The sequence below is a fragment of the Macrotis lagotis genome, chromosome 3, assembly GCF_037893015.1.
Source record: "Macrotis lagotis isolate mMagLag1 chromosome 3, bilby.v1.9.chrom.fasta, whole genome shotgun sequence".
Classification (NCBI taxonomy): Eukaryota; Metazoa; Chordata; class Mammalia; order Peramelemorphia; family Peramelidae; genus Macrotis; species Macrotis lagotis.
In genome coordinates, this window is record NC_133660.1 from 215,015,279 (window position 1) to 215,087,367 (window position 72,089).

The following is a 72,089-nucleotide window of genomic DNA, read 5'->3' on the forward strand; positions in this document are numbered from 1 at the left end:
GCTCTTATTGTTGAGAGGCAGGATGGCATAGAGACTAAGCCTTGGGACTACTAAGACTTGGATGGACTCTGTCTCATATTGGCTCCATCCTGCTGGACAAGTCACTGCACTTCTCAATGATCCAGACAAACTCTTTAAGATTGCAAATTGCAAAGAAGGTGCAGATCTACAATGACAGAGGAAGTTCATCATTAGGAACACCCTTGAGCACCAATAAAATTATGGTCTAGTCCCTGTTTTTAATTATTAACAAGCTCTTCCTTTTGGTCAGTTGAGATCTGCCTCCTTGTGACTCTCATTGGTGATTTCCCCATCCATTTCCAAAGCTCTTTCTCCAAGACTTGCTTTGGGCTAGGGGTGATTAGCTTAGAGACCATGGTGCAAATTATACTTTTGACCTTCTTCCTGGAGAAGAGAACTGTATTCAACTCTTGCCCCTGATATTCTTTCACTTAGCTTGTATGCTCTGGTGCCTCCCTCTATTCTGAAGATAAAAGTGGGTCTATTTAATCAATCAAACATTTAATAAAACAAAGACAGCTGACTTGCAGTCAAGAAGACCTGGGTTCAAATACTGTCTCAGGCCCTAACTAATTGTGTGACCTTGGGCAAATCATTTAACATTTAGTTTCCTTTTTTCTGCAAATGGGATCAAATGAGATAGTAGCTGTAAAGTGCCTTGCAAAATTTAAAATACTGTGTAAATGTTAGCTATTATGAATAGGCTTATTGGTCAGAATTAGATGGACTTCAGGACTGAGAAGACAGTCAAAGGGGGGAAAAAGGGGGAAAAAAGGCATTGTGAATCATTATGAATCAGGTTTTCCAAAAAATCTATTTTGTATTCTGAGCATTGATCTTTATTCTTGGCCTTACCCCAAAAGAAATGATGGTGCTACTTTAAAAGACCTTATTTCTGAAACATTAAGATATGGATATTAAAATGATCCTTTAACCTCTGGGTGTCTCTTGGTTTCAGAACATTGGATACTGAATTCCTAGAACTGCTTTGTTCTAACTGATTAGTCTTAACGAATCTTAAAGCTTGTAACATCAGGAATTTGAAATTGTTGGGAGACAGAGTCTGCTGACAAAGCATCTTATTACAATTTAGCTGAATCAGATGTCACTTTTATCCCATTAGAAAAATACTGGGATTTAGAGCTGCAAAGGGCCTGGGGGATCATTTAGTCTGAGCCTATAATTTTAATGATAAAAAAACTGAAGAACAAAGAGTTTAAATAATTTGTCCAAAGCCAAACTAGTTGTTTATAGGGGAAGTTAGAGTTTCAGTGAATAGAGCACTGGAAAGGAAGTCAGAAAAGTTCAAATTCAGCTTTAGACATTTCCTAACTGTGTGACTTTCAGCAAGTCACTTAAGCACTGTCTGCCTCAGCTTCTAATCTGTAAAATGGAGATAATAGCACCTGTTTACCAGGTTGTTGTGAAGATAAAAATGAGAAAATATTTGTAAAGGGCCTTGTAAACCTTAAAATACTATAATAATAATAATAATAATGACTATTATTATTATTTAGGAATGAGATTTGAACACAGGACTTTTGATTACAAATTCAAGGCATTCTATTGTACTGTGTGCTATGGCAGTGAAAATCTAGGAGCTATGAAGTCAAGGAATTTCCCAGGTAGGGAAAAAATATCTGTGTTTTGGGGAAGAGAAGTAGTGGTACCCTCTCGGAGCAGATGTGGTACTCCTTGCAAAGGGGGAGAAAATCTGGTTAGGAAAGTGTGGTAACAAAGTCAAAGTAGAGAATCCTTCAAGACTATAAAACATCCCAAAGACTTGACCCATTCTCTGAATTCCATCTTCATGATTAACTTTCAATAATTAATTGGGATGGAACATAAACTTTAACTTTGTTAGAATATTTCTATAATTTTCTAGTGAAAGACAACAGGTAAATAGGATTCTTTAAAACAAATCATGCCAATTCTATGGTTCCTTCTAAAACCCCACAAAACAGAGTAGCAGGTAGATTACTAAGGAATCTCTACTCTTCCAGTAACATAAGACAGAAAGACATGATTAGACATACTTAGAATGTTAGTGCTGGAGGAGACCATTAGAGCTCATCTAATCCAATCCCCTTATTTGAAGACATGTGTACTCCATTCTTTGGCAGGAAGCCTGTGCAGTTATAACCCCTTCAGGGAAACATGAAAATAGAGGTGCTGGGGTAAATTATTATATTTGATTATATTTAAATTTAATATGATTATAGATTTGGAGCTAGAAAGACTTTAGAGGTTGAAAGGACTTTAGAGGTCATTACATCAAACTGTCTCAATTTAGAATTAGGTAAACTAAGTCTCAAAAAAGTGATATGTTTAGTACAGTGCCTAGCATATAGTAGGAACTTAGAAAACGTTTGCTGATTTGAAGTGACTTGCTCAAAGTTTACACCGGTAGTAAATTTTTGAGTCAGGAGATGAACCCAGGCTCTCTGGCTCCAAATTAATTGCTTTTCCCTTTGTACCAGGTTTCCTCTAAGAGATGTGTATCTAGACCCCATAAGAACAAGCAAATCTATGCCAGGAATCCATGTTCAACTGGGAACCATAGAGATATTGAGGAACTGATGGTACAAGACACAATAGAAGCATTCTTGGAATCAACCTTTTGGACCCACTGAGAAAGCTCTTGGACCACACTGAGTAACTGCACCATGTTGGGGAGTTCCGGGATGAAGTAAGAATCAGTGCTGAGGAATGTAAGATCTTAAGTTCATGAACCTGGGGCTGGAAGGGACCTCAAAGGTCATCCAGTCTAACCAACAAAACCACTGAGTAATTTGCTCAAGGACCCATTAACAGGCAACTCTGAGAATTGAACTTATGTTTAGTGATGGCAAGTTGAGTTGTGTTCTAGCAAGTTCTGAGTTGCTTGCACCATCCTACTCCCTCTCAGCAAGTGTTAGATCTGTAATGTGGAGGAGAAAAACTGAATCTTCTTCTTTTTTGATTTTCAATATTTTTTTATTATATAAATATTTTATTTGTTTTCCAATTATATACAATAGTAATTTCTACTTATCATTTTTTTGGTAAGGTTTTGAATTTTTTTAGTTTTTTTTTTTTTTGCAAGGCAAATGGGGTTAAGTGACTTGTCCAAGGCCACACAGTTGGGTAATTATTAAGTGTCTGATACTGGATTTGAACCCAGGTACTCCTGACTCCAGGGCCAGTGCTTTATCCACTGTGCCACCACTGTGCCACTACTGCGCCACCTAGCCACCCCTAAGGTTTTGAATTTTACACATTTTCTCCCACCCTTCTTTCCCTCCCCCTTCCCTCCCACAGAAGGCAGTCTGATAATCTTTACATTGTTTCCTTGCTATACATTGATCAAAATTGAATGTGTTGAGAGAAAAATCATATTCTTGAGGAAAAAATAAAATATCAGAGATAGAAAAATTATGTAATACATAAGACAACTTTTTAAAAAATTAAAGATAATAGTCTTTGGTCTTTGTTTAAACTCCACAGTTCTTTCTCTGGATACAGATGGTATTCTCCATTGCAGATACCCTAAAGAACCTTCTTCTTTTATGGATATTTTGAGTTATATAGATGGTGATAGTCTAGGAGAAAGAGGGGTTAATTTATACTGACTCCAGGTCTTTTCTCTGTTTGGAGAAGTCTCCCAGCCAAAATTTTATTCAGAGGGGCTCACTGGAGGGGTGAGTTGCTTGACTCTCTAGACATCTTGGGTAAAGAGGATGATACAGAAGGGTAAAATCAAAAAATTATGAAAGACTTTATGGGTCCCTTGTAGAAGGTTCACTGGAGAGGGAGATATAATTTAAATTGATTTTTTTAACAGGCAACTCTGGAATGACTCAGGTGAATCTTTTGTATTTTATTTATATCAGGTTTAATAAAGATATTCTCATAGTTAATGTCTTGTGAGCTTGAGAGCTTGCATAGGAGAACCATCCCTTTATCCATAAAGTCAAAGTTATAGTTTTGTGAAGTCAAAGTTATAGTTTTTCCAGCAGTAACGTGTAGCTGTGAGAGCTAGAATATAGGGAAAGCTGAGTGCCTCAGAATCAATGCTTTCAAATTGTGGTGCTGGGAAAGATTTTTGAGAGTTCCTTAGACAGAGAGGAGATCAGATCAATCAATACTTAAAGAAATTGATTCAGACTATTGATTGGAAGGACAAATATTGAAATTTAAATATTTTGGGCACACATGAGATAATGACTCATTGGAAAAGACCCTGGTGTTAGGAAAGATTGAAGGCAAGAAGCAGAGGATGAGATAGATGGAGAGTGTCATATCCATTGAACATGAGCTTGGACAGATTTTGGGAGATAGCAGGGAACAGAAAGACCTGGCATACTATGGTCCATAGAGTCATGAAGAGTCCAGTTTGGCTGAACAATAGAACATCTTTTATTGGGAAGATCTAAACACAAATCAAATTCTGGTTTTCAAGGAGAAAGTATGACTGAGGACAAAAAAAAAAAGAATTGTGAGATCTTCTGAGACCAAACTGAGGTTGAGTGTATGCAGAGCTTTGGTGTGAACTATTGGGTTCCAATTTTATGCTTTAAAATGTACAAAAAGGGTTCAGAGACATTAATTCACTTGAGCCTAACATCAACTCTGTGAAAGAGGAAAGTATTAGAAGTAATATTATCTCTGTTTTATAGATGGGGAATACCTGATGCTCACTGTGGTGAAGGAATTGCAGAATTTCTGAGATGGTAGAAAATGTTGTGGTCTTTTGATTCAAGCCCTTCATTTGCAGAGTGGAAACTGAAGCTCAGAAAGGGCAGTTGGTTTGCTCCAGGTCATGAAAGTAGTGACTGAGTCAGAATGCAAACTCAGGTCTCCTAAATCAAAGCCTAGTGCATTTTCTGTCGTACTGCTAGTGGCAATGGCCAGAAGTTTTTCTAAACCATATGAGAGCTTCAGAAGAGGCCCATTTTTTTTTTTCCTAGGGGGAAAAGGGAAAACTGAAATAGTATTCAGTACTAATGCCAAATCAAATTGGTCATCTTTTCCAGACCCCCTGCCAATACAGTACTGTTCCTCACAGTCCAATCTTCAGCCCTATGAATAGCTTTTAATATGCTGAGGAAATTACTCAGGAGGTGTGCAGATGTATCACAGGATGTCAGAAAAAAGCTGATGGTGCCTTTGACTGGGTTATGACGACAGGGATCTGATTAAATGTGGATGAAAGCTTTAGGTTGGAAAACATTGCTCATGTTTTGGGGCTTTAGGAAGGCTATATGCTGACTCTTCAGTTAGAAAGTGTAATGGCAGGCGGGGGTCATTCTGTTTTCCCTCTTCAATTTTATGTCCAGGGATAAACAGGAGAAGGGAGTGGTGTGTGTGTGTGTGTGTGTGTGTGTGTGTGTGTGTGTGTGTGAGCATGAATCTACCAGCCATGTTCATTTTTCTCTTTCAGTATAAGAAGTATTTTCTTTACAATCTACCTCTAATTTCCCATGGGCAGAAATGGCCTAATCTTCCTCTTTAAAAAAAAATCAAATTCTTTTCCATTATCAGAATTTATTTTCCATTCCTTCCACTTTCCCTCCTCTCACATCACAAAACAAAACAAAATGTGAGCTCTGGATTGGGATCAAGAAATTTGGATAATATTCCTAGCTTTGACATGGACTTGTTTTTGTGACTTGGGGCAAACTATTTTGAATGAGGTTTTTCTCTGTTTTCCTAGAGTCTGTTGCCTTTCTGAGATTATCTTCTTTTTCCTCTGCATGCATTTTTTATTTACTGTGAATCCTAAAACTATAAAAAGCCTTAAAAATATAGGTTAAAAGACAGAAAACATAGGTTAGACATTTTTAAGTTTTATTCTTTAAGGTTTTACCTATAGCTATAGGTGGTGGCTATCAAGGCAATGACCACACTGGCAAAGAGTGGATCTTGGGAAAATTATTGTCTTTTATAGTCTGACCATGAAGGTTACACAATATCATCCTTATATAATTCTATCTGATGTCTTGTTGTCTCTTCCGGACAGGACACAAGTTCCAGCATCCTGAGTTTGAAATTATCACAGGGGGAGAAACTCAGGAGTCTTAATTTCTTACTAGGTTGGCAAGGTGGCTGATATGAAGGCTGAGTACTATCTAAAGAAATCAATCTTTTTACTATGATTATAGTTTTGAAAATCTTATTATATTCTGTCAGTACCTAGTCATTTTCATCCATTCACTTAGTTATTTTATTTTCCCCATTAGAATTTAAGTTGCTTGAGGTCAGGGACTATTTTAACCTTTTTATTTTTATTTTTTTGTTACCCCAGTATATAGCAGAATAGTAATCACCTAGTAATCACATAATAAATGTTTGTTGATTGTCTTTTTCCTAAGTTTTACTTTTCTCTTTTACAAATCAAGAGGTTAAACTAGAAACTAGATATGTCCCCTCCCCACTTTTTTTGTGATGAGATATATTTTTTTAAAACATATGTGTTGGAGGGGTGGCTAGGTGGCGCAGTGAATAGAGCACTGGCCTTGGAGTCAGGAGTACTTGGGTTTAAATCCGATCTCAGACACTTAATAATTACCTAGCCATGTGGCCTTGGGCAAGCCACTTAAATCCATTGCCTTGAAAAAGAAATCTAACCCCCCCCCCCCAAAACCATGTGTTGGAGTCAGCTGAAACTGACTGGAGAAAGTTGAATGGTAAATTTTCAGTATCCTCTCAGATTGGTAAATTTTCAGTATGCTCCCAGTTCTTTAATGTCCTCATACTGATAGGGCCACATTAAATGACTTCTTTAAAAAAAATAGTTGTTATTATGATTAGGAGTCAGACATTTGGAACTCATAATCAAGACAGACCCATATAGAATCTCCTAAAACCAAATTGTTTTGGGGGATTCTTCTATATGTAGTGGTGTTATTTTTCTTCTGGTTTTGGCCCTAAAGTGAATTTAATGATTGTTTCATATGTGGATATCTTCTTTCTTCTACTCTCAACCATCAGTGTGCCTCTTATTAATTTATGTACAGTCTCAATTTATTCTTGTTTTATATGCCAATGAGGAGTAGAAGATAATTTTCTACATTTTAGTAATTGGTTACAATATAATCATGATAATAATAGTAATGATAATAATTGTTATTTCATTTCTAAAGTACTTTATATTTAACAAAACAATTGTCTCAAGACAATTCAGTTAGTTATGTCATGGGAGTTTCATTCTTCCTATTTTACAAATGAGGAGGTTGTGAGGCATAGGGAGAGTGATAATTTGGACATACTTAAATAGCTATTAAATATTAGAGGTGGAATTTAATTGCTAGTCTCTTGTCTCCATGTATGGAAAGCAAATAACATTTGGAAAACCGTTAACCAAATAGTCAATAAACATTTATTAAGTGCTAAGTGGCAGTCTCTGTGTTAGGCCCTGATGATAGAAAACAAAAGAATGACATAGATCCTGCTCTTGGAGAACCTCCATTTTATTGAGGAAGACAACTTATCCATCCATTCGATGTAACCCTAATTATTCTGGCCTCTCAGTGCCAGAAGACCAGATAGGTTAGATTTGATCCTTTCCTCCAGGGTTCTCTGATATACTTAAGAGGATTTTGGAGGGTGATTAGGCTCTCTACAAATATCTCTAGCCCCTACCAAAAATGTTAACTCACTTGTAAAGGTGTTCCCTTGTACTCCAAGTCCATTAGCCACTAACAATAGGATTAACTTTTACCCAGAAATATTTACTTCAAAAGGTATAATAACAATTCTATAAATTTTAATGTGCCAAAAGAATCAATAGCTTAATTTTACCAGTTTTAAAGATGTGGATAACCAATCAAAGGAGGCTCCCTCACTGATGTGGCAGAGGACACACTGTGTTCTGTGTTAAGGGGACCGAGCATGCCAAGACAGTTAGATTGTAGAAAACACATAAATATTAAATGCAGAGTGATTTTTTTGGGGGGGGAAGGCATTAGCAACTTTTTCTTTTTTCTCTCTTTCTAGTAAACCTTAAAAATCTAGGGTTAAAATAAAATGACAGCAAATATAGGTTAGGCATGAAGTTTTATTCTCTAACATTTACCATGAAATCTATAGTTGGAGACCAATATGGTCATGATCATGGTGGGGGGGAAGGGAGAGAGAGAATGAGAGAGAGAGAGAGAGAGAGAGAGAGAGAGAGAGAGACAGACTCTTTATCCATAAACAAAGGATAAGGGAAAAACCTCCCTGGAGGTCTGTGTAGGAGGTTGTTGCACAGTTTTAGGTAGCCCATTTGCTTGTCAAAGACTGGACTAAATGAGAATAAATTGTTATCTCTTCTTGGACTTCAAGTATAATGAGGGCAGGACAAATTTTCCAGCTTTTCTAGTCACTTATCTTTCTGAGTTTTTAATTACCAGGGGAAATAATATTCTATTTCTTACAACAGGAACTTTTTTTTTTAAAACCAGGAATATAGTTTGAAATAGTTATTAAATTTTCTCATCGGGAATTTATCTTCAACATTATATAATGCAGAAATATAGACATTGGACCAAGAATCGAGGGACCTGGGATTAAGTTGTAGGTACAACATTTAATAGCTGTTCCACCCTGGCTAAAATCACTTCTGAGCCTCACCAATAAAATGATTACAATAATATTTATATTGACTACTCTACAGAATTTTGGGGTGGGAAGTGGTTTGTAAATGTTTAACTGCTATAGAAGCATGGCAGTATTATTTACTCTCCTCTAATTGGTCCCGTTGCTTTTCCATTTCCTAAAATCTCCATCCAATATGTATTTTGTCTGCTTTCTTCTGTTGTGGAAATTTCTTAGTTTGGGATCCTATGAGGGCCCATCGAGCATCTTGCCAGTCTATAATGAGGTCCAATAGATTGCAGGGCAAATAGTGAAGTAGCCAAATTGAAAGCAAAAGAAATTTATTAGAGCATTAAGAAAGACTAGTAGGACTTGTGGCAGCTTCCATTTCTTAGGGTACAGATTAGGTTTCTACAGCTCTTTTTGGTGCCCCTAGAGTATACAGCCAGTCATTGGCATTCCACAGCAGAGAGAAAATGGGGGGGGGGGATGAGAAAGCCTGGAGCCACAGGAGTTGATAAAGATCAGGTAGGATTTCCTTCTCTGGAGCTGTGATCTCTGAGAGTGGAGACCTCCTTTCCATGAAATCAGTTTGACTCATTCGGTTGTTGTGAGAGTATGAGGAAAATAAAATATAGCTTGAGGGTTTCTTATTGACATAATTTCTTAGGTCTGTTCCTTGTGTTCCAGAGGTTACTTTACTTTATTTGGGGAGACGTTTTCCCTCAAACTCACAGTATTCACGTTGGTCTTTCTTCTCCTTACTTTCTATTTTCCTACTTTTCTTAGATAGGAGAGAGAGAGAGAGAGAGAGAGAGAGAGAGAGAGAGAGAGAGAGAGTCAAAGAGAGAAACAGATAGTGAGATACAGTGAAATAGAAGAAGAGAGAGAAAGGGGAGAGAAACAGAGAAAGACAGAGACAGAGAGATAGGGACAGAGACAGAGACAGAGACAGACAGAGACAGACAGAGAGAGATACCCAGACAGACATATAGTGAGAGATAGAAGCAGAGAGCACATTTATAAATACTTTGTCATTCATTACTCTGTGATAGACTCAGAACTGGGAGAGTGAGCAAGATAGGCTCTGCCATCAAGGAGCTGATACTCAAATGGCAGAAAGAAGATAAAACTTGTAGAGGATTTGAAGAGCCATTCTGTAGGTAGGGGTGCAGATGGAGTGGAGATGACTTGGAGGTCTAAGTGTAGGAAGATCAGAGAAACATATACCTATCAAACCCCAATGTGGCTATTCCAGGGGCGGAGTCCAAGCTTCCTTTGGGGAGAAGGTAGAGATAATATCCAGAGTCCTTCACTCTGGATGTGACATGTAGAGATAATCAGGAACCTCACATTCTCTCAGAATGATACAATGGAAAAAGCTCTGGGTTAGGAGTCAGCATTCCTGGATGCTAGGTCTTCCTTTGCCCCTATCTATGTGGCCATAGAGAAGTCAATTCTACTTTCTGGGGTCAAATTTTCTCCACTGTAAGATTGGGGAAATGGAGGTTTGGATTAGACAACCCTCTTCCAATTTTAACTTTCTATGAGTTAATTTGACTCTTGTGGATTCTCCCACCCCAGAGGGAAACATGCTTGATGGCCTATCTCCTTTACATGCCTCATCATGGAAGTGAGCCATAAACAGTTTAAAATAGGGATATTAAAGAAAACTGAATAACCTTAATTAGAGTATTAGTTAACCTTATTACTGTAAACCATTAAGGGGTTGAGACTACCCAAACTGGAGCATTGCTCCAAGGAAAAGAAAAATATAATGAGATTCTTTTATAGTCCTATCCTTTATACAATTTTTAAAATAAAAGCTCTCTTATCTCATCAAAGAACCTTAGAGAAAAAAGGGTCTTTATGTTCTGATTGTGCTCTTGGACATTCCTGTTTAGTTTTTTGACATGGTGCAACCTGAACTTTTCTGCACCTATGACCTGGAGAGATGTTGGATCCTCAGAGAAATTTCTGGAAACTGCTTGTGAATGGATGAGGAGGAGCAGTAGGGGCCATGCTCTGCTCTTCAAAGACCCACAGAATAATCAGTCAAACCAACTCAGAAGTTGTTTGGCTTCTGTCAGACTAAGGTGGGCATTGGTTTTCCTATTGTATCACAACATGTACATACAGCTTAGAATCCAAACACAAATCCATCAGTGCACTAAGAAAAGCCAGATTGCATGAAGTCTTGAATAAATATAGATATGTGATTAAATGAGCCCATTGGTCTAAACAGAAAATTATAGCAACATGCATTTAGAATTGGAATGGACTTTTGAGACCATTTAGTCCAAACCTCTCATTTTATAGAAAGGGAAATTGAGTTCCTTAAAAGTTAAGCAGTTTTCCCTGGCTCATTCACTTTTAGTGAAGGAAGCAGGATGTGAACCTCAGTCTTCTGATGCCAAAGTCAGAAGAAGCAATACTTTCCTCCCCAATATGGCTTTTATAAAATTTTAAAGAAGCCTGTAATTTGATCAGTTTTCAGTGTATTCCAGTAAAATTATCTTACTATTGAAAAGATTTAATTTTGGTGAAGAGATTTCATTTGGTGATGTGGCCTACTTATTTTGGGGTGTTTATTACCCACTAACCAGAAGTATGTATCTTAAATATTATTACTTAAATATTAATACTAGTATTCCTGGAATGATGTCAATCAATTACCCTATGAATCTACTACCATTATTATAGTATCGAAGACCAAAACATTCCTCCTTAACCATCACTTTTAGGTTGTTCTCCCTGAGGGCAGAGACAGTCTTACTTGTTACATTGATATCTCCAAGACCTGGTACTCACTTTTTCATTTAGTCATTCTAGTCATACTACTCTGCACATATTTATCCATATCTTCCTGAAACATGGCACCCATATTTAAGGGCCCATATTTAAGATGTATATTAAATCTTATTTTTAACTGTAAAAATAACTTATCTTTAACCACTTTGTATATATTTGTATTGGTTTACTTTATATTTATGAGGGATATAGTTTTATATGTATTGTCAAATCTCCCCATTAGCATGTAAGCTCTTTGTCAGTAAGAATTGTTTCCTATTTCATACTTCTTATTTCTATCTCTGTCCCTTAGCACTCAGCACTTAATACATAATTGTTGATTGACTAATTGAATAAATATTAGGCAGTTACTACACATTTATTTATTTATTTATTAGATTTTTCAAGGCAATGGGGTTAAGTGGCTTGCCCAAGGCCACACAGCAAGGTAATTATTAAGTGTCTGAGGCCGGATTTGAACTCAGGTACTCCTGATTCCAAGGCCAGTGCTCTATCCACTGCGCTAACCTAGCTGCCCCAACTATATATTTATTAAGGGTTTTTTTTTTTTTTAGCATACAAAGAAAGGTTAAACCAGTCCCTATCCTTACAGAGCTTATGCTCTGATGGAAGACAAAATATAAATAATACTTATAACAAATTAGACACACTCTCTCTCTCTTTCTTTCTCTCTCTCTGTCTCTCCCTTCTTCTCCCTCCCTCTCTCTCTTTGTCTGACTGTCTGTCTGTCTCTCTGCTTATGATTATTTTTATTCTTCAATTGATATAATGAGTGAGTAGTGGGAAGTTGAGAAGGGAAGGAACAGTCATTTTATATAATGTTTGGTTCCAGGCACCATGCTCTGAAATTTACAAATACTACTTCATCTGAAGTCATCAGACCCTCCAAGAGAGATGGCCCTGGTGAGGAAAGATTAGAAAATATCCACTTTTGTGTCTGAAACCAAGTCAAGAAGAGCTCACACACCATGGGAGGTCATCCTCTGAAAAACCTTTCCAGTTTTTTGGTCATTAGCCAATACAGGTAATTTTGGGTGATGTTAGGAAAGGCATGAGTGCAGAGCCAAAAGAAGTGTTTGTTCTGCTATCCTCTGCTCTGGATAGATCCCATTCTTGTTACTGTTCAACCTTGGGTGCCATATTTCAGAAAGATATGGATAAACATGTACAGAGGAGTATGACTAGAATGACTAACAATGAAAAAGTGAGTGCCAGGCCTTGGAGATACCAATGTAACAAGTAAGACTGTTTCTGCCCTCAGGGAGAACAACCTAAAAGTGGTGGTTAAGGAGGAATGTTTTGGTCTTGGACATTATAGTAATCATTGTGGCCTCATAGGGTAATTGATTGACATCTTCCCAGGAATACTAATATTAATCTAATTATTGCTTTTAGAGTAAGGAGTGGAAAGTTGGATGGGAAGCCAGGGTAGAGTGTAGCAGCATGGCAAGAAGAAGGTAGGAATGTATCATGATGGACCTGGAAGTGACTTGGCATAATGAACATTTAACAGGAGTGAAGGACCCTGGTGGAGAAAGGAGTTGAAATTGCTAGGTTGAAGACTGAGGGTAGAAAGCAGAGAGACAAGAAGATGGCTAGAATACATAGATGGCAAAGGGACGGGACTGTACCACATGAGGATCATTTGAAGGAACTAGTGATATTTTTGTTGGAGGAGGAATGGGGTGGGACAGAACACAATAGTTGTTTCAAATGTTGAAGGGACAAGGAATTAGATAGAGGCAGATTTAAATTCATTGCTAAGAAAAACTTTCTAAATATCAGGATGGTCTCCAAATAAAATGATCTGCCTAAGAGGTAGTAGATTCCTCATCTTAAGGAGCCTTTAAATTAACAAAGAAGGACCATAGGATCAGCTAGGTGGTGCAGTGGATAGAGCACTGGCCCTTGAGTCAAGAGAACCTGAGTTCAAATTTGATCTCAGATACTTAATAATTACCTAGATGTGTGACTTTGGGTAAGTCACTTAACCTCACTGTCTTGCAAAAACAAACAAAAAATGAAGGACCATTCATTAGGAATATTGAAGAGGGTATTTTCTGACTTGATTGAACTTGGAGAAGGTGCCTTTTCCAATTGTAATGTCGGGACTATCTGAAGGAAGGAAACAAGAATCTACATACCAGGTAAACAACTTCAACAAATGTATTAGATGTTTGATCTTCATTCTTGAAGAAGACCATGACATCAGGGCAGTGATGCTATGACAAGCACATGAATTGGAGTTGAGTGAGGGAGTGTTGTGCTAAGTCACCAGCCTTACTTTCTCCTCCAGAGTCATCCAAGTCCAGTGGTCAGATATGAATTAGGATGACTGGAGATGAACCTGGATGAGAGGCCATCAGGATTAAGTGACTTGCCCAAGGTCACACAGCTAGTGGTCACTGCACCACCTAGCTGCCCCTCAACAAATGTAAATTATGTACTATATACAGAGTACCCTACAAGACTTTGGAGGACATTCAAATATCACAAAGATAAAGGTCCAGTCTTCTTGGAGCTCTAGTAGGGATGCCACGAAGGAAATTAGCCATTTACAGAATGCAGCTCAAGTTGCTTCTTGTACATTTTTCTAATATTGCATGCATTCATGTAGGTCAACTCCCTTTCCAAGCAATCCCTCCTGATCTCTGCCTGTTGAAGGAACTATGTTATAAAGTAATAATTATAATAATAATAATATTGTCCTTCATTTTCAAAGAAGACCATGACATCAGGGAGGAGGTGATGCCATGACAAGACATGAATTGGATTTGAGTTGGGCGGTGCTGTGCTAAGTCACCAGCCTCACTTTCTCCTCCACAGCCATCTGGGTCCAGTGGCCAGATGTAGATCAGAATAAATGGAGATGCCCCGATGGGAGGTAATTAGAGTTAAGTGACTTGCCCAAGGTCACACATCTAGTGTGTGAGGTCACATTTGAACTCAGCTCCTCCTGACTCGAGAGCTAGTGCTCTCCCCACTGTACCATCTAGCTGCTCTACATTATAATGTAATTACATACTAAAGCATGGTTTAGGGAGCAATACTGGTAAGATTATATCACATCCTTATATCAGCAGGTAGTGGCTTCTGAAAGCATAGCTAAAGTAAGATAAACTGTAGATGCTTATTCCAAGAAACATCTCAACCACAGTGGAGGCTTTCTTTTCTGCCCTAGTCCCCATGAATCTCTTCTTTCTTACAAATGCCATACTAGTTATCATTATTTATAGACTCATTTTGGAACTTTCCCCACTCTGCCTTACATTGGGATTTTATGTAGCTATTCTGTCTCCTCAACTGGGAAGAAAAACTCTTTAAGAAAAGAGACTAGCTCTCATGTTTTTCAGTGCCAACTCAACACAGCACCCTAGAACTAGGAAGTATTTAATAAAATTTATTGTTCTATTTTTGTTAATAATATGATGAATTTCCCTTAGTAGGAGGGTTGTGGAATGAGGCCAAAGTCATATAATGTTGGCAAATGGAAAGGGACTTAGACATAATTTAGTCCAAAAGTTCTTAACCTGGATTCATGAAATTATTTTTTATTTTGGTAATGATATAATGATATAATCAGTTTCCTTTGTAAATCTCTGAATTTTATTTTATGCATTTAATACCATTAATGTGAGGTGTCCATAAGCTTCACCAAACTGCTAAAGGGGTCTGTGATACAAAAAGAGGTTACCTGGACTAGATTTAAGTCTTGTTTCATGATAAAATTGAGGCCCATGTCAATCAATGCTGAATGCACACTACATGAAAGATTTAGGGGGAAACAGGTGAAAAAACAGATAATACCTTTCACCTTGGATCTTATATTTAACGGGAGGGATATGGCACATACACAAAGAAGTAATGATACAAGGTGATATGTAATGGAGATGGAAGGGAAATATAGAAGAATACATAGAAGTGCTCAAGAAAAATTGAGTGAGGGAGAGAGATAGAGGCAGAGAGAGAGAGAGAGAGACAGACAGACACACTCAGAGACAGACAGAGAGAGAGATGAGAGACAGAAAGAGAGAGAGAGAGAGTGATTGAGAAATCACTTTTAAATGGAAGGACAGGGGCAGTTAGGTGGTGCAATGGCTAGAGCACTGGCCCTGGAATCAGGAGGACCTGAGTTTTAATCTGACCTCAGACACTTAATAATTACCTAGCTGTGTGACCTTGGGCAAGTCACTTAACTCCTTTGCTTTACCAAAAAAAAATGGGAGGACAAAACTTTATGCCACATTATATGAATGGGAGTTGATCTTCATGAGTGTATGCAGTACTAGAAAGATGAATAAGATTTGTAACCACTTAGTCCAGTTTGTTTAGAATGAAACTTGTATGAAATGGAATAATATGGAAAGATGGTTTAGGGACAGAAAGCTAAAGAGTTTACGTCTTATCTTATAGGTAACAGGGAGCCAAAGAAAATTTTTACAGGAGAGGAGTAGCATGGTCAAACAGCATTTTTTTTGGTTGGCTAGAGGAAGGATGGATTAGAAAACATTTAGGAGTACATTTTAAAAGTAAAGGCAGAAGGAAGGTAATTTCCCCAAGGTTAATTAGGTAGTCAGTGCCTCTGGGATTAGCACTCTAGTTTATTGTGTGCCATTTTAGTTCTTGTTTCACTGTGCCATGCTATCCTGAAGGCAGGAGAGTAGATCAAATGGTTTCTTGACATCCCTTCTGTCTGTAAGATGTACACAGATTGACATTCTTGTGAGTTAAGTGGATTATTTAGCTTGCAATATAGTTTTAGTGCCATAGACATGCACTCCCCAACAATACAACCAAATAGGTGGTGGGCTAATTTTCAACCACTGAAAGGCTTTCAAGGTAATGAAAAGAAAATATTCAATTTTAATGCTTGTGACTGATTCTGAGTTCTGGCATTTTCTACTGTACTCTGACACCAAAGCAGAAAAGTGCAGGGAAGGGGTTGTAATTACATAGTCATTTGTCTTACAGTTGGACAGGCTTCCAAGGGATGTTTGTTCTAGTCCTCTACCTTTAGGCAGGTTAAGGTATCCCCATTTTACAGATGAGAACCTGGTATTTGAAATCTTAGGAAATTTAGAAGCAAAGAATTTTAGAGCTGGAAGATACAAAGATAAATAAATGAATGGCTAAAAAGATGATAGATGAACTACTAGATAACTGGATAGATAGATAGATTGATAGAATATACTAACTAAATAAATGCCAGTTACGTGGACCAGTTACTGTGCTAAGCAGTGGTGTTACAAATACAAGTTCCTGCCCTCAAATTCCTTACATTTTAATGGGTAAGATAATACACAAAGAGGTCTTAGAAAATTGGGGTGTGGGGGAATGGAACCTAAAGTGTTAAAGAATGGCGAGGAAACTATTGGAAGCTAAATGGAAGCTTGGGCTCATACAAGGTAAGGAAAAGACTTTAGATGGGGCCAAAGTCAAATTAGTCCCACAAAGATCCTTTCTGAAATGAGCATGATGAATGAAAATTTTCATAGACTTTCAGAGTTGCAAAGGCTCTTGGAAATCACCTAGTTAAAATGGTATCCAAGGCAGGAATTCCTCTATAGCATCTCTGTCAAATGTTCCTCCAGGTTCTGTTTGGAGACCTCCCATAAAAGAGAACCGCTACCTCCCCACACAGTCTATTCCACTTGGTGATAGTGCCAATTGTTAGGAAAAGATATTAGTACAGGAAAATGTTAAAATAGTTTTAGCTCCAGAAATGTTCACTTTACATCCACTGGGGCTTTTATTGGAAATGGTTTTGGAAAAATGTATTTATATTAAATAGCATATTTAATTCATTGAGCCAAATACCACTCCGTTACCAAGTATTTTTCTACAGCTTAGCTTAATTGTCATTTTAGTAATGTAGTCGGTTTGATTTCTGAGGATTCAGTCATTAACTATGAATTCTGGGATGCCTTCCAGGCAAATTTATTATTCAGATTCCACTCATAATTGGCAATAACAGGATCTGGCATTTGCCTTTCTGCATCCTGTTTTCTCACCTCTTTCCCTCTTTTTCAGTGGCTTTCCTGTCTAGTTGTTGTGTTTTTCTTTGCCATGAGTTGAGGATTTCACAGTGAGCTTCATTGTCCAGTGTAGTAGGACTGTGGTCTTGTCAGTCAGTTCACTCTGGGGTCATGGGACTGCAAGATCCTAAGGGTTAGAGCTGGAAGGGACTATAGACAATTCCCTCCTTGATGGAAGAGAAACCCAGGCAGGTCCGGAAGTGTTAAGTGTCCTGGCTGTCCAAATGGAAACCAGGTTTGCTTATAGCTCTTCCTCTATTCCCTAAGCTCTGAAGGCCTTGGGGCCTTATAAAAGTCTCATTCAAAGGTTCTAATTCCCTGGTCACCAAAAAATGCATTCTGGGAGAAACCTGGGAAAATGGGTATTATTTCACAATATTCATGGTATTGTATTGGGTGGATGTGAACTTTTGTGAAAGAAAAATGTTGTCTGACTTGTGGACAAATTGCTTTCCGGATTTTTAAATTTTTTTAATAGAGTATCTCATCTTTTGGAATTTATCTATGTATGACTTGCATGTGAAAGAGAAAGAGAACACATTTCCTCCTTCCTAGTCTCTACCAATTTGGTTATCATCTGTACTCCAGACTAGAGGATCTGGCTTTGGTTCTTTTGGAGGTTAAGAGCACCACTTGAATTAATCAAGAGGTTTTCTGAGCAGCCATTCAAATTGGCATTACCCTATCAACATCACAGCCATGATTCAGTGTTGTGTTGATTTTTCTATTATTCAGTGGAGGTAGAGGTACCAAAAATAGCAAAATTTGAACTCAGAAACTCATAGAAAGTCAGAACTAAAAGGAAACTGTGAACCCCAAATGTTAGAGATGGAAGGAACTTGAAAAAAAAAAGAATGAGAGACCTTGGAACAGAATGTTTGAGCAAATGTGGATATTAGAGCATGAAATGTTAGAACTAGAAGGAATGTGAGAACATAGAAAAAAGAATGTCTAAAACTGAGAGACAATGTTGTGTAAAGGGTAAAGAGCCAGTTTAAGCATTGGTTTGAATCCTGTTGGACATATATTAGTTCAGTGACCTTACCATCACTTACCATCTTAGTGTCTCAGTCAATTCTTTAAGACTATGTTAGTCAGCAAGGTGATGAAGGGGTGCTGGGAATCAAGGAAATGAGTTGAAACCCAGCCTTAGCCTTACACAACTTACTCACTGTGTGACCCTAGGCAAGTCACTTCACTAGAATTTGATTTAGTTACTTTTTCTGTAAAATGGGGATAATAATCATACCTACTTCCCAGGAGTGATGTGAGCATCAAATCAGATATTGCAAAGTGTTTTGTAAACCTTAAATCACTATATACATATTAGTTATATTTTATTATTATAAATTATACATATAAATAATATAAAATATAATTTTATTATTATAAATTATAATATTATTATTGTTGATCTGAAGTATGAATAGAGAGAATTTCCATTCTGATAAAATAGCAAGTGCATGTTGCAAAGAAAGCCATAAAAGAACAGAAATCTTCAGGGAGGATGAAATCTTTCTTGGGTCAGGGATACTTATATGGGCCAGGACTACTGGAACCTTTGAGGTTTATAGGAACCTGTAAGAGGTATAGCTAAGATTAATACTATTATAACATTTGTTTCCTGCTATGAAAATAGAACTTTTAAAACCACCCTTTAGCTCTGAACCCAAGATGAGATGTGGGGGAAATTGGGCAGTTGAGAAGGGGAGGGTGATGAGGGTAGATTGGGGGAGGGAACTTTGTCTTACTTAGGCTGCCCAGCAGTGAAAGGATAGTTGACCTGGGAGAGAATACTGAGCTCTGGAGAGATGGGTATGTTTGTGAAATGGTACCAGGCCTGTCCTTGGGAGCCCTCTGAGAAAACAGATTCTCTGGGAACTCCTACCAGCAGCTCAAAAATGGCCAAAGGATCATAGGTCTTAGAGTTGCAAGAAAACTTAGCAGTCTTCTAATTCATTTTTTTTACTGTACAAAGAGAAATACAGAAACCTGTATGGGTAAAGCAGTTTGTTTAAAATCACATAGAGAAAGAGTTGGAATTTGAACTGTGGAACTCTAGGCAGTCTAGGTCACTGGCGGGGGAGGAGGTGCATGTCAGTAAACTGTACATTAGGATCCCTATGGTTGCATATTGACTAAAAATAATCATATATTAACATTATGTATATTCTATTATATTTTTCTTTATTTTATTAAAATTTTCTTAATTATATTTTTACCTGGTTCCTGTGGCACTCAAGTGTTTCAGGATCTAGTGCTGCTGTTGGCAGGCCCCATTTAAAAATTTTTTTTCTAATTATATGATTTTTTAAACATTAATTTTTTTTGTGTTTCAAACTTTCTCCCTCCCTTCAGCCCCTCCCTATCTGATAAGAAGGCAAGCTATAAGATATCCTTTATATATATGAAGTCATATAAAGTCTATTTCCATATTAGGCAATTTCCAAAAAAAAAAAAGAAAATGAAAGAAAGTGAAAAACAATATGCTTCAATCTGTACTCAGTATATAAATTCTCTCTCTGGAGTTGGATAACATTTTTCATTGAGTCATTGGAATTGTAGATCATTATATTGCTCAGAGTAGCTAAGTCTTTCAGAGTTGATCATTGTTATAATATTGCTTTTAATGCGTATGATGTTCTTTTGGTTTTCAATTCAACATTCATCAGTTCATATAAATCTACCCAGATTTTTCTGAAATCATCCTTCTTATAATTTCTTATAGCAAGGAGTTTTCCATCACTATTATATACCATAAATTGTTAAGCCATTGCCCAAGTGATGGACATTCCCTCAATTTCCAGTTCTTTGCCTCCACAAAACATTGCTATAAATATTTTTGTATACATAGGCTCTTTGTCTTTTCCTTTGATCTCTTTAGATTACAGAATGTAGAGATATTGCTGGGTCAAAGAATATGTTCAATTTTTTTGGACAGAGTTTCAAATTATTCTCCAAAATGGATTAGTTCATAATGCCATCAAGAAAGTATTATTGTCTTAATTTTTCCATATTTTTACCATCATTTGTCATTTTTCTTTTCTGTTATGTTAGCCAATATGATAAGTGTGAGGCAGTACTGTGGAGTTGTTTTAATTTTTATTTTTCTAAGCAATAGTGATTTGGAGCATTTTTTATAACTCTATAAGATCTCTTTGATTTCTTTTTCTAAAACTACCTGTTCATATCCTTTGACCCTTTGTCAATTGGAGATTGATTCTTATTTTTATAAATTTGGCTCAGTTCCCTATATATTTAAGAAATAAGGCATTTAAAAAAGGAAACTGGTTTAAATTTTTTTTTAGGTTTTTGCAAGACAATGGGGTTAAGTGGCTTGCCCAAGGCCACACAGCTAGGTAATTATTAAGTGTCTGAGGCTGGATTTGAACCCAGGTCCTCCTGACTCCAGGGCCGGTGCTCTATCCACTGCATCACCTAGCCACTCCTAAGATTATTTTTAATTTATTAAATTTATTTTTCAATCATTTTTATGCTTTTAATTTTAGCAGTATTTATATTGTTTGTACAAAACCTTTTCAATTTCATATAATCAAAATTATGGGTGGTACAGTGGTTAGAGGACTGGACCTAGAGTCAGGAAAACTTTTCTTAAGTTCAAATCTGGCCTGAGACACTTACTAACTGTTTGATCCTGGGCAAGTCACTTAATCCTGTTTGTTTCAATTTCTTCATCTGTAAAATGAACTGGAAAAGTAAATGACATACCATTCTAGTATCATTGTGAAGAAAACTCCAAATGGGATGGCTAGGTGGCGCAGTGGATAGAGCACCGGCCCTGGAGTCAGGAGGACCTGGGTTCAAATCCAGCCTCAGACACTTAATAATTACCTAGCTGTGTGGCCTTGGGCAAGTCACTTAACCCCACTGCCTTGCAAAAACCTAAAAAAAAAAAACCACCACACACACACACACACACACACACAAAACCCCAAATAGGTTAAAAAAAGTTGTATATGAATGAAATCACTGAACAACAATAACAATTCCATGATTCTTGTTTGGTCATAAACTCTTCCCTTAGCCTTGAATATGACAGGTAAACTTTTCCATGCTCCTCTAATTTGCTTGTTATTTGCTTATATCCAAATCATGTACTCATTTTAATCTTATCTTGGTGTACAATGGGAAATGTTGGTGTATCTTAGTTTCTTTCTGGCTGTTCTTCAGTTTTCCCAGCTGTTTTGGTTAAATAGTGAATTCTGGCTCCCAAGGTTTGGAATTTTGGCTTTAACAAAGATTAGATGGCTCTATGTCTGACATCTCTGACTTAGAGGATCGGAAACTAGATTCCTAATTCTGTTCTCAGTTGCCCCTCTTCAGCATCCTCCCTGTATTTTATTGAGTAGGTCTTAATAGATAATTAATAGCATTGGTAAAGTTTTCTGAAATATGTATGTTGTGGCTGCTTGGGTATAGGCTCAATGATACACCATCACCTGAGGACTAGTCTTTTTAGAGGTAGAGCATTGATTAATAGGTGGCAAAAATCTTCAGCACATCAGTTCATTAAAATGCCTCCTATGTATTGCAAGGGTTGCAGTTACCTGCAATGGTATTGGGAGTATTTATTATGAATGAAATCACAGCTCCTTGAAATACTGGAGTAATTTGATGAGTTCATGGGCCCTACTTATTGGCTCTGTCAGGATGGGCAAGTTGTTTTATATCTCTGGGACTCGGTTTTCTTATTCTTGCAATGAAGGGGTTAGATCATATGATATATCTTTGTGGCTCCTTCCCCTTCTACATCTAGGATTGCATAAGTATCCCCTACACGATACACATTGCAGTTTCTTCAGACCTTATCGTGTGAGATACTTGTTCACATCCTCCAAAAGTCTTCCATAAATCAATTGCTATGTTAATGCTGGAGATCATCTCCTGATTCTTCACTATTCTAGCAGTGGGAACCAGTGCAGCTGTTAGGCCATTCAGTTATTTTCCCTCATTGTCTCACTCATTTACTGTCCCATCTTCTATTCTGCCTATATATATATATTTTTGATGATGGGAAATGGAGGGTATTATAGGGGAGAAAAAGCACTAGATTTGGAGGCAGAGGGACCTGGTTCAAATTCTGACTTGGCTACCTTCTATTTGATCATGGGTCTCACTCAAACTCTCTATAATTCAATTTCCTCATTTGAAAAAAAGAGAAAGTTGGACTAGATAATTAACGATTTCTTTCTAGCTAAGTGCTGCAATGGTCAGAGGCTGGACAGCCTCAGATTCTTTCATAGCTATGTGACCTTACTTAACCTCTATCTGTTTCAATTTCCTCATCTGTAAAATGGGGATGGTAATAATAGTATTGTGTGGATCAAATGAGATATCGTAAAATGCTTTGCAAATCTTAAGGCGTTTTTAAAAATTATTGGTATAGTATTACGAGTAGCATCTGATTACCTATAGGGTTACTTGTAGTTTTAAACCCTATGATTAAAGCAATAATAGCTGGATTTATATGACATTGTTCAGTTACAAAATGCTCTACAAGGATTATTGATCCTATTTGATTTTTCATCCATCTTTGTGAGGTAGGCAGAACAAGTCAGGGGATTATTATCATCTCTGTTTTGCAGATGAGGAAAATTAGAAGAAATAAAGTCATGACTCAGAGTGCCAAAGTCCCATGGAAGTCAAAGTCAAGTTCAGATCTTCTGATCAGTCTAAATTAGAGTGCCAATAAACATGAGAAATGAATTTGGCCACATACACTGAGCATGAAGCAGGCTCAGTCCTTTCCTGAGCAGAGTGAACCTAGGAGCAGTGACTCATGTTATAAAGCTGGAGCTGAAGATGTCAGTCAATCAATTGATATGTTTTTGTTTCATTTAAATTATGTGTCAGACAGTGCTCAGTGCTAGGGATATAAAGAAAGGCAAAATTATAATCCCTGTCCTCAAGGAGCTGACATTCTAATGAGTACAGAGAGATGGTCTCTACACCCAAAGGGGGGGTGTGGCTGGCAGATCAAGGATTTCTAAAAAGAGAAAGTCACCCATTGTTAGATAACCTAAAATTCATTCTCAAATACAATGTTTCAATAATTTTTCATCTTAACATAAGGGAACATAACTTGATAGGAGAAACACTAGTGTTGGGATCAAATTGGTGCCAGTAACAAACTTGCTTTCCTTTCTACGTGTATTTTTATTCATTCTTATCCTATTTTCTCCAGCAGATATCCCCCCCCCCCCATTATCCATCCCCACTACCTATCATTCCACATTTCTCTTCCCAATTGTTGACTAAACTTGATGGTTGCTAGGTGGAAGAGTAGAGAGAGTGCTGGGCCTGCAGTCTCAAGAAGATTTCAGCTCAAATTGAATATTTGCCTCAGTTTTTACTCAGCTGTAAAATTGAAATAACAACCAATCTTAGGGTTAATGAAAAGATCAAATGAAATATTTGTAGAGTGCTTTGCAAAATAGGGACTATATAAATCCTAACTATTATTATTACCCTGAAAAGGTTTTATATTATGCAATGAATGTTTGGGGGAACTTCAGGTAATGGCTAAGATATATAGGAAGGAAGAAAACAGAGAAATTGCATTATGTGAGTTTTCTGAAATTAGTAGGCATTCCCAGATCCCCAAAGTGATAACTATTGAAGAAGTGGTGTTTTACAATGTTTATCATCTTCAGTACATAATTCTTTTTTATGATTTCTCTGTCATCACATTCATGTAATTTTTTTGTAAATAGTATTTTTATTTTTTCTAATTACATGGAAAGATAGTTTTTACCTTTTATTTTTTATTAATTTTTATTAAAGATATTATTTGAGTTTTACAATTTCCCCCCCAATCTTACTTCCCTCCCCCCCCCCCATGGAAAACAATCTGTCAGTCTTTACTCTGTTTCCATGTTGTACCTTGATCCAAATTGGGTGTGATGAGAAAGAAATCATATCCTTAAAGAAGAGACAAGAAGTCTAAGAGGTAACAAGATCAGACAATAAGATATCTGTTTTTTTCTAAATTAAAGGGAATAGTCCTTGAACATTGTTCAAACTCCACAGCTCCTTATCTGGATACAGATGGCACTCTCCTTTGCAGACAGCCCAAAATTGCTCCCCATTGTTGCAGTGATGGAATGAGCAAGTCCTTCAAGGTTGAACATCACTCCCATGTTGCTGTTAGGGTGTACAGTGTTTTTCTGGTTCTGCTCATCTCACTCAGCATCAGTTCATGCAAATCCCTCCAGGCTTCCCTGAAATCCTGTCCCTCCTGGTTTCTAATAGAACAATAGTGTTCCATGACATACATATACCACAGTTTGCTAAGCCATTCCCCAACTGAAGGACATTTACTTGATTTCCAATTCTTTGCCACCACAAACAGGGCTGCTATAAATATTTTTGTACAAGTAATGTTTTTACCCTTTTTCTTCATCTCTTCAGGATATAGACCCAGTAGTGGTATTGCTGGGTCAAAGTTTACCATTCATTTTTATAAAATTTTAAGTTCCAATTTTTTCTCCTTTTCTCCCTCCCCTTCCTCAAGATGACAAGAAATCTGATATAGGTTATACATATACAATCATAGAAACATATTTTCACATTAATCATTTTATTGAAGAAAAAGAACAAAAAGGAAAAGCTACAAAAAAAGAAAAAGTGAAAATATGTTTTGATCTCCATTCATAGTCCATAGGTCTTTCTTTTATTTTTTTAAATTGAATTACCAAAGATTTATCTATTGTGTTAATTTTTTCCCATAAAATCAACTTTAATTTTATTACTAATTCAATAATTTTCTTACTTTCAGTTTTATTAATTTCTCTTTTGATTTTTAGAATTTCTAATTTGGTATTTGATTGGGGACTTTTGATTTGTTCTTTTTCTAGCTTTTTTTTAGTTGTATGCCTAAATCATTGATTTTCTCTTTTTTTTTCTATTTATTCATGTAAGATATAAATTTTCCCCTAATAACTGATCTGGCTACATCCCATAAATTTGGAAAGTTGCATTGTCATTGTCTTGAATGAAATTTTTGATTATTCCTAATGATTTGTTGTTTGACTCACTCATTCTTTAGGGATTGGATTATTTAGTTTCCAATTCATTTTAGTATAGCTTTTTATGGCCCTTTATTACATGTATTTTTTATTGCAGCATGATTTTTGAAAGATGCATTCAACATTTCTTCCTTTCTGCATTTTATTGTGAAGTTTTAATGCCCTACATGATCACTTTTTGTGTAGGTGACATGTACTACTGAGGAAAAAAATATTCCTTTCTATCCCCATTGAATTTTCTCTTCTATCAAATCTAACTTTTCTAAAATTCTAGTCATCTCTTTAACTTCTTTCTTATTTATTTTGTGATAAATTTATCCAATTCTGAGCTAAGGTTGAGGTCCCCAATGGTATAGTTTGGTGCCTATTTCTTCCTGTAACTTATTTTAACTTGTTTTATTCCTTTAAGAATTTGAATTCTATTGGAAATCAAGTAAATGCCCTTCAATTGGGGAATTACTTAGCAAACTGTGGTATATGTATGTCATGGAACACTATTGTTCTATTAGAAACCAGGAGGGATGGGAATTCAGGGAAGCCTGGAGGGATTTGCATGAACTGATGCTGAGTGAGATGAGCAGAACCAGAAAAACACTGTACACCCTAACAGCAACATGGGGGTGATGATCAACCTTGATGGATTTGCTCCTTCCATCAGTGTAACAATCAGGGACAATTTGGGGCTGTCTGCAATGGAGAATACCATCTGTATACAGAGAAAGAACTGAGGAGTTTGAACAAAGATCAAGGCCTATTAACTTTAATTTAGAAAAAAACTGATATCTTATTGTCTGATCTTGCTATCTCTTATACTTTTGTTTCTTCCTTAAGGATATGATTTCTTTCTCATCACATTCAATAAAGTATCAATGTATACCATGGAAACAATGTAAAGACTGACAAATTGCCTTCTGTGGGGGTGGGGGGAACGAAGTAAGATTAGGGGAAAATTTGTAAAACTCAAAATAAAATCTTTAATGTAAAAAAAAAAGAATTTGAATTCTATATTATGTCATGCATATATATTTAGTATTGATATTATTTCATTGCCTACAGCACCTTTTAGCAAAATATAGTATACTTCTTTATCTCTTTTAATTAGATATATTTTTGTTTTTGTTTTGTCTGAGATCAGGACTGCCTCCCTTCTTTTTCTTTTTAACTCCATTTGTAATAGTATTCAGCTGGAGCCTTTTAATTTTATTCTGTGTGTATATCCTTCTGCTTCAAATGTATTTATTGTAATAAAAATATTGTATTCTGGTTTTTAACCCACTCTGCTATCTGCTTCTGTTTTATGAGAGAGTTTATCCCATTTACATTCACAATTATGATTTCTATATTCTTTCTCTAGATGTAAATAATATTTTCCATTGTGGATCTTTTGGAATTGTCTTGGATCACTGTGTAGCTGAGAAGATCTAAGTAAATTATAGTTGATCATTGCACAGTGTTACTGTTACTTTGCACAATGTTCTCCACTCACTTCTTTCAGCATCAGTTCATGGAAGTCTCTCCAGGTTTTTCTGAAATCTGCTTACTCATCTATTTTTATAGCACAATAGTATTCTACACACACACACACACACACACACACACTAGCTATTAGAGGCTACTAGACAGTATACTTTGAGTTGAATATGATATATGATATTTAAGGGTCTCATCTAGAAGAAAGGAGCATTTAAAAACATTAATGGAATCAGGTGCTTAAATTAAGGCCAATTTACACTCACACTTAGATGAATTTTTTTCTCAAGGTCTCGACTATAATTTGGCCCCTATATTTTCCCTGGTGTAAATAGTACTGGAATGTTAGGAACCTCAAAGAGTCAGGGTTTAATTGTTTTAAAGTGAAATCACATGCTTAGTTCTTGACCTATTGAGATATGCATTCAGAAGCATGGTCAGACATATGGCAGCCATAGAATGCAAGGATCTAATATTTGAATTTATAATTATCTGGGGGTCCTTTTTCTTCATACTTCTTCTTCTCCCTCACCTCAACCATGGCATAGTGGATATAGTGCTGGGTCTAGAGTCATTAAGACCTGAATTCATATCCAGCCTCAGACAATTACTAGCTATGTGATTATAGACAAGTCAGTTAATTCCATTTGCCTCAATTTCCCTGTAAAAATAAGCTAGAGAAGCATTTCAGTATCTTTTCCCAAGAAAACCCCAAATGGGGTCACAGAGAGTTAGGCATGACTGAAATGACTAAACAATAGTAAAAATTCAACCTTAAGATCAATCATAACTCTCATCTTCTGATAATTAAGACCAATTTTTTCAAAAAAGTTCAAACTCAGACAGGTTTATTGCCTCAAGTTCAGGATCTGAACTAGAATAAAATGAGTTATGAAGAGACCATATAACACTGAATAAAAAGAGATTCACTTAACAATTCAGTGGAAAGAATATTCATCAAGGATACAGTCTTGCTTCAGTTGTTATGAACTTCCCCCCACCACCACATTTGCCATAGTGGCATTATGAATCAAACAACCAGAAAACTTTAAACTTTGAGTCTTAGTTCCCTAGACCAAACATATTTGGAGAATGACTTCTTTGCTTTTGGGGGGGGGGGAAGGTCAGCAGACTAGCCATATCTATGTGACAAGGTACTTTAGCAGATGTGGATCCTATCACAGAGTGGTATCTGAATATTAGTTATGAAAAGGGATTGACAAAGTAGTTAAAGTTTACAAAATTAATGAATTACTACTCAGAGAATGATTTTATTGCTTGATTATTCCTTGTTATTTCCCTTATTGTTTTGTTTCAGTTCATTGCTTTGTTAGCAATTTTATTTCTTATTTAGATCTGGATGGACTGAAGGAGATGGCAAAGACCTGCTGAGGGAAGTGACAGCCTAATTAATAACCAGTAATGTAGTGCCAACCACTTCCTTGGGAGCTATGAACCAAGTAGCAAAGATGAAGGTAGTATTAAGAGTAGATTGTTAGTCAATCTACTACTTGAGGCCATTGTGAAAAGTTGTGATATCTTAAAACACACACATACACATATACACTTATACAAAGGGATATTCTTCAAAAATATAGAAATAACAAAGGTTAAAAACCCAACTACATAAAAAAAATTGCTCCCATCTCCTATCTCAACTTTGTTTCTGAGGAGAGTAGGCTTAAAATGATCTTAGTCTTCTGTACCGTTCATGTCTCACTTGGTACTGCCAAAAAAGGTAGCCATATAAAGAGTAGGCAATATAAGGAAAAAAGTCAATATTCTGGTAGCTATCCTTTTTGAGTATTTTCACAGCTAATCAAATTGTTTCCTATTCATCACATTGTTAGTTGATTGAAACCAGCCATAGAATGTCTACATGTGCTTCTTTCCAAGTCATTGTTATTACATTTTATCCTGACACTCCTGAAAGAAGGCTCTCTAGGCTCCTACTATGTTAGAAAATATAATCAGAGATATATCAGGTGCATATACATCCAAAGGAGATCTAGACACATTTTTCTATGTGTCCAATTCCATAAAGGGCCCAGCAAAAGTTCTTTAGGACTCTCTGTACTACAGGCAATCTCCTTGCATTTCCTCTGGGTTCTCCTTCCAAAACCACTCAAAATAAAATTTTCTTAATGGATCCCTATAGTTGCAAAAACAATCCTGCCAGAATTCCAAACTCACTCAATGTTGGCTTTGAGACAATGGAAAAACACAATCCAACCTTGCCAAATGAACCCTGAAGATATGTGAGGCTCCCGGGAAAATCATTAAGTACACAGGGTTGATTGAGGGTTACCAGGTACAAAGGCAAACATGACTCTATGGCTTCACAGAAGTAAGATTCTTATAATAAAACAAGCAGTCCAAGTCAGTTTAAATGTAAAGAAAAGAAAAAAAAGAAATAAAAAAAAAGAATTTTTATTTAGTAACACAAACTCCAGGCTTCTAAAATTAGTCTTATTATCAGTATGTGCATAGGAAAAAGTGAGGTTGGTGACTTAGCACAGCAACCCTCACTTAAATCCAACTCACTTGCACATCATGACATCACCTTCCTGATGTCATGGTTTTCTCTGAGAAGCAAAGGACACCAAAGTTTGTAAGTACTAGTTTCAGTTAGCAAATTGGGTTTTATATTCATTACCCAAGATACCACGAGGTTCTTACCTTCCCAACAATTTACTTTCTTTTTCTTTTGTTTCTCTCCTCTCTTGTTTAACCTTGATGATTGAATGGTTGTTGTTGGTTAAACAGTGACCTGGGAAAGATCAAGGGTTTTTTTTTTAGTTTTTGCAAGGCGATGGGGTTAAGTGGCTTGCCCAAGGCCACACAGCTAGGGAATTATTAAATGTCTGAGGCTGTATTTGAACTCTGGTACTCCTGACTCCAGGGCCGGTGCTCTATCCACTGTACCACCTAGCTGACCCGAAAGATCAAATTTTAAAAAGCTGATGTCTCCCACTGAATCCAAAACCATCTCCAGTCATCCTGATTCATAGCTGACCACCGGACTCAAATGACTCCAAAGGAGAAAGTGAGGCTGGTGATATTGCACAACACCCCCTCACTTAAATGCAACGTACTTGTATTTCATGGCATCACCTCTCTGATGTCAAGATTTTCTTCCAGAATGAAGGACAAACAACAACAGCAAGAAGGATTCAGCAATGCAGGTGGTTGTGTTCCTGTTGGCTAGTTAATCCTTTACTCAGGCAAATGTTGAAGAGGTGGGAGACAAAGATGAAAAGTACTCCATTTATTCAACCCCAAGCAAGTGCTTAAATACCCCTTTTCACTCCCAATCCTGAGACATACTTTACTTACAAGTCAAAAAACACTCAGGAGCTTGTGGACAGCAGATGTTAAAATTTTACAACCCTCAACAGTCTCTTACAAATCCCCTTTTTTTGTTTTTGAGGTGAATTTCCTGTAAGCCATCCCCAAGAAGGTGGGTTATTTTCAGACTCATCATGATCAGGAGGGATATTTTGTACTGAAGCATTATCAATTTCACTTGATATTTTCCCCCAAATCAATTAAATTAAAAACCCAAACCAAATGGAGTAATATTTAACATAAGTACCTGTTTGACAAATATATAAATTTAACATCAAAATAGATCAGATAGTGCAAATAGCTCTTTCCCAGAAGAAATCAGTAAATTATGATTCAATATTCCCCAAATCCTAGAAATACAATTTATCCCAATATAATTTCCTTCTGAATTACACACACACACACACACACACACACACAGACAGACAGACAGACAGACAGACACAGGAACAAACAACAGAAACAACTCTCTTGAAACACATCTACCAAGCGGAGACAGATACCCTGGCCAGTACCAGATCTCAGAATATAGAAACATTTTCCCACCTCTCCATGTCAGTAGAGAGATGTGAAAATGTGCTATTAATGATTAAATACACACACACACACACACACACCCCGCACACCAATTAAGACCAGTAAAGAAAAATAACTTTTGGAATCAATCAGGATTTCTTGAGGAACCTCATATATATTCATGAAAATCTTGAAATAGTCAAAGAAATTGAATGCATTTTTGAACAACTTCACAAAACTCAAGGTTAGCTATTCTATTACAGAAATATTAGCCACAGGCACAGGCTTCATTCAAAAACTAAAAATCTAAATTTCCCAATCCCAGAAAAAAGTCTTCTCCTTTTTTCTTAACTAATTGACCACGAAGCTTCCCAATCAATAGCCTAAGAAAAACGTGGCCATTGCCCAACCCCCACCTCCTCCCCAAACCAGGAAGAAGGCATGGGAGACCCTTGATTTCTAAAATAAATTTTTTTGGGGGGGCTTGCCCTTCCTGCAGTGAAGCATGCATACCTCCTGAGACAAAGGTTTAAGTTTTGAAGTTCTAAAAAGGAAGATTTCCTTTCTCCCTCCCTCACTCCCTCTGCAGAGGGTAGGGACTCAAAGAATGAGAGAGGGTATTTGAAATTACTTGAGTCGTTAACAACAGTAAATTTGGAGTTGTTGCATTTTCTGATCAGTAGCTAGCACCGTCACCAATTGTGACATTTTTGCTCTCATCACAGGAAGTACAGTTAGTGCATGCTTCACAGCTTTCTGGTGCCAGAGCAAGGGTTGTGGCATGCTTGGTTGTGGGCTGGAGAGTGGAATTTGTTGTGGGTGCTGGAATGGACATCAGGGTTGGCAGCACCGAATGAGGAGTCTTTAAAGTTGGCTGCAGGTTTAGGGGGTTTGGGTTGCACTTAGTATGCAAAGTACAACCAGGCAGGCAGGCAGGAGTGGCCAGCAGGTCCCCTGCATCCCATTCATGGCACTGATGGACTGCCACTGAAGAAGCTTGGTCCCCCTGTGGTGCCACCTCAGAAACTTCACTTCCCAACTTAAAAGCAGCCCCAATCAAAGAATCTGTGCTAATTTTTCCCCTAGTTGATGCAATATATCTCTTCCCCATAATATTGTAGGGAGTCCTTCAACTATGAAAGGAGTGACAGTCCCTGCTTTATCTTCTTTTCTCCATTTCAAGGGCTGACAAGAAATTTCTGTTTCCTGTTGACCCCCAATGCCTACTAGATTAGTATAGGCAGGTTGTTTAGGCCAAGCTTGTGGCCAGTTCTGATCTACACAGTCTGATCTACCCCAGTGTCAATCAAGCCTGGGAAAGCAATTCCTTCTACTTGGATAACACAAAGAGGTTTTTCCTGAAGAAATCATAGTAATAAACATAATTTTGTCGTTTCTCTATTTTGGCCCCTTTATCAGCTCGTTATCCTTCCAATTTATGCCAGATCTTGAGAAAACATGTAACTGAGCTGTGCATTGGTTCTCATTTATATAGCTATCATCATTAGCATTCACTATTACAATAGAGAAAGTTTCCTTACTCTTGTGGTTTACTAAAGGTATAATGTGAGTATACTCTGGATTTGGTGGAACCAAAATGATTGCAAATTCCTTATCTGTTAATTGTAGAAGGTGAATAGGTATTTCAGTAGAAGTATGTAGAGGTACCCTAGATTTCCCAGCACTTTTGACCATCAATAGTTTGATATAGGTGGGCTTGCTGCCAAAGCTGCATACTGGTTTTTCCTTTCCATTCTCCTGCTGGTCCAGAACTGTCATACACCATGATTGTTTTCGAGGGGCTCCTGGGAGAAGACTTTTTTTTTTTTGGATTTTGCAAGGCAGTGGGGTTAAGTGGCTTGCCCAAGGCCACACAGCTAGGTACTTATTAAGTGTCTGAGGCCGGATTTGAACTCAGGTACTCCTGACTCCAGGGCCGGTGCTTTATTCACTGAGCCACCTAGCTGCCCCTAGAAGACTCCTTTCTCTGTTTAGATTTCCTTGTCTACATTCTGATGCCCAGTGTCCTTCCTTTTTACACTTTGGGCATGGAGTTTTAGGATGATGTGCCCTGACCTTTCTGGGTTTAGCTCCTTGGGTACTCCAACAATCTTTCTTTAAATGTCCATTTCTCTTTATTTCCCGTGTATATTAGCAAGTGCTTCTGCCATTAATTCTGTGTGATACAACTGAGACCCTACTTTGTTACATCTTTGAATCATGTCCTCAATGGTGGCATCCTTTTATTATTTATTCATTTGTTTTTATTTTTGTACAAATATTTTTTATACATTACTAAAATATTCTTGTTTAAGGATAAACATAATACCCCCTCTTCTTAAATGTGCTGTAGGGTAGCTGAGTGGCAAAGCAAACTGATCACTGGCCCTGGGGCCAAGAGGCTACCCGGCCCTGTGGTCCTGGACAAGCCATCCAATCCCAGCCCCTTGAAAGAAGTAAAAAAGAAAATGTGTTATATCTGACCACTCTTCCCCATGTTCCACCTTCTCCATCACTCACTTCCCCCCACTTCCCCCTGTCCCCCTTCTCTCCTTCTTACTCTAGATGTCTATACCCCATTGAGTACATATGCTGTTTTCTCTCCGAGGGTGGCATCCTTTCTTAAGTCAATCATTGCTTTCTGACAATCAGTATTTGCATTAGCCCATGCTAATTATTTTATTAATACATCTATTCCTGCTACATCTCCTAAAGTTCTTCCTACTGCCTCCTGTAAAAGGGCAAAGAAAGCTACAAAAGCCTCATCATTTCTTTGTCTGAGAGGGCAAATGGTTCTTTCTTTTCATTTTGTATTGGAATATGTCCCCAAGCATTCTTTCACAGGTAACAAATTCTTTCATATGTCTCTAACCCATAATATAGTTGATTTGTATTGTTGAGAAATTGATCTGTGCCACTTAATTGTTCATAATATGTGGTGGCATTGGGACCTTGTGCATACCTCAGAGGCATCTGTCTACATTGTTCTACAAACTCTGTCATCCAAAAGATAGATTGTCCAGGTGACAAACATGCTCTATCTGCTTCCAATCATTAGGTGTTAATATGGAATATGCAGGAGTATCCAATTGTAGCCAGACAAAAGGTGATCTTGCCCTGTATTCCTCTACTGCTTTCTTTAAATCTCTAACTGCTTTTATATTTACTGGTTCATGTCTTCACCTTAGGTTTCCTGGATTAAAAGAATCTGGCAGCTCAATAGCAGGATATGACTGAAACTCAGCTCCTAGATCCCCCAAATTTTAAAGTTTCTTCACTAGGTGCTTTAGGACTGATCCTAGGCTTTTCTTCATAATACTTCTTTATTTCTTCTGCCTCAGGCCATGGAGGTGAATATACTTCCTCTTTCCCTTCAATTTCTTGCACACCTCCTTGTTCCAACTTCCTCAATATCTGCCCCATGGTAACTTGTTACCTCTCCAAAGTCTTTTGCTCCCGGGATGTTGCCTGGAAGCTTTTCTCCTTGCTTGTATCTGCTGGTCCTTATCCCAGACTCAGATCAGATTGCCCTGAAATAAGCTTTTTTCTTGCCTTTGTGTCCCTGTTTGGCCTCTATTTGTTGTGTTCCTGCTAGCTTATCCTTTACTCACATAATGTTGAAGAGGTGGGAGATAAAGATAGAAAGTTCTCCATTTATTCATCCCCAAGCAAGTGCTTAAAATACCCTTTTTTCAGTCCCAATCCCGAGGCATTCTCTAATTACAAGTCAAAAAATGCCTGGTGCTTGCAGATAGCAGGTGTTAAAAGTTTACAACCCTCAACAGTCTCTTACAGGTGGTATTAATATTTAAAATTCGACAAATGAAAAAAATTTTAAAATGATATCTCAAATAGAATTGACTTGTAAAGGAAACATACACTATATAAATGTGCATATCTATTTTTATAGATCTTTATAATTATAAACCTAAAACAATGTGAAAGAAAAAAATTTCCAATTGCTCTAGGATCCCACAAACTAAGGTGTCAAAGAATTAAAGTCTTATTTAGAGAATCTTTCCAGTTGACCCTACAAATTTGAAGGGCTTGGTTTTATCCCAGATAAGGCCCTACATAGAATGATTGCCTAGATTTACTATCCTAGAACCCGGTTGATAGGGACACTTGAGGTGGCAGTGATCATTATCTTTGTTCCTCTTAACTACTAAATGACAACTAGATTTTATAAAAGAATATTTACTTTGAACATATAGCTTTTCTCTCCAATAGCCCAAGGGCACACTCTTCTCTATTCCACTTTGTTCTCTGGGGAGAGTGGACTCAAACTTAACTAAATTCCTATATAGTTTATGTCCAAATATATATATCATTGCTGGATGAGTGCTTGTCTCCCATTGGATTCCATCAGTGAAAGAAACCCAAATAGAGCAACAAAAGGGAAAAAAAGACCCCTCTAAAATATTTCTCAAGGGAGCATCTCTAGTCTGCCAGAAGAACCCTTCAAGTAGTGACTTGAACATGCCATGGAAGCAATATAGGACTGGGAGGAGACAGACTTAGAAAATTAGACCTTTATTTTAGCCCTTCAGGAAAGTAAGGAAGTGCTTTGGAGTGCCCAATATTTTTCCTAAAACTGCAATAACCGAGGGTCATACTGTTCAAATGTTTGTAAAAGCTGGACAACTAATTTGATGGCACTCAGTGCACATAGCAACTACAAGAAGTTCCTTGATACCCACCCAACATTTCAACATCACATGATTGATAATGGAGTATATTGACTATCTGTGATTCCTTACTATTGGTACATGGTCAGCACATCTTTTTTCAGAATTTAATTTTTCTCTGAATTTAATGACTACAAGAAGAAAACATTTCCGTATAAAAACACTAGAAAAAGAAAACTATATGTAAGACCACAAATTTTTATTTTTTACTTTGGTTTTTTAAAAAATCCATGTAGACTAAATTCAATATTACTTTCAAAGTTGTCCTGCTTGTCTATATTTCCATCTGAATTTCCTTCTATTCTTTCTCAGGCATCTTTAAAAATGCTTCAAGGATCCCCTTTTTTTGTCTCTGTTCTTTTTTTTTTTTTTGAGGTTTTTTCAAGGCAAATGGGGTTAAGTGGCTTGCCCAAGGCCACACAGCTAGGTAATCATTAAGTGTCAGAGGCCAGATTTGAACTCCTGATTCCAGGGTCTGTGTTCTATCCACTGCACTGCCTAGCTGCCCCCTCTTTTCTTCTTTTTACCACACTATCATTACTTCTTCCTTCCATTTTCTCCCCCATTAATTAAAAAAAAAGAAAAAGAAGCACAATCCTTGTAAGAGAGCAAACAAAACAAATTCCCACACTGGCAATGTCTAAAATATGTATGCCTCATTCTGCAACTTGAATCTATCATCTTTATGCAAGAAGGTGGTTAGCGTGCTTCATTATTGGCCCTTGGCAATGACCAGAATAAGTCTTTTAAAATTGTTTTTCTTTATAATATTGTTACGGTATAAATTGTTCTCTTGGTACTGATTACTTCCCTATGTTTGTACACATTTTCACCATATCTTCCTTCATTTCTTACAATCTAATAACCTTCCATCCCATTCACATATTACAATTTATTTAATAATTCACAATTGATGGGCTAACTCCTCTTCCAAAAACCTGTGCTGTAAATATTGTTGTGCATATGGATCTTTACCTTTTCCTTTGATCTTTTTTTGGGATGTAGGCCTAAATTGTATATTACACAGTTTAGTGGTTTTTTTAGATCAGTTCCAAACTATTTTCCAGAATGGCTAGAGCAAATCACAGAAATGCATATTTGTGTCTGTCTTTCTGTGGCACTTCTAGCATTTGTGATTTTATAATAGGGTTGTTTGGAGGGTAGACCCTACTACACTGTAGAAATAGTTGGTTTTTTATCTTTGCTAGACTTATCTCAGGTTTGCTTTAATTTGAATTTCTTTAATTATTCATGATTTGGAGCATGTTTTTCACATAGCTGTTGGTTGCTTGAATTTTTTTTTTCTTTGAGAAATGCCTTTTATATCCTTTAATAATTTATTAATAAATGACTCCTGTTCCTACAAATTTGAATGCATTCTTTAAATACCTTGGATGAGACCCTTATCAGATAAACTATGTGAAGATTTTTTTTAACCATTTAAGTATTTTCCTTCTATCTCTAGGAGCATCAGGTTTATTTGGACCAAATATGTTCAACTTTATGTACTCAAAACTGCCCATTTTATCTTCTGTCTTCCTCTTTGTCTTTCAAATGTTACAAACTCTTCACCTATCTGTAGTTGTTAGAGATGCATTTTTTTTTTTGCTTCCTCTAATTTATTTATGATGTGATTTTAAAAATATGGTTAGTTATCTTTTTGGAACCTATTATAGTAAATAGTAAGAGGTGTTGGTGTAAACCTAATTTCTACCAGACTGCTTCCAGTTTTCCCAGTAGTGTTTGTGAAATAAATGAATCCTTATCCTAGTAGATGGATTTATCAAACATTGTTACGTGGTTCATGTACTTCTCTATGTTGTATGTGTCATCTCTTCTATTGGTTAACTTTACTTTATAATCAGTACCACATAGTTTTGATAATTACTGCTTTATAATACGGTTTGAGATCTGGTACTGCTAAAAGCCTTTCTTTCCACTTTTTTCTCCTTTATTTCTCTTGAGAATGCTGATTTTTTTCTTGCTCTAGTTGAATTTTATTATTTCTGGCTCTCTAAAATCATATTTTAATAGTTTTAGGGGGAATGTGTGATGATTGGTCTATTTCTTGACTTTAGTTAACAGAAATGACTCCATGTTTGAACATGGATGGAGTTGCTTATATATATTGGGAAGTTCCGATGTGCCTAACAACTGGCTTGTGCAGCTACATTTAGGGTTAGGAATATAAGATTAGGCAAATGTCAGCTTAGAGAACTTCATGTAATCTAAAGATGTAAGGTTAGCAGACTTAACTAATCACAATGTTCTTGTGCTTTAAAAGGGAAGAGTCATGGTCCAGAATACTCACTGATTGATTACCTATAGGGTCTTCCTTTCCATTTAATTATTGCTCAGCAACAGCAATTACATATAAGGGCAGAGACTTAGGAGAACTGGGCTCTTGATTAGGGTACTCATCTCACTTGTGTCTATTGGATTGTAAGGTGAGGTAGCTACATTCCTGTTAATAATAAACAGCTGGAATCATGATTGTTGGAGTGTTTTTATTATTCTTGGAGCTTTATTATCTATGGTCTTCTCTTAGCGTGACAGTGAATAACAAAATCAATTTATGAAATATTATAATACATAATATAATATTATAATTTTTATTTTTGAATATTTTTGAATAGCCAACCATGTAACATATATCTCTCCTTTTAAAGTCTTTATTTCTTAAAAGTATTTTGCATTTATATTCATATATTTCATGGGTCTTTGAAGAAGAATGCCTAGATATTTTATACATCTTGTAGTTGGAGTTTCTTTTTGTCTCTTCTTTCTCAGTTTAGTTGGCAATATACAAAAATGTTGATGATTTGTGTGTGTTAACTTTATATCTTGAAAATTTGCTGAAGTTATTAAGATTTTACTAGACCCTTTAAGGTTCTTGAATGGCATCTTTTTCTTTTTTTTCTGATCATAAATTTCTCATATGGCAGCCTTTATACTGCTTCACTTATGGAATTCTTCATTTATAATTTGATGAAGTTTATTCATGCCCATCACGTGCCTCATGTTGCCCTTTGTACCATTCTTAACTTTGTTTCTTTAGAATCTTTAGCGCTATATGAATTACTGCCATGTTGATCTATGGCAGTTATACTAGTATATTATAAACAACATTATTATATTACAGGAAGAGTAATAATGTTTAAAAGATGGACCTTTGTTTTAGGAAGATGATTAGGGGTCAGTGAAAGAAGTATGCAATTTCCTGAAAGTCCATCCAGTCCACTCACTTCTTTCTATTTAGTCTAGCCTTAGTTCATTATCCATTTCCAGTACTATCCAAGATATATATATATATACATATATGTATATATATATATATGTATATATTGTGAAATGATTTCTATGTTTTCTACTGAACTCCATTTCATCATCATAATAATTGTTCTTCATCCACTTGGTCTGTCCTAGGTGGATAGTTTGATTAAATTTCTCACCACTATGATTCCAATATTCCTAAATTATTTCTCTGTTTAGAAACCATCAATGATTCCTAATTGCCCAACTGATATTGGGAAAGTTGTTCCTTCCTTAAGTCTCAGTTACCTCATCTGTTAAATGGGGTTAGTAATACTTGCATCGTCTACCTCATAGGGTTGTTTGGAGGGTAGACCCTAATACACTGTAGAAATAGTTGGTTAGTAAGTCCAAATGGGTGTGTCCCTAGTTTAAATATAAATAAAATAAAAACCAGGTGAACTAGAAATGGGATGAGTCAGAATCTCCTATTGTTGCCACTAGGTGACACTGTCTGAACTAGGAATGTAGGATAGTCAGTTTATTTTATATACAGTGGATCTATTATGATTCCAGAAGAATTATTTACTGGTAATTCTTCATGATTCATTGACCATGACGACTGCATTTGCCTAGAGAACACAAAAAGCATGAGAGGAAGGCTCAGCAAAGAATCCAGATTCTGGGCAGAGTATCATGCTGCTTGCAATTATTAAAAAAAAAAAAAAGAGGAAATAAACATTCTCTTGTGTGGAGGATATTCTGTGGTGGGCATAGGCAAGCTATGAGGCTAAGTGGAGAAGGTTTGGGGCTAGGGAGGAAGGTGGCTCAATCCTTCATTCAGATCCCTAGTATTCTGCTCATTTGGCTCCTTCACATTCTTATCTCTATAGGAGGGATGGCATCTATATAGTCAGCTTGGCCAATTGCTATATAGCCCTACTGGTTAAGAAGAAATATCTATGGGGTCAACCATCGCCTCCAGCAGAGGCTGCCAGAACTCCACAGGGTCATTGGAAATCTCTTCTGGCAAATGAAGTGGCTCCTCAGATGGAGCTTTTTGGCAAACTCCACTGTAATTAAAACTGAGAGGATAAAAAAAAGCGACTCATAAAGTTGGAAGTCTGTTTTCCAACTGAGTGTGTTGATTTAAAACATGGAAGACTGCAGGGCTGCATCTTGGAAGAAGCAGAGTGAGAGGTATTTAAAAAATGAAACAAAACACAATAAAAAATCCTTTCTTCTAGTATCAACCTTTAGTGTGAACAGCTTCTCCTTGAAAATGGGCTGCATTCATATCCAGTGGCTGCAGCTGTTGCCTAAACACTTGGTGATTTGGAGAGTGAATGACCCCCATGTTTCTGTCTGGACAGCTGGTATCTGCTGGCTGACTGGTTGACTGGGAACCATCACTTGGCAGTTGCTGCCACTGCTGCTGTAGCTTTGAGGTTTATGGTGTTAGAATCAAGGGACTTAGGGTTTCAAGGCCCGTCCCTTCATCTCACCAGGGAGGGACTTAAGTTCAGAAAAGTCAAGGGATTTATCTAAGGTCACATAGGAGTTGGATTTGAACCCAATTCTTCCCGAACTTGAAATCTAGAACTGTTTCTGTTACAGCATACAAAAAGAAGCATGGCCAGGGTAGCATGTTCCCAATAATGAAATAGTCAATCAAAGTAGTATCAAAGATATCATGAAAGGCATGGGTGAGGCAGAATGGAACAATGCAAAGAATTCTGGGTTTCGAATAATAGAACATGGGTTTAAAATTTGACTCTCTCACCTGCCTAACCTTGGTCAAGTCACACTCCTTCTGGGACTCAGTTTCCTCTTCTGTAAGGTAAAGGGGTTGGAATAGGTGAGACATTAAAAAAATTTTTGTGTCATCCACCACTTTGGCAGTATGGTGAATCCCCTGACCCCTTCTCAAAAGTTTTTGAATGTTCAAAATAAAATACCTTTGGATTATGAAGGAAAATAATTATATTGAAATAGTTATAACAGGACTAGGTGATCTCTAAGATATCTTCTATTTTATCTTAATTTTGTTTTATTTTTATTTTATTATTTTATTTTTATTTTATCTTAATCATATTTAGGATTAGAAAAGAATTTAGACTGGCCATATGGCCAGTGGGATAATAGGTAAGACAGATGAGCACAAAAGTGTGCAATGACCCTCTTAGAATGGTATAAGGATACTCTAAATGAACTGAGACAGGCAAAATATCTATAAGAAAACCTTAAAAAAATTGAGGCAAAGAAGAGAATCCAAAAACGTTAAGCCTATAGCTCAAGGAAGATAAAATGATGATAATGAATTATGGAGAGAAGGAAAAGTTGTGTACCTCATCTTAACTTATCTTTCCTCTGCTTTTCAGGAGCAATCTTTGGATTGGGAAAGAGAAACTGAAGTGGACAACAGGAAGTGGACATCCAAGATGAGTATGGCAATTAGTAAGAGCCCTTGTTGAGACACAGATATACCATATGATATGGTAGTGAAAGAACTAGTGGATGTGAATTATCAACTGTTGTCTAAACAGTTTAAACTGGCTTGGGGAAAGAAAGAGAGAATGAAAAAGAGAAAGAGGAGAGAGAGAGAGAGAGAGAGAGAGATCCTGCAAGATGAAAGATGGGGATATTTATTGCCATGATTATGAAAAAAAGAGATGATAAAATTTGTACACTGTAGATCTGTGAACTTGACTGATTTCTGGAAGGGGTGATCACAAAGATTCAATTTGACTTCAAGAGCAGGTCATAATTGACCTCATTTCTTCTTTTGGAAAAAAAATTTTAAGGCAATGGGATTAAGTAACTGTCCCAAAGTCACTTAGATAATTATTAGGTGCCTGAAGTCACATTAGAACTCTGATCTTCCTGACTCTGGGACCAGTACTTTATTCACTACACCCCTCATTTCTTCTTTTTGGACAGAATTACTGTTTTGATAGCTCAGGCAAATACAATTTACCATGACTTTAGGAAATGATCTACCAAAGTCTCTCATGTAATTCTTGTGGACGAGATAGAGAGAGACATCAGTCAGATAACAAGGAAGTTAGGAGTATATAGAACTGGTTGAGGCATTGATCATTTGTTGGCACATTGGAAAGTACACTTTGGTGTAGCACCTTCATCCTACTTAGCTTTTTTTTGTTTTTAACTGTCTTGGATAAAGGAATAGAACTGCTTACTGCTTATCAAATTTGCAAATGATATCAAACTAAAGCTTAAGCTAACCTATTTGATAACTGAGGAGATAAAAAGGATCTTACTCAAAAGTTTAATATTTGAGTTCAAAAACTTGATTTTTAAAATATAAAATGAGAAAGCATGACTAGAGAGAAGAGAATTTGAAAAGAAAAGGGGGGTGGGAAAGACAGGGAGAGAGAGAGAGAGAGAGAGAGAGAGAGAGCGAGAGAGAGAGAATTTATAGTCTATGTTACATTAATAATTCTAATAAACTCCAGGGAAGCAGATTTTGGCTCTTTATAAGGGAGACTTTCCAAATGATTACAACTGTCAAGCAATGAAATTGGATGAGTCATAAAAGTAGGGAGTTTCTTGACAATAGAAGTCTTCAAGCTGAATTTGGATGACTGCTTCTTGTTGTCAACACTTCTTTTGTCCTTGTACTAAGAGAAAGGAGAGGCAGTCTGGTATAGTTTAAAGCACACTGGTATTGGAGACTGAGGATTGGAAACTTTATCACAGCTCTCCCATTTACAAGTTGGGTGCCTTAGGTCAAATTTCTTCTCTGTGGGTTTTAGTTTCTTCAATTGTAAAATGGGATTAACATCACTTGCATTTCCTACTTATCTTACTGGGGTGTGATAGGAAGAAAGGATTGTAAATCTTGGGAGCACTCTGAGATGTGAGCATCCATGGGTCTTTGGGGGTCCTAGGCCAGTTTCTGAGGAGCCTCTGGCCCCTGGTAGTGCAGAATCTCCTAAGGTCAGAGAGTCATATGTGGCATATGAATATCATCAAACTATATTTCAATGAGAGCCCGCAGCTAAGGCCTGTATTTCATTATCTGACTGACATCCTTAAATCATAGCCAGTAGTTGCAGGGCATTGTTTAGTAGTCCTTGTCATCTTCTGTCAATTGGTTTGTATAAAATTATGTGTTTTTTATCGGCATAAATAATTTACTCTGTCCTTATTTTATGCATATATATACCCTTTTAGACCTTGGAAATCTGAAAAATTATGTTTCACTTTGTCAACCACCAAGAAATGGGGAAATTAAAGATTACATTGTTTTGGAGCTAAAAAAAACCCTCATAGAAAAGGAGTTTTTCAACTTTTGGGTAACCTTTAGCAGTTTGGTGAAGCCAATGGACCCCTTTACAGAAGAATACTTTTAGATGTATAGAATAAAAGGCATTCAATTAGAAAGGAAACCAGTTATATTGAAATGCATTTATCAGTATATTTTAATTTTATTTTTTTAATTAATATTTTGTTTTCCAATCATATACAACAGTAGTTTCTACCTATCATTTTTTGTAAGGTTTTTAATTTTACAATTTTTCTCCTATTCTCCCTCCTCCCTTCTCTTCTCCATCCTCCACTTAAGGCAGTCTGATAATCTTTTTTTTTTTTACGTTTTTACAAGGCAATAGGGTTAAGTGACTTGCCCAAGGTCACACAGCTAGGTAATTATTAATTGTCTGAGGCTGGATTTGAACTGAGGCACTCCTGACTTCAGGGCTGGTGCTCTATCCACTATACCACCTAGCCATCCCTTGATAATCTTTATATTGTTTCCATGCTATACATTGATTGAAATTGAATGTGTTGAGAGAGAAATCATATCCTTGAGGAGAAAATATAATATTTAGAGATAGCTAAATTATGTAGTATGTAGACACTTTTGTTTTGCTTTTTTGCCTTTTTTTTTTAAGCAAGGCAATGGGGTTGTGACTTGCCCAATGTCACACAGCCAGGTAATTATCATATGTCTGAGGTCAAATTTGAACTCAGGTCCTCCTGACTCTTGAGCTGGTGCTCTGTCCACTGTACCACCTAATTGCCCCCTATAAAACACTTTTTAAAAAAAATTGAAAGTAATGGACTTTGGTCTTTTTAAAATTCCACAATTCTTTCTCTGGATACAGATGGTATTCCACATCGCAGGTGCTCTAAAATTGTCCCTGATTATTGCATTGATGGAATGAGCAAGTCCATTAAGGTTGATCATCACCCCCATGATGCTGTTAGGGTGTACAATGTCCTTCTGGTTCTGCTCATCTCGCTCAGCATCAGTTCATGCAAGTCTTTCCAGGCTTCTCTGAAATTCCATCCCTCTTGATTTCTAATAGAACAATAGTATTCCAAAACATACATATACCACAATTTGTCCAGCCATTCCTTAATTGATAGACATTCACTTGATTTCCAGTTCTTTGCCACCACAAACAGGGCTGCTATGAATATTTTTGAACAGTGATGTTTTTACCCTTTTTCATGATCTCTTCAGGGTATAGACCCACTAGTGGTATTGCTGGATCAAAGGGTATGCACATTTTTATTGCCCCGTGGGCATAATTCCAGATTGCTCTCCAGAAAGGTTGGGTGAGTTCACAGCTCCACCAGCAATGTATTAGTGTCTCAGATTTCCCACATCCCTTCCAACATTGAACATTGTCCTTTCTGGTCATATTGGCCAGTCTGAGAGGTGTGAGGTGGTACCTCAGAGATGCTTTAATTTGCATTTCTCTAATAAGTAATGATTTAGAGCAATTTTTCATATGACTATGGATAGCTTTGATTTCCTCATCTGTAAATTGCCTTTGTATATTCTTTGACCATTTCTCAATTGGGGAATGGCTTGTTAATTTTTATAAATTTGACTCAGTTCTTTATATATTTTAGAAATGAGTCCTTTGTCAGAAATAATAGTTGTAAAAATTGCTTCCTAATTTACTATAATTCTTTTTTTTTTTTTTAGGTTTTTGCAAGGCAAATGGGGTTAAGTAGCTTGCCTAAGGCCACACAGCTAGTTAATTATTAAGTGTCTGAGACTGGATTTGAACCCAGGCACTCCTGACTCCAGGGCCTGTACTTTATTCACTGTGCCACCTAGCCTCCCCTACTATATTTCTTTTGATCTTGGTTACAGTGGTTTTGTTTGTGCAAAAGCTTTTTAATTTCATGTTATCAGTATATTCTTAAGAGAAACTCCAAGTACACAGACCTCAGGTTAAGAACCTGTGCTTTAGAACAGGGTAGGGAATCTTTTTTCTGTCAAGGGTCATTTGAATATTGTTACAACTAACTTGTGAATACTTAGTTCAGAATGTTTTTTTTTAATGAAGACATCTTAATAAAAGGCCCACCTCTCTCTCTCTAAAGGAAAGAGGGGGCGCTGAATCCTGGAAAGGCTAGGTCTTATATACACTTTGAAAGCCTAGTTCATTGGCTGGAGTCACAATCTAATTGATACACTTACCCCCCCCCCCCCCCCCCCCCCCCCAGTAATCTCCTTGAAGCATGTACAAAGGAGAAGGATTTAGACCCTAGATTAACTCAGAACTAGGTGGAGCAGACCTGATTTAATCTCAGGTTCTGATCAGGCTGAGGCTAAATCTTTTGTTATATAGTCACATACCTGCCCATAAGCACTAATACAGGCAGACCTCAGTCTTTGTAATGCAAACTAACACTATCCCTTCACATTCCTGTGAGACCCCAAACACCCCCATATTCCTCACAGATATTTATAACATCATTTGCCTACTATATTTGGTCAAACGTTTAATTAATTCACCCCTAAAAAGCTCCTAGATTTACTGAGTTTAGAGTCCCAACTGTGGTTGCTGTGGCAATATCAGACCAAATCATTTTGTGCTGGACATTTCCTGCCCTTGCTTTAGAACGTAGGATTTAAGAGCTATAGCTTCAGAATGTGGAATTTTATAGATAGAAGAGACCTGAGAACTTGGAACATCAGAATTGATCAAGACCTTAGGGCAAAGAGGACAGCTACTTATTAAATGCTAGACATTGTGTAAGCACTTTTAAAATTTGATCTCCATAACTCTATGAAGTTGGTGCTATTATTATATCTATTTCAGAAACTAAGACAGACAGAGGTTAAGTAACTTTTCCAGGGTCACTCAGCTAGTAGATGTTTTGTGGAGTTATTTGCATTCAGGTTTTCTTGACTCCAGGCCCAGTGTTTTATTCTGTGTACCGTCTCACTCTCTAAGAACATGAGAATTTTAGAACTAGAACAATTTATAATAATTATTCATCGTATTGGTTTTCAAAAGGTGAACTGAAACATAGAGTATTTTCTTTGATGCTGCACAATCTCTAGCCTCTGTCCCCAGCTACACTATACCATGTTCTCTTCCTAGTTTGTAATTGGGAAGGTCCTGGAAAACCATTCTATCTACCCTGAGAATTCTGAAGAAGTGAAGATACAAGAAGGAGAGGGCAGGAGAAGGGGAAAGAGGCAGGCAGATGACTCCCAATGTCTGGAGAATGGCTCTGGAGAATGGCTCTGGAGATCTGACTTCCCCAGCATCCTTCTTTGTGAACAATTCAGATTTTCAGTGTTTTGTGATGCTCATGATGAAGAATGTAAAAGTTGTGAGCAGAAAAAGTTAAAGAACAATTTTATGGTCTTCAAAACACTCCTTTCATAGCAATCCTCTGCAGCACAAATATGATATCCATTTTACAAAGGAGGTACAGAGAGGGGAGAATCTTGTCCAGGATCATCTAGCAAGGCAGGATCAGAACCAAGGTCTCCCTTCTCCATGTCTAATCCTCTTCTCTTCCCCTGCCTTTGACTGTATCACATTGTCCTTTTGGGTATCTAGGTCAGAATTTACTATGATGGAGTAAGTTCAGGGAAATTTTTCACTGTAAAAATTCTAATAGAATATAGGAGATGCAATGGAAAGAACACTAGATTGGGAGTTATTCGATCTTGGTTCTGCCACAAATTTTCTGGGTTATATTGGAAAAGTTAGTTACTTTTCTGTGTCCTTTATATGTCCATCTATCTATGTATCTATCATCTTTGCATGGATCCATGTATGTATTTATGGATCCATGTATATATTTATCTATATAATTCATTTGTACATCATGGCATCACTTTTTTGATGTCACGTTCAAGAATGAAGGACGAACAACAACAATCTATGAATATATATGTATACACTATATAATATATATGAATAGAATACATGTATATAACATAAGAATACAATATATTAAATTTATCAACCATATAATATATGAATAGGCTATAAAAATATATAGGATACATTATATGTAAATATATTCTGTATGTAATATATAGAGTATATGAACAGAATGTATATATTATATAACATGAGGGAATTGGACTAGATGATTCCTAAGATTCTTTTCATATTAATATTATATTATGAGCCTAGTTGTAAGGGATGCAGTCATAGTATCGCTCTTAGGTCATAGGACTTTAAAGAAGTAAGAGAATTTTGAGTTCCATTTAGTCTAAGGTAAAAACCTCATTTTATATGTGAAGAAAGGATGGTTCACTTGGAGAATATGATTTGCTCAGTTAGTTGGAGGGTCAGGACTAAACTTGGGTCTCCTAATTCCAAGTTTAGTTCTTCAGTCCTATCTGATTCTTCATGACCCCATCTGAAGTTTTCTCGGCAAAGACACACAGGTTTGCCATTTCTTTCTCCAGTCCATTTTACAGAAGAGGAAACTGAGGCAAATAGGGTTAAGTGGTTTGTTTGCCCAGGGTTATACAGCTAGTAAGTGCTTAAGGTCAGATTTGTCCTCAGGAGTATGAGCCTCCCTGACTCCAAGCCCAGAACTCTATCCATTGTGCCATCTAGTTGCTCAAGTTAAGAGAAAAGAATAAATGCTAACATATTTCAAACACTGAGTTCCAGCACTCTTGGTAGTAAGTCCAGTTTCCTCTTACTGCCCAGTGCTGAGTGTGGTATTTCACCTTTGGGAAAAGACTTCCTGTCAGTTGGATTTTTCATTTCACTGGCTCACTTTTTTGTATTCCCCTCTGACCACCCTGATTTCTCTCCCCTTGAGACACTTGGAAGTTGCCCTGATTTATTATGCATGTGGTCCTTTGTGGAAGTTTAAAAGAAACAGGCCAGGGAAAAAGAAACTCAAGTACAGTGAATGAACTCGACTCAGATGAGATCACTGGCTTTGGAATCATCTATGAGTCACCCTTATTTCAGAAACCACAGACATGGAGGTGAAAAACTGGGCTTTTTCTCCCAAGTGAAATGTGCTGGACCTGACCCAATGGATGGAATTCATCACTCCTGTTCAAACTAGTTCTCTCTCTCTTTCTCTAAGTGTTACAATGTGCCCTTCTGGGTGAGCAGGGAGAAGGTCACCTGAAGCTCATTGTTTAAATTTTGGTATTTTCAATAATAAATGTGGTTGCATGTAGATAAAATGCGAGGTAGTGTATCGTAATGAATGAAGAACTAGCCTGGTAGTCAGAAAGACCTGGGTTCAAGTCCTGTTCACACACCTGTGGCAGTGTGAACCCTAGGCAAATGATTGACAAATAATATACTTCTCTGTTCTCCAGGCAGCTAACTCCCTCAGGTGACAAAACTTCTTACCTACATTGGCAGAGGGTGTTTCCTGATCAATGAGTTCTTTTTATCAGTGCATTCCAAAATCCAATCCCTAACCCTAATTTACAGGTAGATAAAGATATATCCCAAGGTTCAGTTCAATTCAGCAAACATTTTTGAGTTCCTACTACAGGCTGACAGTGAACTAGAGATATAAAGAAAAAGCTTAAATAGCCCTGCCCTCAATAAGACAAAGCAATGGTGTAGCACTTTAGGATTTGCAAAGAGTTTTTCAAAGATTACCTCATTTTATTTTTACAACAAGCCTGTTGGGTAGGTAGTATTATAATTCACATTCTGCAGATAAGGAAACAGAGTCACAAAGAAATGAGGTGTTTTGCTCAGATTCACATACCTGTTAAGTCTGAGATTGAATTTGAACTCAGTACTTTTTGACTCTGAGTCCAGTACTCTATCCACTATACCATCTAGTTTCCTCAAGAAGTTTATATTCATGTATGTATATGGATCTCTTTTATTGTGTGTCTGGCTGTCTATGTATCTATCTGACAGCCAGCTAATGAAGTGAATAGAGGTGTTCAAATCTGACATTTACTAATTGTGTGAACCTAGGCAAGTCACTTAACCTTGTTTTGTCTTAGTTTTCTCATTTATAAAATAAGCTGGAGAAGGATATATCAAACCACTTCAATATCTTTGCCAAGAAAACATCATTATAATATATATATAAGTGATATGCATATATATGTGTATGCATTTGTATACATATATCTATATCTTTATTTATATCTATATGTATTTGTATATGGCAGGTAGTCACACAGTGGATAGAGTGTGGAGCCTGGAGTTAGGAAGACTCCTCTTCATGAGTTCAAACCTTACCAGCTGTGTGACACTGAGCAACTTTGCCTCAGTTTTTTAAGCTGTAAAATAAAGTGGAGAAGTGGTAAGTCACTCTAGTATCTTTGCCAAGAAAACCCCAAATGAGTCACAAAGAGTCAAGCATGATTGAAATGACCAGACAACAAGAAGAACATTTTCTAATTTCTGTTGGATAAACAGGTTTCTTGGCTAAGTGTTATGTATGTTCATTGTAAAATTGGTATTTGGCAGGAAGTAAGGCAAGCTTTGGATGTAAAACCTGAAGTCCTCCCCATCCCCCTTTCCCCATTCCTCATTCCCCATAATAAAACAGTGACCATAAGGTAAAATGATCCTGTCCACATCACTCTAGATGATTTGTATTGAAGGCAACAGATAGATGTAATTTTAGCTTGGTACTCCCTCTCAAGAGATTAAAGTGGTCTTTGGCGGTAACATCCTGCTTCCCCTCCTGGAAGCAATTAAAGTCACCCTTGGAGAAAGGAGGGGAAGAAGAGGCTAGTGATGCCTACTCCACCTCCCTTGGACATCCCTATGCCAGAAGATCCCAGAGTTGTCTGATTTCATGAGCATAAGGACTTACTTATCTGTGGAGGGGGGCCAAATTCTAGTTCTTCCACACTCTCTTTAGGTAGAGGGTCTTTGTACATGGCTGTGGTCTAACCAGGTAGATTCACATTATGATGGTGCAGCTGCCTCTGTCCTTAGCTTTGCTGATCATAGGGTGAAAGATGCACAGCCTGTGATGGCCAAGCCCACCCTCAACCCTTCCCAGCTTGGAAGGACAAGGGAGGGAGCCTGTCTACTTCCAATGTAGTGGAAAGCCTGAGATTACTGCCATGCCTTTTGGATGAGGGTTCTGAGAAGAGGGGGAGGATTTGAATAGCAGGGATAGTTGTCTTTGAAAGAATCCTTGAGGGTGTGAAAATTGCTCTTCATACAGGATCTCCTAGGATTCTCACCACAAATCTGTGAGTAGGTGCTAACAGACCCATCCATGGGGATAGAGCCTGGCCTCTGGCATCAGAGACCTGTGTTTACTTCTTGTTCTTCATCTGTAAAATGAAGGAGTTTGGCCTAATGGCTTCTGAGGTTTCTTCCAGCAACTTCCTCCCCCCCTCCCCCCCAAATCCCCCATAACAAAGAAAAGCAGTCCCACAAGAACAATCACTACAGGCTACACAGGTGACAATGCAAACAATATGGTTCTGTTTATTTCTCTCTGCATCATTATATATATATAGATCTCTCTTTCTTTGAATTTCTTTTATTCATAAGAAGCTCATAACATCATAAGATCATAAAAGTCTAAATTTAGCTTTGGAAAGAAACTTACAGGTCATTCAGTCCAAGCACTTTATTTAGATGCCCAGAAACTGAGGCCTAGAGAGGCCAAGTAATTTCCCCAAGGTCACATAGTTATAAGTAGTAGAATCAAAATTTAAAATTAGATATTCTTTTTGGGTTTTTTACTTTTTTTCAAAAAAACAAGTTTTTATTGATATATTTTGATTTTTATTTTTTCAAGAGTTTTCTCTTATTACCACCTTCCCTCCTAAAGAATCACCTCATATAAGAATAATATTTTATTTTTAGGATATTTTTTGCAAGGCAATGGGGTTAAGTGGCTTGCCCAAGGTCACACAGCTAGGTAATTATTAAGTGTCTGAGGCTAGATTTGAACTCAGGTACTCCTGACTCCAGGGCTAGTGCTCTATCCACTGCGCTATCTAGCCACCCCTAGAATAATATTTTTTAAAAGACAAAAAATGAGGAAAAGAAGAGGAAAAGTCAGCATAATCTCTGGATCTAAAAAGTCTGACAATATAAACATTGTACAACTCTTGTAGACCTCTTACTTCAGTTAAAAGGGTGTGAAAAGGATGTCTTCTCACAGTTCTTTGAAGCTATTATTGTTCTTTCTAATTTTGTAACATTTTGAATTTTTTTTGGTAGTTGTTCTATCTAGTTACATTGCTGTAGTCACTGTGTATATTGAAATCAGTTTCTCTTTACTTCACATTTTTATTTATTTTTGTTTTTTTTTTGTTAGGTTTTTGCAAGGCAAATGGGGTTAAGTGACTTGCCCAAGGCCATATAGCTAGGTAATTATTAAGTGTCTGAGGCCGGATTTGAATTTAGGTCCTCCTGACTCCAGGGCCGGTGCTCTGTTCACTGTGCCACCTAGCTGCCCCCTACTTTTTACTTCAGATTGGGATCTTTCCACAGTGCTGGCATAATTTTTATTCATATTTTCTCAATTCATAGTAATATTTGTTTGCTGTTGATGTGGTGAAAATACTGTTGTGATTTACTATTTCCTTCTCCAGCTCATTTCACAGATGAGGAACTGAGGCAAACAAGGTTAAGCTAATATCTGAAGTTGGATTTGAACTCAAGAGAGATGCATCTTCTTTATTCCAGGCCTGGGACTCTATTCACTGTGCCACTTAGCTTCCCCTGTACCACCTTACTACATTCATCTTAAAAAAACCCTTTCAATTAATTAATCTTTCTGCCACCTGTCCTTTCCCACTGAGAAGTAAAAAAAGAAAAAAAAACCCCAACTTTTCTTAACAAATATGTATAGCCAAACAAAATGAAATTCTCACATTGGCCATGTCCAAAAAACATATCATGTTCTTTATTTTAAAGTCTTCACTTCTCTGTCAGGGTGGGCACTTTCTTTAGAATCATGGGGCCATTGTATTGATTAGAATTCTTCAATGTTTTTAAGGTTGTCTATTTTTATAATGTTATTGTATAAATTATTCTCATTTGCTCACCTCATGGTTCATATAAGTCTTCTCAGTTTTCTCCAAAACCCTTGCTTTCATCATTTCTTATTGACCTATTATATTCTATTACTTTCATATACCACAGTTTGTTCAGTCTTTCTTCATCTTTTCTTTAATATATTTCTAAGCTTTTTTGCTTCTACAAAGAGCACTGCCATTGATATGCTAGTCTATATTGGGCCTTTCTGCTTTTTCCCTCCTTGGTTCACACGGCAGTAGTTTATCTGTGAAATATGGAAAGAGTCAGAGACAGGTTTCTGATGCATTGGATCAATCTTCAAGGGATATTCAAGGAAAGACAGATTGCACAGAATGAGGAAATATGCCATGCTTATGATGTGCACCTGTGGAGGGAGTGCTGGCATCACTGAAATTATGGATCCTTTGAAGAACAAAGCATTATTAAGATCACTTCTGGTCTGTTAGCCAGAATCACAGACAGACACTATGATTTACCTAATAACTGTGGTCAAAGTTTGGCATTTCGCTTTGACTGACCCAGCTGAGCTCTAAGATTTGCTAATATTAATTCATCCCACATAGATAATTATCATTGTCTCTCAAATTATTTTTATTCATGTAGCGTAAGGAGATAAAATGTCACTTATTAGCTCCAATAGCTTTTGGATGAGGTGGCTTTCGAGCTAATGATATGGTCACTGAGTTTTGAGTATTTCAGTAACATTTTGTTTAATTGACTGATTTAGAGTTTTCCTTATAAGGCAACAACACAAATCAGTTTCTAAAAGATTTTTACCAGCTGTGCTTTCTTCTATTTTATATGCCTAGGATTTCCCTCCCTGGGAAAATTGTGAATAAGGTAATTCAGATACTCTTGAGGGCAGGAGAAGTTGAGGCAAGAATTATTGATGTGGGATAGCTTTTTATTTAGTCTCTCTCTCTCTCTCTCTCTCTCTCTCTCTCTCTCTCTCTCTCTTTCTCTCTCTCTGTGTGTGTGTGTGTGTGTGTGTGTGTGTGTGTGTGTGTGTGTGTGTGTATGTGCCTGACTGAACACAAGTGTGTATGTTTGAATGGAAATAGAATATTGACGTCAGTTTGTTGGTCTGATCTTGGGGCTGCACCTTCTCCCTGCATCCCTGTCCTCTAAATTTCATGGAGATTAATGAAGAGAGGGTGTTAGGATTGGGATTAGGATTTCAATTGACTGAAACAATTCCTGGAGCGATTTCATCAAAGTCATGATGGAAGAGCCCAACCCTTGCATCAGCCTGTAGGGGTGCTGGCTCTCAATACCTTGAGAAAACAAAGAGATAAAAGTTTGAGAGACTGGTCAGCACAGGAGGGAAGGAGGAAGCATATTTCCAGAGGAATATGTATACTTGTATACACCCTGGGACAAAACTTGATTCATTTGATGTTAATTATGGGGCTAAACAGAGGTAGCCTGCCTGCCCTAAAGGTCATGAAGGAAGCAACTAACTACTTGAAGATTTTATCAACTGTTGGGAGATTCAGAGTTGGGAGAAAGGGCATAGCCAGCAGCCATGTAATAATGAGATATAAACTGAATCCAAACCCTTTGTCCAGCTCACCCACTGCTTCTATCAACGACCAAACTTGTAGCCTGAAACTTTGCCTCCTGCTTCTAGTTATTTCCAATTCATTGCCCCATTGATTTAGTTCCCAGTATTGGCCCTTTTGTAGGGGATCTCTCCTGTTTTCTCTCCCTTTTTTCTTTCAGAGAAAGGAAGCATTCAGCAAGTACCAGGGGTCCTTCCTATCTTAATGCAAGTGGAGAAGAGCTGAGCCCTTGTTGTCGAGATGTTATAGAAGTGAATAGAGAGAGCATTCTAGACAATTAGGAGCCAAGTCAATGCAAAGGCATGGATATGAGATATAGGCTATAATGTGAGAAGAATAGTAAGGAGGCTAGTGTACCTAGATCATAGAGTGTATGGAGGAGACTAAGATATGAAGATGGAAAAAAGTAGGAAGGGGGGGTTATGAAGATCTTTAAATACCAAACAGAAGAATTCAATCTTAGGAGTAATAAGGAGCCGCTGGAGTTCATTGATAGATAGAGGGATGGGGAGAATGACATGTGCTTTAGGTAGCAGAATGGGAAAGTGGATTAGAGTGGGGGAAAGAGTTGAATAAAGGAAACCAAAAATTAGAAGGTTATGACTATAGACAAGGCAAGAACAGAAAGACTTGAACTTTGCATGGTCACTAGAAAGGAAGAAATAAGAAAGGTGTGAATACAGAAATTCAAGATTTGATATGTTGAATGTGAATGAGGAGTCTAGGATGATGTCAAGGTTACAAACCTGGGTGACTTCGAGTATGGTGGTGCCTCGGATACCAAGCTTGATAAGGATATATGGGGAAGAGTGATTAGAGGGAGGGAAGAGAATATGTCCTTTTTTTAGACATTTTGAGTTTGAGATGCCTATGGGACATCCAGGTAGTTGATGATGTTGGAGTAGAGCTAAGGGAGAGACTAGAACTGGATATATAAAACTGGAACTGATCCCATTCCTACCAATGAAATCACTCAATAAAATGGTATAAAGGAAAAGAGAAGAGAGCATAGGACACACGTGAATGGGACTCTAGAATGGAGAGGTGAAGGGGTGAATTTCAGATGCAAGCTGAGCATATCATTTGCTTCTCCATTCTGGGTCTCAATTTCCTCATTATAAAAATGAGAACATTGAACCTCATGGCCTCAGAGGTTTCTCCTAGATTTAAATCCTGTGATGTTAAGAACCATACACAATAAACTTGGTTTATGCTAGTATTTTGCTCAGGGCTTTCCCTGAACAAGAACGATGATTAGTATTATGTCAGACCTTTTCTTGGGTAAGCTTTTCTAGTCTTGACAGGCTTTGGCATCTTATCCAAATACTATAGAAGTAAATGTTTCTATAGTTTCCATAGTCAGATTCTGATTCATTAATTTCTCACCCATCTCCTTGCTATAAGGGTTTCTGTTAAAAATTTCCTTTACTATTGCAACCTATTAATGATTCTACCGTCACTCCCTCCAAAGAACTGTCATACTATATAGATTTAAGGAGTCTCCTTCCTTAGAATACTCATACTACTTTCTTTGTGTGGGGCTTCCAGAAAAAAAACCCAATCAGACACATTTCTTAAGGGTCTATTACATAGTGGCTCTGTGTTAGGTCTAGGGGATTGAAAAGTGTCAAAGGAAAATAGTTCTTGTGATGAAGACATGGATTTTAAGTTTTGGTGGGGATGTTACCTAAAATTATTGGTCATAAGTATCAGGGAAAGAAACAATTAATGAGGAAAGATTGAATATTAGAGTGAGGAGATAATAGTGGGAATACTGTTTTGGCATAAGAAATTTGAACTCCCAGGAATTCTAGGGAATTCCTGATTTCTCCATGTTTTCCTCTTAATGTTTTTGTTATGTTTATTGTATATCATAACAATTTCATGAACTCTTAGAATGGAAAGATACCATAGAGATGATAAAGATCAACACTTTCAACACTTTTGAAGCCCAAATGACTTTCTCAAGTTCTCCCAAGTTGCAGAATAGGAATTAGCTTTACCATACCACAACTATTTATGTACCTGACTCATTTCTCCTAATAAACCACAATTGCCTTCAGGTCAGGGATGACATCTTCTTATTTACATTCTTAACAGTGTTTCCCAGCATCAGGAGTTGCATGAAATGGGCAATTAGCAAATAGTGCTGAATTGAATTTTAAGAGTTCAATCATTTAGTTGTTAACAAATATCTATAAAATGAAAGTATGGGGAATACTGATGATCTTAAGTCTCAGCACTAATATTCTTTGGTGTCTGTGTAGTAGAAAGAAAAAAATAGATTGGGAATCAGGAAAATCTACTTTATTTTGTTTGCTATAGAAGAAAATAGATTTAGTCAAAAGATCTGAGTTCAAGTATTGACTCTACTGCTAATTAGTTTTAAGACCTTGATTAAGTTGTCTGTTTCTTTGGGTATCAGTTTCTATCAGCAGAATGAAGAGTTGTATTTTATCAGGTGTTCTTATCCTTTTTTATTGTGGAAACTTTTGGAAAACTGGTGAAAACCCATGGACCCTTTCTCAGAATAATGTTTTAAATACTCAAAATAAAAAACAAAATATTATAAAAGAAACCAATTCTATTGAAAATCATCAAAATATTTAAAATAATGACTAACATTTATAGTGTCTCTTCTATGTGCTAGACACTTTACAGATATTTCATTTGATCCTCATAACAACCTTGGGAGCTACTATTATATTCTCATTTTGCAGTTGAGGAAACTGAGGCAAATAGAGGTTAATTGACTCCCAAATGCACATAGTGAATCTAGATTTGAACTCAGGTCTTTCTGATTCCAGGCCTAGCACTCTGCTTCCTGCACCACAAAATAAATCAGATTAAGACCTTAACTAAAGTCTTTTCTAACTCTAAATTCTATTCTTAAAGTAGGAGGATTACATAGGCTGGAAAAATCCTTCAGGAGTGGGAGTCTTTCATTTGTCTTCATTTTCCCAGTTCCCAGTGAACTGATTTGCACACAGTCAGTACTTAATTGTTGATTGCTGAATGGGCATGCTGACTTTTCACTGGAGAGCCATTGCAGCCAATCCATCAATGAGCATTTAATGGCTGAGTTCTATATCTCAAGTACTGTGTTCAGTGAGAAAATACATGTGAAAATGAAGTCATGGTCACTTGTCCGCAAGAAGCTTATAGGCAAAGGTTTCAACAAAACGGATGTAAATGGAAATAGAAGGAACGAATCCAAAGCCCTAGTGGATTCCCTGGATGGATTAGCTAGTTTGAATTATAAACTAGAAAAGACTACAAAATTGTTATTAGTTTAAAGGAGTTATCTATTATGTAATCGTGTTACTAATTAGTAAGAGAGCAATAGATTACTCTAGTAACATTTATGCTGATTTAACTAGAGATATTTATCAAAGGGCACATACGATTCATCAGGTAGAAATTAGTAGCATTGTGGCTTATTTCCACCATAAGTAGCATTCCCAATAGTCGATGACAAGTCATCTTCCTGTGCCTTGGGTATATGGAATAAGATGTGCTAATCACAGGTATATGGCAATAGACAGGACACAACAACTGGAAAAGCAGAATACTGGATTTTCTCAGAGTATTCTACATCAGATAGGATTTTATTCCTTTCAAGAATTAGATTTGTGATATCCTCCCAGGATGACCTTAAGAGAATATGTGGGACAGATAGATGGTGCAGTGGGTAGAGTGCTGACCCTGAAGTTAGGAGGATATGAGTTCAAATTTGACCTCAGATACTTACTAGCTGTGTGAACTTGGGCAAGTCACTTAACCCTGACTGCCTCACTTCCAGGGCCATCTCCATCTTCCTGATTCATATCTGACCACCAGACTCAAATGGCTACAGAGGAAAAAGTGAGGTTGGTGACTTAATACAGCCCCTCTCACTCCAGTCCACTTCAGGTGTATATCATGGCATCACCTCTTCTTTGAGAATAAAAGACAAAATACCCTCTTTCTCATCATCACAAGGATATACTTAGGAGAATCAGAAATTTGTGGAAATGAATGCCTGAGGAACAGAAGCAAGAGGGAGTGAAGGAACTAGAATATCTTGAGAAAGTTAAAAGCACAGAATGAGGGGTAAATATCTTCCATTACTGGTGATTATGAAAGCTGAACTCTGTAGCTGGTTCACACCTTCTCACTATTGACAAACTGTTTTCATCTCTCTGGGTCTGATTTTCCTCAAGACACATGAGCTTTGGGACCATGGACTAACCTCTGTTTCAGTCTCCTCATCTGTAAGATGGGGTTAATAATTACTTATCTTCCAGAATTATTGTAGGTATTAAGTGAGATAATATTTATTAAGTTCTTCACAAATCTTAAAGCCCTATATAGATGCTAGTTGCTATTATTATTATTGTTATTATTACTTCTAAAGTGATTATTATTATTATCTGTAAAACTTTTCCTAACCTCTCAGGGTGACTAGTATATAAGCAAAACCCCCATATTTTGAATATTAACTCTTGTTAGAAACATAAAATATTTTGTAATAATAACGTATTATATAAATACATTTTAAAATAATAAATACAACCTATATGCATATATAAAACATATACATATATGCATATTCATACATACACATATGTGTATATATATATATATATATATATATATATACATATTGATGAGTTCTATAAATTGTTCCTTCAACAACGTATCATAATTTGGACAATAGGTGTTTTTCCTCTAATTAGATTTTCCTGTCTCAACAGATTAACTGGATCTTTTGAGTGATTATGGGTATCATTTAGGATAGACCCAATTCTGAGAGCAGGTTGAATTGCCTTTGGGAAACTGCAAAGTTCCTTTAATAGAAAGCCCATCTTTTTGAACACCAGTACTCCTCCTAGAATATTGTAGGGCTATGGGTTGTAGAACACTTTTGTTTCCAAAAGATTAAAGTTGAAGGTTATCCAAAGAGCAGTGGAGTGGTTCATGGTTGATGTGAGCAGATGGTTATCCATTAGCAACAAAGAATCCTGAAGGAGAAATGAGATCAAGGATGCCATCATAGAAATATATGACCAAAAAAGATGGGCTAGCCACATAGCAAGAATGAATAATGATAATGGATAAATGCATAGTATCCACTGGTATACTTTTTCTGTCAAGAGAATGTAGGTGTGGACCCTCATGGCAAACATACAGAAGGACATGAATGAAAGGGGCACAAGATGGACAGGTATGGATGGGTTGCAATCTCCATTGTTGGAGGGAGACTTCATAGAAATAAAATCACAAATCCTAAATGGTGTCCATAATCAATAAAAAAGAATTTGAACCAACTATTCACACAAGAAAAATTAAGTTGATGAAGACTGCCTATTGTTCAAACTGTGAAACGCAGTTAGATGAATAGCTAATTCATCCATCGGTGAATATATTTTAATTATGTTTATTATTATTTGAGCTATAACTTGTATTTATATAATACTTTATACTAATAGCTATCATTCACATAATACATTAAAACCTGGAAAGTAATTTATGAATATTACTCTGAAAGTAGATACTATCATTATCAGCCCTGTTTTACATATGGGGAAACTGAGGCAGATAGCAGTTAAGTGATTTGACCAGAGTCATAGAGCTACTAAGTATCAGATACTGTATTTGAACTCAGGTTTTCATGACTCTATGTCTAATGTTCTATCCCCTGAGCCACTTAGTTGCCTCTTGGCACATTGCTGCTTTTATTATTAATTAATCAAAGCTGAGGCATCCACATGGCAAGGGATATGTCTAATTTCATTTATTCAACAAGTATTAATTGAATTCCTCCTGTAAATTATTTATAAATAATTATAGTATTCTGTGCTTCTTAGAGTGTGATTTTTAATAGTGGTGAAGATCTTTATTTCTTTTAGGATTTCCTGCTAAGAAATAAAATGGGGAAATTTAATAGGTATAAAGTATTTAAAAATAGATAATGAATCTATTCTGTATTTGATGCTAACCATCTGAAATCACTAATTTCAACATGTTACCCTCCCATCTCCTCAATTAGAAACCTCCAATATCCCTTCTCCCCTTACTTAATAAAAACCCAAACTCTTTAGCTTGGCATTCAAGACTCTCTGTAATCTGATCCCTCACTATCTAACTTTTTGTATGACATTGGAATTGATTTCTTTGAGCTTTAGTTTATTTATCTGAATCTTCCTTTACAGTCAGGCTATTCTCATTCTCCTTCTCTGGTCCTGCCATGCTTATTCTTCACAAAATGACTGTTCACTTTAGATCCTCTCTCAATTGCAATCTAACAGTTGACTTCTCCCCGATCTCCTTTTTGTCCCTTTCCCTGTTTTTCTTGCCCATTCAAATTCTGCCAATTCTTATTGGTTCCGTTCGAGTTCCCTTCCTCCCTGATGTCTCTGAGTGCTCCAGTTTTATCTCTTCACTATCTTCTAATTCTACTGTATGTTTAGATCATTAATTGGGCAATTCATCATTTGATTTCAAATCATAAGATCTCAGATTTGGGAAGAGTCTCAGAGATTTAGAGCAACCAATACATGAATACAACAGGAATCCCCTACAGTAAGTCATCATCTAGTCTCTATTTGAAGACTTTTGATGATAGGGAATTCAATCCTTACCAAAGAATAGTTCTAATAGGAATTTTTTTTCGCTATAATAAGAAATCTGTTGTTTTTTGACTTCTACCACCAATTTTAGTCTGGCCTTCTTGGGACCAAGCAGAATACTCACTGATCGTCTTCCAATGACAACCCTTCAAAGATTTGTGACAGTTCTATTATAAATTCTCTTGTTCCTTTACTTGGTGCCAGGATAACATGGCCTACAGTCCCCTTTTCTAACCCAGTTGCCATTCTTTAGATGTCCCAGAATTTCCCAATGTCCTTCCTTAAATGGGAAACTTAGAAATGAACATAATTGACCAGGTGTGATCTGAGTAGAGCAAAAGATAATTAGAATATACCCTTCTTCCCCATCCCCCACCCTCAGTCCTGAACAGTGACTAGACAGCTTTGGTGTATTTGTGGTTTCACAGATGTGAACATTCTTTCTCATTGTGTAGACCATAATGTACTGGCAACTTCACAGTCTGTATTAGTTTTGGCCTTTGTCCTTTCTACCAAAGGGGGCCAACCCAGTAAGTTGGGGGCCTTCTTGTTCTCTAGAATGGATACCAGAGGTGGTTATCTCAATATATGATTCAATACTTTCCCTTTCAAGAACATTTTCCTGAAGATAACTTTAACAATTCAATTCAACATACATTTGACCATCTACCTCTTATAAGTCAGAGACTGGTCTAGAAACACAAAGAGAGACATGAAACTGTTCCTGCCTTCTAGGAATTTGTAATGTGCTAAATGCTTTACAAATATTATCTCATTTGATCCTCACAAACAACCCTGGGAGGTAGGGGCTGTCATTGGTTAAGTGTGGTTGCCTAGAGCCACACAACTAGTGAGTATCTGAGGATGGATTCAAACTCCCATCCTCTTGACTCTAAGGTCAGTATATTTACCACCTAAGTACCTACAGCTAGAACCCAGATCTCTATGACCCCCAAGTTCAAGCTTCTTCTATTACCTGTATCTATCTCTATTCTCAACTCAACAAACTGTTCTCCTCTGTTCAAGATTCTTATCACTTGACTCCCTAAGATAGAAGATAATACTGACTGATTGATAGGTTTTAGATGACAGGCAGTGGGAAACCTGAATAAACTTAGTCATTAATTTGAAATGCAAATTCTGATTAAATAGAAAATTAATATGAATTTCATATTTTGTTATTTTGATTGACACAGATGTCTTGCCAGTTCCTGGGAGCATTGTTAGTTGTTGTTGCATAAATACACTGAGATCCATATATATTTATATATACCAATATATATAAATATATGTATATTCCCCTTGGGTTGCAGCTCAATGGTGAAAAGAGTTATTTGCTCTTTGTGTATTTCATGCAAAATAAACAAATTAAACTATGGATATAATTGAAACTGATTTTCCCCAGTGAGTGGTACAAGTGGTTCAGAAAATTGAAATTTTATGAGTTAAATCTTTTACAAGGTGAGTTTTACAATATTTGTTTGCAGTTCACATCACTCAGAGAGCTTCGGGTGCAGACATATTACTCTGGAAAGTGTGTACTATCTTTCTTGCAGAAATCCAGGCTAGATGAAATGTGTTTCATTCAATTGCATGAGCCTGAGAGATAGTCTCTCTCAAACAGGAGTAATTTTTAATGATAGACAGAGACGGGTAGTGTCAGGACATCATTTTCTCTCCACTTACTGCTCTTGCTGTGACCATTTTGGTGCAAATCCTCATCACCTAAAGCCTGGACCAGTGCAACAACCTGCTGTTTGGGCTCCTGCTGCTTAATCCTAGTGCTTTTCCTCCAAGATTACACACAATTTATCCTGTCTATAGCTTGTTGGTGGAGGCTGCTAAGTGGCTCAGTGGATAGAACACCAGGCCTGGAGCCAGGAAGACCTAAGTTCAAATATGGGCTTGGACACTACTGAACAACTACAGCAAAGTTTGAGTTTCTTGGGAAAAGGACCTTTTGCCTTTTTTTTGGTATCCTCAGTATTTCCTACTATGTGCTTGCATATAGTAGGTGCTTAACAAATATTTCATTGACAGAATTATGAGGAAAGTGCTTTATAAAGCTTAAAATGCCATAGAAATGTGACTAATTATAAAATGCCTCTTTTGTTCTATACTGAACTCATGTGCAATTCCTTTCACTAGTGAACAAATAAGAACCTGAGCTAATTTTCCAACTTAACTATTGTCGAACAGTTGTTTATTGCAATGATATCAAACTCAAATTGAAATACCTGTGAGTCAGGTCTTGACTTAAAAACCACAAATCAACATTTACCTATGTTGGGTTATATTTTTCTTTATTTTGTTAAATGTTTGCCAATTACATTTTCATCTAGTTGGCAAGCATTCAGCTATGCACCCTTGGGGGACTTGATGTATTGTATGTTTATTTTAATTTTAACAGAGCAATACAAAGTAATTTCTTTTAAAAATTAATTAATTATTTAAATCTATGGAATAATACCAGCACTTCCATCACATATCACAATAAAAAGATGATTGCACATGGAACCACAAATCTATCATGCATAGCTTGCTTTTTTTTAAATGCACAACTAAGTTATCATATACATTTCCTTCCCCTCTACTCCCCAGAGATGGCTACCAAAGTTGCTTGGTTTCATATTTAACCTATTTTCATTAATCTGATATTCTACAGTTAGCTTCCACAATCTATAAAGTCACATTTGCTTTTTCATCAAATGAGATAATATATGCAAAGTGCCTACAAATTTTAAAGTTGCATAAATGTTAGCTACTATTTTCCTTAACTCCTGAGGTGATTTAGAATAAATTATTCTCTAAACTCAAAATTGCTGACTTTTATTCATTAGCATACCAGTATTTTTTTAAGGGGAAAAGGAGCTCTGCATGTACATGCATGTGTGTATATAATGCATCCACAATGTGGTTGGTAGGAAATAGGAAACTACAGAAGATTTTTTTTAACTAGAAGAGAAATGTAATCAGAACAATAAATTTAAGAGAATTACAAAGGTAGTAGTGAATATAATATGCTGGAATAGGAAGAGATTGGAGGTTCAGAGACCAGTTAGGAATTCGATTTAAATAAACAAACAAACATTCATTTAACACTAACTATATGTCAGACGCTGCCAATTGGTAAGGATATAAAGGCAAAAGCAACAACTAGAATCTCTTCCCTCCAAGAGCTTACTTCCCACTGGATATGCTTTTGTATAACTGTTATGGTGAGAGGTGATAGGTGCTGTGAGAGCAGAAATTATAAGGAATGAAAAACCCGAGAAACAGTTTCTGGGTAATTATTTATTAGTTAGGCTAGCCAGCAATCAATACATCGATGGTCCAGAGTTTCACTGGGAAACCAAAGATAAGCCCACAGAGAGCCTGAAAACTTTAAATACTTTTTGAAAAGGACAAGTGAAAATCAACTCTGATTGGTGGACATAGAACAAGGAGGTGAGCTATAAATCTTCATTTCCTCCTGTTGAAAAAGTGCCTTGATGCTGAGACTCAAGTTACCTCCAGCACTCTGGACATGGGAATCCATTTCTATCCAGATCATTCTGGTTGCTTTTCTCCTTCATGGGAGAGGTACATGGAGGAGTACAAGGACAGGGCCCCTTTCTCTAAGGGCAAGAATTCACTCAGATTGGATTCAGTTTATAATTATGACATAATTCCACATCACAAAGGTTAGGAGCCCCTGAAAAATCCATGTAAAATTTTTTGACCTCCCTTTTGTATCAGAGAAGTCTGCATTTTTTTCTTTTTCTTTTATGAGGTGTTTACAGTACCTTATTGTAAAATTTGGGTTAGGTTTTTGGTCATAGGCTCTGTGTTGTCTTCTAGTCTTTGTTCATTGTCTGCAACTTCTCCAACAGTCTCCCAAATTCCTATTTATTCTTATGCCAACCCACAATATGCAACAGCAAAGGGAAAAGTCAAGATGTGGAAGGGATAAGTGTATACTCTAAACACTAGTAAGGCCTTTGGGTTGGGTGGGATTCTGTCCAAGATTGAAAAAGCATGTTCCCGTAGAGTTCGTGGCAATCTCATCAATCAGTCATGTCCTTCATAGACTGACTTTTTATAGGAGCTAGACCTTAATAAGGAAATAAAGCCCGAATCCTAATTTAATAATTGGTTGGTAACATAATAGTAAAATAAGAATTTATCTCAAAATGAAGGAATAGGATGATGATGAAGGTAGAGCAAACAATTGGGACATAAGCGACAGTTAAGATCTGAAGAGAACTATTTGGCTTCAAACCTGGGAGAATGGGGATATTATCAAGAGAAATAAAAAAATAGAAGAGTAAAGAATGACCCTCTCCCCGCTATACTGGCCTGGCCCTCAGTTTAGAGGCAGGCAGATTATCTGAGCCTATATCCAACACTTTTGCATCTGGGAAGGAAATGCCAGAGCTTGTGTGCCACTGAAATGATCTTGGAGAACCTTGACTCCTTTCTATGTTGAGATGAGACATCAGAGGAAAGACTATAGTGGAGGATAGTCATAATATCTTGAGTTAAAACTATAGTAAGACTTCTGGAACATGATGTGTATGCAACCATGCATGTATTCACACTTATTATTTTATATTAGTCAGCCTCCACATTCAGAAGACAGGGATTCAAGCAATCTCTGTTGAGAACTAATTCTATAACTTTGGTAAGTCACTTAAAACTCTCAGTTTTAGAGTTTACTCCCTAAAGACTGTAAGATGACAGCTGGTGGTACAGTGGGTAGAGTGCTGGGTCTGGAGTCAGGAAGACCTGAATGCAAATACGTTTTAAGATGCTTAATAACTGTCTAACCTTGGGCAAGTCATTTAATAACTATTTCAGTTTCTTCATCTGTAAAATGGGGATAATAATAACACATACCTTGTGGTTTTTGCAAAAAGTCTCAAAAGAGATAATAATTGTAAAATGCCTGGCATATAAAAGCTGTTTAATAAATGATTGTCCCTGGCATGTACAAGTCTCCATTTGTGGTGATGGTGGTGATGGTCTTTCTATGGAGTTTCCTCTTTGTTGGTAACTATCTGATTTAGATCCCTGATTGAATTTTTTTGAGTTATGGATCACAGTTACCTGGTTTCAGCATCACTTGTACCTGCCAGGGAATATAAGATAGCCTTGCTCTTCCCATGTCTGCTGGTCTGGAATGGAATTGATGGCCAGATGTTCATCTTTTGATCAGGTTCACTTCACTGAAACCAACACCTCTGCTCTCTCCAGTACTGATTTATCACCAAATCCTTAGCTTTGCTCTTGGTATGTATTCAGCTCAATTTGTTGGCCACCTTAGGCATGATCTATCATAGTCTCATCTCTCTCCTGCCTCCCTGGTAGGGGTATGCAGCTCTTGATTAGACATTTCATATTCCCTGCATTCTCTTTTCCCAATTTTATAGGTTAGGAGACTTAGGAGAAGAAGGAATGAATGAGAAAGAGAGGGTAGAACTTCAGATAATTTTGTATTCTTCCTCCCTTTCCCTTTTTAAGAAGACCATAAAAATTTTAGAGCTAAAAGGATCATTGAAATATTAATCATGGAATGTTAGGAGATTCTGGAAGGGATCTAATTGAAAATGAGAACTGAAGAGATCTTTGAAATCATTTAGTTTAAACTCTAGAGGAAGAATCTGAGTGAATAGAATTAGATTTGGAGTCAAATCAATTGACACAGTGCGAGGTGCTGGGGATAGTGGTACAAAGAATGAAACAACCCTTATCCTCAATTCTTGGCTCCTGGACTCAATTGGTGCTTAACTTTGGGAAAATCTTTGTGCTTTTTTGTACTTTAGTTTTTTTCTTCAGGAAAAATTAAACATTTAGTAAACACTTACCTGTATTCCAGATGATGTTCTTCTAAGTGCTTAAAAAATATTATCTTGCTCGATGGGGATAATAATACTATCTTACCCACCTCCCAGGATTGTTTGGTTGACTAAATAAGATCATCTATGTACAGTGCTTTGCAAACTTTAGAATGTGGTCTAAATCTGAGTTCAGTAATTTTTCCATCCTATCTTTGTGACCCCCTTTTGGAGTTTTCTTGGCAAAGACACTAGAATCAATTGCTATTTCTTTCTATAACTTATTTTACAAATTAATAAACTGAGGCAAAGAAGGTTATGTGAGTTGCCCAGGGTCACATGGCTACTAAGTGTCTGAGACTGGATTTGAATTCAGGATGAGGACCTTCCTGACTTTAGTCCTAGCTCTTTGTCCACTCTGCCACCAACCTGACAGAAATCCAAGTTGCTATTATTGCCCTGTTATTTAACATAGATCGATGACAAGAATCAGATGAGGTCATGGTTGTACCAAATTTGGAAAAGTTGTTATATGATCCTGAGCATAGATTGCTTATGAACATCAAGCTCCTATTTTTTGAAGCTCTTTATTGGTTATATGTATCTATCAATTTACACCTTCCTTGTTCCTCTCAATTGCTCTTTCTGTGATATTCAGTTCTACTGACGCAGTTGTATTCCATGTTTCATTGCTGCTGTACAGTCATGTCAGTATAATGTTGACATTAGTTAATGGTCAATAAACACTTTATGTGTGTTTATGTGTGTCATATGTTTCAGGCACTATGGATACAGATATGAAAAAATAAAGATATTCCCTGCCCTCAAGGAGCTTACAATCTAATGGAGGAGGACAACACATTAAAAAAAACTGAAAAGCAGAGGAAGGGGGGAAGGTAACCAGATATGGGGTGGGACAGTGGAAAAGTCAAAGAAATAGAAAATGAGCACAGCCAGAGAAGTCAGCGCAGTGAATGCAACTGAGTGGGAAATGAGAAGAGACTTTGCTCTTGGGACACTTGGGGTCAGGAGAGTAACTATATCCTATAGTTACTATATCCTATAGTATCTATATCCTATAGTAACTATATCCTAAAGGCAATTTTATCCCATTATTTTCCTGTTCAGCTCTGACCCTAAACTGTTGTCTATCGACGCTATCTGTCCTATATGAGCCTTATGATGGACAACTTTATTAATTATAAGTACGTTATCATCTATACAATAGATATTCTTTATTTTTTGAATTTTGTTGTTTTTTTGAATGGTTGCAGATCTTTTCCAGGAGAAAAAACATCCCACATACAGACAATCTATCTGATAGAGACCTTGAATCCAGGTCTTCCTGATTCTGAAGCCAGTTCTCTTATCTATTTTATTAGAAAGATCATAAGTTGTAGATTACCAGTAGTTCCCTATACAAATAAGATCATGTTGAATAAATAATATAATAATGATAATGATAATAATAGCTAGCATTTATAGAGTGCTTTAAAGTTTGCAAAGCTCTTCATAATTATTTCTCTTTATTCTCACAATAATCCTAGGAGTAGGTGCTTTTATTATCTTCATAGATGAGAGAATTGATACACGGATAGATTAAGGATCACACAGCTAATAAACGTCTTTCATAAGGTAGAGGTAGAGGTGAAGATAGAGGACATTTCAAGCATTCAGGAAAGTCATTGAAAAGGATTGATGTAGAAGATGGAGCATTGTGTGAAGAACAGACAGAAAATCTGTTTGGTTGAGTCATAGAACTTGGGAGGGGTTGCAATGTACCATAGTTATGGACTTTCCAGATGTGTAAAGGGATGGGATGGGAGTTTCCTTCCATATCTCTTCTTTTGAGCTATATTTTATCTTTATGGTTTTGAAGCATTCTTTTCTTTGTGTGTGTGTGTGTGTGTGTGTGTATGTGTGTGTGTGTGTTTCTCTTTTTTGTGATTGTATATATTGTTTTCTTGACTCTGCTTTCTTCACTTAGTATGGAGTAAGGCCTTAGGGAAAATTAACTTCATCAGGATGACAGGGTCTTCAGAAATGTTACTTCTATAAAGAGACTGTTGTCATAATTTTAGAAAGGAAATTATAAGACCTTAAAATCAAGTAGTGGCTTTGAGAGTAGAGAGAAAAAGGGGTCAGCTGTAAAAGATGTGATCAATGTAGAAAAAGAAAAATTTGGTAACTGATTGATTATGGGGGGTTGTGGTAAAAGAAAGTGAGAAGTTGATTCTCATAGACCTGGGAGCATAGAAAGATTTCACTTACTTTGAAAAAAAAATAGAAAACCTTTGGGGGAAAAGATAATGAGTTCAGTTTTGGACATATTAAATTTTAGAATTCAAAAATGTCCAATAGTTAGAAATGATACAGGGTTGAATATTAGAGGAAAGGCTGAGACTTGAGATATTGATGTCTATGTCTATATTTATATCTATAACTGCCTAAATGTAGATCTATATCTAATTACTATCTCTTCTTTCCATGGTTCCATTAGTAGGATGAAATTATTATTTTATTGGCAATATAACTGTGCTTTGATACTTAATCTCTTAATTAAAAGGTTGAGTTAATGCAATGGATTTGTAGGATTAAATATATATATATGTGTGTGTGTGTGTGTGTGTGTGTGTGTACATATATATATATATTTGTATGTCTATCTCTCTCTCTCACTCTCTACATATTTATATGAAAGACATGCCATATACTATATACATCTAGATATAGATATAGATATAGCCCTGCATATTTATCTACTTAGGACATATACAAAGATATGTAACTATAAAAGCTATCTATATCTCTGCTGGCAGCTAGAGTTCAGGGTAGGGTAGAGATCTGGGCCTGGACTCAGAAAGATCTGAGTTCAGATTCAGTCTCAGACTCTAGTTGTGTGATCCTAGCCAAGTCCAAGTGCCTGACAACTAACTAGCAAGGACAATCTAAATGTTAATTGTTGTTATTATTCTCTACATCTGCAGCTCTACCCGGTTTCTGTCCCTCCCTCTGATCTTATCACCTCTGGATCCTTGGAGACCACTGCTGAAGCCTCCTCTTTCCTCTGATTGGAGAAATTGGAGCAGAGAATACTGAAATTTCTCCTAAAGCCTTTCTTTATAGAGGGCAGAAAATGACCCTCAGTTCACTTGCATTTGCAGCTCTGCCTAGTTTCATCTCTAGGAAACAAGATACCCCAGGGCCTGGTATTGGCTTCTCCCCCTTCCCTTTGTCTGCTCCTTGTTTTCCAGACTTCTTTTGTTAGATTGTAAGCTCTCTGAGGGGAAAAACTATTCTTTTTAGCACAACTCCTAGCATAGAGCAGATGCTTAACAAATGTTTATTTAATTAAAGCTATCGCGAGCCTACTTTTATATCTATGGTTGTTTGCCTTTTTTTTTGAAGAGGACCAGTGATGACATGGGATGATGTATAGACTTGCTCATGAATTGGATTTAAGTGAGGCAGAATTGCACAGTCTTTGGCCTGAATCTCTCTTCCAGAGTCATAGAAATCCACTTGTAAGACAAAAAAGTCAAGATGACTGTAAATGGCTCAGAATGCAGTGGATAACCTTGGCATCTTTGCTATGTAACATGGCTCTAAAAACATCACAGCAGCTGCTTCAGCTGCCTTCATGGCAAATTGTTGTCATTCACCCATTCCACTGGGGGAAGTCTTCACATGCTTGGGGTAGGCATCTCTCTAACTCTTCAATGGGTTTGAAGCCTGTCAGCTACCTGCTTCAGCTGGACTATTGAAGTTGTTTTACCAGGTGACTGGTACAACTTCTTGGAGTCACAGGTGAGAGTTGGCTAAAGGTAGACAAAAGATGAATGAACAATCCTGAAAAAAAGTCTGGCAAGCCCTTACACCAGAAGTGCAAGTCCTTCCTGAACATCCCCTTTTTCTCATATCTATAGTTATACTACATAGATATACACATGTCTGTATAGATAAATCTATATATTCATGAGTCCTCTTCAAAGAGATGATAATTAAACTTATGGGAGATGATGAGATTACTGAGAAAAAGAGTGTAGAGGGGAAAAAAAGAAAAGGGCCTATGATAAAACTTTGGGGATCATCCACATATGTTTCCTATATAATCTATATAGCCTATAGTCCCCTTTTGCCCTGAAATTCCATGATACTATGTGATAATAATAATAATAACAACAACATGTCTTAAGGCTTTAAGATTATACAAAGTGCTTTTTTCTCAGTGACGCCATTGTGGTTAATTTTGCGATATCTATGCAATAAAGTATATCAGGCATTGCATGTATGCGATATAGTACATCCTACATTTACTGACCATGTCCCATGTGTGGGGAGCACTCTTAGGACTGGGAAAGATACAAATTAGAGATAAGACAACCCTTGCCTTCTTACAGTTTTATAGAAGGATAAGACACACAGGATATTGCAATAACAGCTAATATTAAATTTTAAGTGCATCAGTTACCTGTAAAACAAAAAACTTTATGAATTGCAAGCAGAAAGATCATTATTTTCTTGGAAGATCAGGTAAATCTTCCTAAAGGAGATGACAAATGAATTGGACTTTAAAAAGTGGGTAAAAATTAAACATTCCCCTTCGAAGTCCCATAAATGTCAGAGGACAGGTCACATTTTCATAGGATAATAGAATCTTAGATGTAGGAACGGAAGCCACCACAGAGACTGTCTAGTCCAACCCTCTAATTTGTTATAGATGAGTCCTTCAAATGTCCTTTGTATCAAATCAGCCTGTTGATTAAAGGATTAAGCCTGAAAGCACTGCTATATTGTGGCCAAGATAATAATTTCATCCTGCTGATGGGACCATGGCTTGATGGGATAGCATGGTAAGTGATAAAGCTTTTATTAAGGGCTTACTATGGACCAGACAAGCCTTGAACTTTCTTCCATTTTGTTTTATTTTTTAAGAATTCAGCAGTTCTGCCTAAGATAGCTTTGAGCAGAGTGTGGAAGCATATGGAGGCTACTAAGGGAGCACTTAAAAATGGCTCTTAAATGATCCAGTGATATAAGACCTGGCACCACAATCCAAATTCTATCAAGCAAGGTAATGGAGGGTAGAGAAGCCCTCTGCAAGTCAACTGACTGCAGTACTAAATGATGATATAACCTTATGGTACAAAAGAGTTTCTAAGACAGTTGAATGAGACCATGGCGACATATACTTTTGTTACATCTCTGGATGTGACCCTCAACTGCCAAGTCAGAAGCAAATCCGTGTAATTCTATTCCCAGTGTAAAGACTTTATACATTTGACTGCTTATAAGATCATTTATTGATTTATTTGTTCAGTCATTTTCTCATTCATTCTTTATCTTGTAGTTGGTGAGTTTCTATGAGGTGTAGCTTCTTGTGCTGAATCCTCCAAAACCTTGTTCAAGACCCACCTATTCCATGAAGTATCTCCAGGTCTCTCCAAGTTACTTTAAATTCTTCATCCCCTGAAGACTTCTAAAATTTTAAAGGGACCATAGTTATCACCCCATGTCTCTCCTTTACCTTACACTTGAGAAAAATGAAGTTTTTTTTTAACTTCCCAGCTTTTTAGACCATAATATCAGACTATAATATTTCCAACTTTTAGAATATAATATTAGCTCATAAAATTTTAGAAGGAGCCATAGATTTCAATCTAATCTCTCTCCTTTATCTCACACTTGAGAAAACTGAGGTCCCAAGAAGGACTATATTCCCTATCTTATTTAGAATATAATATTAGTCTATAATATTCCCAACTTTTAGAATATAATATTAGCTCATAAAATTTTAGAAGGGGCCATAGACATCAATCTTTCTCCTTTATCTTATACTTGAGAAAACTGAGATTCCAAGAAGGGTTTTATTTCCCATATTATTAGAATATAATATTTCCGGCTCTTAGAATATAATATTAACTCATGGAATTTTAAAAGGGGCCATTGATATCATCTAATTCCTCTCCTTCATCTTACACTTGAGAAAGCTAAAACCCTAAAACTTCCTAGCGATTTCCAAACCCCAACCTCTTCCACTCTAGCTTCCTCTTTGTGATTAGAAGAATGTAAACTTGAGGTCAGTGACTTACTTAA